Below are 72,089 nucleotides of genomic sequence, written 5' to 3'. Positions count from 1 at the left end.
TTCTCTTATTTCAGCATTTGGATCAATTATTCATTTTATTTTCTTTTTATTATTTATTTATTATTTAAAAAAATAATAAATTTATTTATTTATTTAAACACTCGAACGACCTTTAATGTGCTTACAACGAATCACTTTACAAAACGCACGAACACTTTCTAAAACATAACTTTGGACACAGTACACAATAACAGTATCAAAAACCATGGCTGCATGGTCTGATCCTCTAAAATGGACTTTAGGAATCTCTGAGCAATTTACTAGGATTCTAAATGTTCATCCAATGAGCCTAGCTACGTTTCTACAGATTTGAATGTTGCACTGAGAACAGCTGCTCAAAGATGAGTTCCCTCTGTCAATCTCCACAGTTTTTCAAGGTCAAGTTACCTGTGAGCCCATTTGCATCCTCACTCCTTAAAAGTGTGCTATGAAGTAAACCAGCAGGATGTATTGGGCGGAAACTGATTCCCAGGACATGTATGGATAAGCAAGTCAAACATTAAACATTCTATTTGAAAGAGAAAAAAAGCAAAGAAAGATGTTCCAGTACACATCGTTCAAGGAATAGGAGTTTCTACTAAAATACAAAAGTTGCGCAGCAGCAGTTACAACTTTTAATGGTATTTTGTTACATGGGAAGACATATCCTGCCAGATATCTTGCAGGGAAAACTTTCAAGAGAGGTTACGCCTAATCTATCCCATATACTTAAAAATGGCCAAATCTGAAACTCACCAAGTCCTTTTAGGGAAGAGGAAATAGGGCCACAGAAGTTAGGTGCCATCGTTTATGGCCGTCAGGAGCCAGCATTTTATTCACTAAGCCCCTGGCTGAAGCACTCTATCCTTTACTGCAGGACTTCTTGCTAAAAACCCACGCCATCAAATGTCCCCCTGTCCTAACCACAAAGTGGTCTGCCAAGTTAGCCACCTACTCCTTTGTTTTCCTTGAGGCCAGATGATCACCGGCCAGGACTTCTGTATAAGGACCTTCCCCACACTTGAAGTGGTGTATTAGTCAGCCGCAGGCCACGTTCTTTAACGTTTTCTCTGTTGGGATTACTTCTCTGCCCTGGACCAGCACCTGCTCTGCAGCTCTCTGGCTGGCCAGCCCTGGATGTTCTAACTGTCCTAACAGAGGGGCGCCCACAGGGTAACCTGAGCCAACGCTGACTGTGAAGGTGATGTTGACATCAGAAAGGTTTGAAAAGCAGTGTAGGATCTGCAAACCTGTGTGAATGGTTCAGGTTAAAATATTCGCATTCAGAGTCGTATCAGCAGATAAGAGAGGAAGAGAGTGTGTGTAATGGTCTAATTCACCCGCGTGAGTCAATCACACTTAGTAAGGAGGTGGGGCTAGAAGTGAAGAACGGAGAGGAACATTGAGGTGAGAGAGACAGCAATGGAAAAGCAATGGTCAACTCCAAGTCCAGAGGAACGGAAGTGCCTCAATTTGTGCGCCTGCAAAATATACACAGTGATCTGCCAACTGTCTTGTTAATATGCCATGTTGCCTCTGGGATCCTTAGGAGGAAGTAGTGAAGGGCCCAACATTTCAGTATTTTTCAGTGATAATTTCAAGCTCTGTAGCTCCAGCTCTTAGACAGTAGCGCTCTGATTCTATTATGTCTTGTCCTTCTTTTGAACTTTTTCCACTTTTCCCTGCTTGTGGTGATTCTTTCTCCGTCTTGTTTTTATTCGGCTTGGCTGGTGCGGACCACCGCCGCCGCTCCAGCCGCCTGCCCCGCTCAGCAGCAGCTCCCCCGCCCCGGCGGCCGCCGCCGCCGCCGCCCGGGGACTGAGTCGTTCGCTCACTCACGGTTCCCCTTTCCCAGGCTCCCAGAGGTGGCGGGCGGCGGCCTTATTTATTTATTTTGGCTGCGCTGGGTCTTCGTTGCTGCGCGGGCTTTCTCTAGTAGCAGTGAGCGGGAGCTACTCTTCGTTGCGGTGCACGGGCTTCTCATTGTGGTGGCTTCTCTTGTTGCAGAATATGGGCTTTAGGCACATGGGCTTCAGTAACTGGCACGTGGGCTCAGAAGTTGTGACACACTGGCTTAGTTGCTCCACGGCATGTGGGATCCTCCCGGACTAGGGCTTGAACCCGTGTTCCCTGCATTGGCAGGCGGATTCTTAGCCACTTTGCCCCCAGGGAAGCCCTCCTCTGTCTTTTCCTGTGGCCACACCTGAGTGACCATCTCATAAATCGTACAAAACTCTTTTCATAGAAATTCCCTTTATTAAATGTCTGGTGGTTTGTACCATCCAGAAAATATCGTCTTTTATCAATTCTCCACGGAAAATTCGCCTGTTCATTTTTTATTTATTTTAATTTTGAATTTTTAAAAAATAATATTATACTAGTTTCAGGTGTACAGCATAGTGATTCAGTATTTTTACAGATTATACTCCATTAAAAGCTATTACACAGGGCCTCCCTGGTGGCGCAGTGGTTGAGAGTCCGCCTGCCGATGCAGGGGATGCGGGTTCGTGCCCCGGTCTGGGAGGATCCCATGTGCCGCGGAGCGGCTGGGCCCGTGAGCCATGGCTGCTGAGCCTGCGCGTCCGGAGCCTGTGCTCCGCAACGGGAGAGGCCGCAACAGTGAGAGGCCCGCGTACCACAAAAAAAAAAAAAAAGCTATTACACAATAGTGGCTAAAATTTCTTGTCCTATACAATATAACCCTGTTGCTTATCTATTTTATACATAGTAGTTTGTATCTCTTAATCCCATATGCCTAATTTGCCCCACCACCCTTCCCTCTCTACTTTGGTAACCACTGGTTTGTTTTCTATATCTGTGAGTTTGTTTCTATTTTGTGTCATACATTTGTATTGTTTTTAAATTGCACATAAATGATATCATACAGTATTTGTCTTTCTCTGTCTGACTTATTTCACCAGGCACAGTATTCTCTAGTTCTATCCAAAGTGCTGCAAATGGCAAAATTTCATTCTTTTTATGGCTGAATAATATTCCATTTTACACACACACACACACCACATCTTCTTTATCCATTCATCTGTTGATGGGCATTTGGGTTGCTTCCATATCATGGCTATTGTAAATAGTGCTCTGGTGAACTTAGGGGTGCATGTATGTTTTCAGATTAGTGTTTTCATATTTTCTCGGAGATATATGTAGGAGTGGAATTGCTTCATCATATGGTAGTGCTATAGTTTTCTGAGAAACGTCCAAATCGTTTAACACTGGCTACACCAATTTACATTTCCACCAACAGTGTAGGAGGGTCCCCTATTTTTCCACATCCTCTCCAACATATTTTTAGACTCTTTGCTAACAGGCATTCTGACAGGTTTGAGGTGATATATCATAGTTGTTTTGATTGCATTTCTCTAATAATTAGCAATGTTGAACATCTTTTCATTTGCCTGTTAGCCATCTGTATGTCTTCTTTGGGATAGTGTCTACTCAGGTCTTCTGCACATTTTTGATGAGATTATTTGTTTTTTGATATTGAGTAGCATGAGCTGTTTATATATTTTAGGTATTAACACCTTGTTGGTCATCATTTGCAAATATTTAATCCCATTCCATAGATTGTCTGTTTGGTTTGTCAATGGTTCCCTTTGCTGTGGGGAAGCTTTTAAATTTAATTAGGTCCCAGTTGTTTATTTTTGCTTTTATTGATTGATTGATTGATTGGCCACACCGTGTGGCTTGTGGGATTGTAGTTCCCGGACCAGGAATTGAACCCGGGCCCTCATCAGTGAGAGCGTGGAACCCTAACCACTGGACCACCAGGGAATTCCCTGCTTTTATTTCCTTTGCTTTAGGAGACAGATCTAAAAATATATTTCTCTGAGTTATGTCACAGAGTGCTCCATGGAGCATTTGCTTGGCTTCGGCACCCCTGGGCCGGGGCACATGGTGAGGCAGTCACAGTCAGACCTCTCCCTGCCCTGCCTTGGGGACAGGACCCTTGGTGTCTCACAGCTGATCAGTATGTCCTCTCTCTAGCACTCCTGCTCTGTTTTGGCATTGCTCCGCAGGGAGAAGGCAGGGCCTGTGCGGTTCCTCTACATGTATGGTGGGTAGGTGATCTGTGGCCAAGCAGCTAGCCTCAGAAATCTGGGCTGCTTCTGATGTCCCGGTGAAGTAAGTGCCAGCAATGGTGGACGCAGCCCCACCCGGGCTCTGCCGTGGGATCCAAGGGCCTCTGCATCTCAAGGTCTTTTCTCTAGTCTTGGCTGCCCTAAACCTGGTGCAATGCTCTGACATGGAGGTGGCAGGCCCAGACATTATCAGGTAGGTAAATGGATCCTTCACAGGAAAGCCATCAGTGTTGTTTCCCAGTAGAAGGATAGTCCTGGCCATTGAGCATGGCGTGCAATGTGTGAGCAGGAGGGGGGACAGAGGGTGAACTAGGTGTTCTTTGAGTCCCCAAGCTGGACTGGGAGGGAAAAAGGATTACAGTGACCAGACTCCCTTTGTCCTGAAACAGGCAACCTGACACTGAATCCCAAATACCTGTCCATCGCTGGGAGATCACAATGAGAAGACACACCCTCTCTGTGCCTCAGATTCCTCCCTCAAAATGGCCCATTTGCTGCTCGGTGACTACACGTGCATCTTCCCACCTGTTACCACCCCAAACTCCTCCAACCCCAGTGCCATCCTCATTCGCTGCATTCATAAAGTCTTTCTCCACTGTGAACTCTCTGATGTTGAACCAAGTGGCACCTTTGGATAAAAGATTTATCACATTCCTTGCACTCATAAGGCTTTTCTCCAGTGTGGATTTTCCTATGGGTATTGAGGTTTTGTCCTATGCTAAAAGATTTCCCACATTCACTGCACTCATAAGGCCTTCCTCCAGTGTGAATTCTTCAATGTATAAGGAAAGTGGCTTTATGAGTAAAAAATTTTCCACATTGGCTGCATTCGTAAGCTTTTCTCCAGTGTGGATTTTCCTATGGACAGTGAGGTACTGGCTTTGGCTAAAGGATTTCCCCACATTCACTGCATTCACAAAGCCCTTCACTAGTGAGGACTCTCTCATCCTGAACAACTATTTCTGTGTGGCTGGAGGCTTTCTCCCCAGCTGTGATGACCTGTGATATCAACATGAGATGTAAACTTAAGGTCTTCTCAATCTTCAATAGATAGACTTAAATAGACTCCAGAGTTCCAAGAGTTAACATTAGTTAGATTCTGTAAGTACAGGTATTGTTTAGGTGAAGAGATGGAATCTGTCTGTTGTACATCCTTCCCTCTGCCTCCATTGGAGCTTCTTTTTGTAGTATTTAAATATTGTCCCTTTTTGTGTGCTGAGTTCCTCTGGGCCGGTGTTGGCCACTCACATGTCCTACTGTTCTGTTAGGACTTGTATCATTTGCCTCCCATGTAGTTGTTGAACTGGGGGTGGAGAGTCCTTGGTGCTTCACGGGATGGACATGACTCTGGTCTCAGCAAAAAGAGATCACAGGTAGCATGGCCAAGATGAATGGCAGCTGGAAGAGCTTCATATCAGGTCTGTGTTCAAGTCATTCCAGAAACTATCCTGGTTGAGTGTCATTGCCAGTGGCCACAAATCATTTCTCTTGTCCCTTCTCCATTCTTTTTTTATTTTAAAATTTATTTATTTTTGGCTGTGTTGGGTTTTCGTTGCTGCGCACATGCTTTTCTCTAGTGGCGAGCGGGGGCTACTCTTCCATGTGGTGCACAGTCTTCTCATTGCGGTAGCTTCTCTTCTTGCAGAGCATGGGCTCTAGGTGTGTGGGCTTCAGTAGCTGTGCCATGCGGACTCAGTAGTTGTGGCTTGTGGGCTCTAGAGCTCAGGTTCAGTAGTTGTGGCACACGGGCTTAGTTGCTTTGTGCCATGTGGGATCTTCCTGGACCAGGGATCAAATCCATGTCCCCTGCATTGACAGGCGTATTCTTAACCACTGCACCACCGGGGATGTCCCGCCTTCTCCATTCTTGATATTCTGCCAACTTGTCATTTCTACTACTTCAATTTTTATTCTGATACCAGCTTGGAATTAATTCCCTATCACCTCTCTAAGCCACTTATCTCATGTGGTCCTCTCACTGTTTTCCCCATAGTACCTACTGACATTGTTTATGTCCTGAAACACATAGGTATCCTGTAATATTCCTTGAACATCAGATACCTGTTGCAGTCAGATTTTCTGGGGCCTGGACATACACTTGTGCACAGAATCACAGGTCAGCAGTAGACTTGTTCCTGGTAGAAGCTATTGAGAGGAGTAAATTGTAGAACATGCCTTTCACCCTCGGGCCACATCCAGTCCTTGTTTCCTGTGCTTGGTGAGGCCTCCTCGATTCTGTGACCTTAAGGCCCAATTTGGTAGAACAGTTGCTTCCTCAATTTGACCCCAACTCCATTTCCTGAACACAATCCCATGGACTCGTTCTTTCATGTATCAGATGTACAATTGTGATGGTGTCAGTCCCCCGTAACAAACTCAATGTGGACTTCACAGTTGTTTTCAGGTTCTTGGCATGGAGTCGAGGATGAAGAGACACCACCTGAACAGACTGTATCTGGAGAAGGAGTGTCACAGATTAGGACCCCCAGCACAGGTTTGTCTCCTGAGAAGCCCCAGCCCTGTAAGATGTGTGTCCCAGTCTTCAGAGATATTTTGCACTTGCCTGAACACCAAGGAATAAATAGGGGGCAGAAAGCATACACGTGTGGGGAATGTGGGAAACAGTTCTATTTTACTGCAAACCTTCAACAGCACCAGAGGCAGCACGTTAGAGAGAAACCCTTCTGATGTGATGTGGGGAGACCCTCGTTTTTGAAGAGCTGCACAGTCTACGCATCAGGGAATCTCTCTATGTACAGTGAGACTGGGAAGGAATTAGTGGCCAAAATTGGACTTCAGAAACAGGTCACTAATACCAGGAAGAAACTGAACAACAGTAAAGAGTGTGAAGCTGTTTTTCACAGTGGAAAAGGTCATCACAGCTGGGGAGAAGGTGAGAAAACCTCCAGCCACACAGAAATACTTGTTCAGGGTGAGAGAGTCCTCACTAGTTAAGGGTTTTGTGGGTTCAGAGAATGTGGGAAAGCCTGAACTCGAACTAACCTTATTCACCACCAGAAAGTTCACATGCAGAAAGGCCCTTATGAATGCAGCCAATGTGGAAAAGTTTTTACCCACAAGTCCAGATTCTTTGCACATCAGAGAGTTAACTGTGGAGAAAGGCTTTATGAGTACAGCCAGTGTGGGAGATCTTTTAGCCAAATGAAGTACCTCTGCCCACTGGAAAATTCACACCAGAGAAAAGCCTTATGAATGCAAGGAATGTGATAAATCTTTCATCCAAAAGTGGAACTTAATTGAACATCAGAGAGTTCACAGTGGAGAAAGCCCTTATTAGTGCAGCGAATGTGGGAAATCCTTTGGCTAAGGACAGCTTCTGCGTATCTATAGGGAAATCCACACTGGATAAGAGCCATATGAGTGCAAGGAATGTGATAAATCTTTCACCCAAAGGTACCACTTGATTCAACATCAGAGAGTTCACAGTGCAGAAAAGGCCTTATGAATGCAGCGAATATGGATGGCACTGATGTTGGAGGAATTGAGGTGGTAACAGGATGGGAAGAAACTGTGCAGTTATTATGTAGCAAATAGACCCTTTCTAGGGAGGAAACTGAGGCACAGAGAGAATGTATCATCTGTTTGTGATCTCCCAGCAATGGACACGGATCTGGGATTCAATGCCAGGTTGCCTGGTTCAGGATATTGGGGGGGGGTCTGGTCACTTCACTTCTCCACCCCCCACACCAGTTTTGGGGACTGAAGGAACACCTTCTCTATCCTGACACTTCTGCCCCCCGCAATAACCACCCCTCCCCCACCCTATTGAGTCCTACTCATACCCCAGCCCCATGCTGATGGACAGGAGTATCTTGTCTCTGGGAACCAACATTGACTTTTCTGTAAGTGACCCCATTTATCTACCTATCCTAACCAGTGCTCAGATTCCATTATTATGATTCTCATTTGTGAAAGAAGGTGTGTGCAGCCCAGAGAGGTTGAGGGACTTCCACAGGGGCTCACTACTGCGAAGACTTTGATGAGAGTGGTTCCTTTACACACTGCACCCATCCACTGGCTTCTCTCCTGTCCCTCCGAGCAGGGCCTCCATTTTCTGTGCTCTGACCATGAACCACCCACACCTGGCGTCTGCATCTCAACTAGGGTCTCCAGCTTCATTTCCACCAGTGCATATCTGCCGGAAACACCCTCCCACTTGGGAAGTTCTTCACAGGGACAGCAGCACTAAGCCAGGCACTCTAGACTGGGTCATTGGTGTTACCCCAGATTTGACATGGGCTCCACCGCCATATGCAGTAATTCGTTTCCAAGGTCCTGTCCATCTTCTTCATAAACCCACATCAGGATGTCCCTGTTGCCCCATTATGCAGTTGACCCACTCATGTTCTGGGAAGTGTGAGGGACACTGAGAACTAAGAATGTCCACTGTGGCCCTCATGTGGCCTGGTCCCCAAGGCTCTTCCTCCTAACCCCTCTACCCATCATCTCAGTGATCCTCCCCCACCATCACCGAAAAATATAAGTCACCAAACAATGATTGTTAATCAGCAAGAACTTGCCCACCCTTCTTTGGGACCCACACATGACCAACCTAACTTAAAAGCTAAGTCTTAATGCAGGCAGACATCTCCAATGAAGACTGTAAAATGGCACTATGAAATCATTATGATTTTAATTGTATTTCTCTCAGGATTCTCGTTCTTTTAAAATTAATTAATTAATTTTTTGGCTGCGTTGGGTCTTCCGTTGCTGTGCCTGGGCTTTCTCTAGTTGCAGCGAGCAGGGGCTACTCTTCGTTGTGGTGTGCAGGCTTCTTATTGTGGTGGCTTCTCTTGTTGCGGAGCGCGGACTCTAGGCATGCAGGCTTCAGTAGTTGTGGCACGCAGGCTGTAGAGTGCAGGCTCAGTAGTTGTGATGCACAGCCTTAGTTGCTCTGCTGCATGTGGGATCTTCCCAGACCAGGGCTCGAACCCATGTCTCCTGCATTGGCAGGTGAATTCTTAACCACTGCACCACTGGGGAAGCCCCATCTCTCAGGATTCTTGATGTTGAGGGTTTTTTTCCTCAAAAAATGCTCTTTATTCATTCACATATATTATTGCATTTAATGCTCACTTCATACCCATGAACCGAGGAAGCAGAAAGATAATTCCTTCACAGATGAAGAGTTTGAGATCCATAATAAAGTCCTTCTTCCCAATTAGCAGCGAGTGAACAGAAGATCAAAAACTACCTCTCCTTTCAGCTCTCCAACTTCACCCTTCTTTCTTGAAGACAATGGAGTGTTCAACCCTCATTTTCACATATGTTTATTGTTATTAAAAATTTCTTTAGCAACAAACTTGAAGTATAACCAAAAATCCATACTTCAAAATGTATAGAAATTATATTTACATATAATTTTTCACATTAACTCATTCAAAGTGTAACTCTATTATATTACAGGTGTTGGTTGAAACATCTAGGCATCTTAGCATTTTGTCTTCATATCATGCAAACTAAGTCCTAACCAGGACTTAGTGTGTGTCCTGTCTGGTTAAATTTCTATTCCTATCTTTTGCCTACTTTTATTTTGTGAGATTCGCCTATTTTCTCTTTTTTTTTGACAAATAGGAGAGCAGGGAAACAACAAAGACATCTGTGAGATTTCACTCATTCACCAATAATGTGAGTGACTTTTTTTCTGAATGTAATTGTAATTTGGAATAGTGAAAGCATAGATTCTCATGTTTTCCTCAATTTTTTTTACTATGCATGACATAATGACCACATACATTATACATGTTTAAGATAAATCTGCATTATTAACATATGCTACCTCAGTCCTAAGTCCAAACATTCAATTACACAGTAAATTAAGCCCTGTTTTGTAGTGTTTGCCAATTTCCCACCATAGCCAATGTCAAATTGCCAATAATGTCACCGAACACAGAGTTGGGAAGCATTGCCAGTAGGCCACCATTGTATACTTTTTCCACCTTACAGGTTCAGCAGCAGCAAATAATTTTAGGAATGTAGTTACCATAGTAGAATGATTATAAAGTGACAGGTTTTGCATATTTGTTTTAAGAATCGTTTCATGGATGTGTAGTTGACTTAGAATAAATTGCAAGTATTTGAAATGTACATTTTGGCATTCTGATACTTGTGCACAACCCTGAAACCAGTTTCCTCCTGCCGTTTTAAATTCATCCTCAACATTAAAATTGCTGTTGCAAGGGACTTCCCTAGTGGTCCAATGTTTAAAAATCCGCCTTCCAATGCAGGGGACCCGGGTTGGATCACTGGTCAGGGAACAAAGACCCCATATGCCGTGGGGGCAACTAAGCCTGCGTGCCACAACTAGAGCGGAGCCCGGGCGCAGAAACAAAAAATCCTACGTGCCACAACTAACACCCTATGCAGCCAAATAAATAAATAATTTTTAAAAATTACTGATGCAAGAACATATTCTACTTTTGTGATGATTATTTTCAAATGTTTATATAAACGGAATGACTGTTGGATCCTACCGCTATGTTAGATCATTTATCATATCATGCACATTTTTGTACTTGTGTAACATCATGTACGTAGTGGTTTTTAAATGTATAATTCCAGGTATCATGTCATTGAATACATAATTTCTTAGCATGTATTTCTAAAATAAAAGAGCCCTCACATAACTCTGGTAACTTTATTGCCATGAAAGTATTCTAAATATTATTGCATATCAGCACAACTGGGGACACAGTGTGTTAGATTTTGAATGCTAACACCCTTCAATGCAGCCTGGACGTACAAGCTCATGTACCACAGCACAAAAGATGTGTGACAGAAATGAAACCTTCTTGGGAAAATAAAATGGGAGGTGCTGACCCAGCATGGCAGGTGTGACCACACAAACACTCCAGGTAGATTGTGGGACAGGCGTGTGATAGGGATGCTCAACATTCTGGCGTGTGGGCCACACACAATCACACAGTTCTCGTGGATCCATGTGATGAGGTGGGTGCAGACTGGCTTAGAAAGAATAGCCTCTCCCACATCACTGCAAGTTTGATGATGCACTGATGGTGTTCAGTCCAGGGACTGGGTCACCACCTTGTTACAAGCTGGAGATTCACACCTGTGAGCAGCTTTATCAAGCAAAGGACTTGGGGAGGGGTTTTACAGGGTTTATGTGAGGTGTCAGCCTGCATTCAGCCCTTAGCATTTGGACGAAGGTTTGTCAAGGGTGAGTCCTGAGGAGTTGTGGGCACGTTCTTGCTGATTAGCAATCATTCGGTGATTTATGTTTTTCTGGTGGGTGGGAGGAGCTGTAAGGAGATGGGTGGGGGGTTAGGAGGAAGAGCCTTGGTTACAGGGAGAGTGCTGCAGGGGACGTTCCTCGTCCGTCAGGGACCCTCACAGGGTTCGAAATACTTACCAGGACAATGTGTACCCAGGCACATTCTGAAGTGGGTTCATGAAGAACATGGACACGACTTTGGGAACAAATCACTGCATATGGCATATGGTGGAGGTACGTGTCATATTTGGGGCGATGCTGAAGACCCTGTGTGGTTTGTTGGGTTCGTGCTGCTGTCCCTGTGAACAACTTCACAAAAGGAAAGGTGTTTGCAGGTAGATGTACACTGGGGGAGGTGGAGCTGGAGACCATGGTGTGGATGCAGATGTGAGGTGTGGGTAGTTCATGGTCGGGACACAGCTGATGGATTCTGTGCAGGGAGGTGCACAAGAGAAGCCAGTGCACCTGTGCAGTGTAGAGGATGCACTCTCATCAAAGGCATGGCAGCTGAATGCCATTCTGGAAGTCCCTCAAACTTTCTGAACTGCAGACCCCTCCTTTCACAAATGGGAAAAATAATAATAGATTCTGAGCACTGGGCAGGTTGGGTAGATAAGTGGGGTCATTCACAGGAAAGCCATCAATGTTTGTTCCCAGTGAAAAGATAGTCCTGTCCATCTGCATGGGCTTCAGGGAATGAGCGGGGCTCTTGGGGAGCAGGGGACAGAGGGTGTCAGGATGGACAAGGTGTTCTTTGAGTCCCCAAACCTGCTTGGGGAGCGAAAGAGGACTACAGTGACCAGACTGCTTGTGACCTGAACCAGGTGACCTAACATTGAATCCCAATTCCTAGTCCATTGCTGGGGGTTCACAAGCAGAGCAGAAGATACCCTGTATGTGGGCCACAGTTTCCTCTCAAGAAATGGTCCATTTGCTGCAGGATAAATGCCCCTACATCCTCCCACCCTGTTACCACCTAAACTACAACCCCAGTGCCCTCCGTGACCTTTCTGATTCCTGCTCCATCTGAACACCCTGGGTCCCCTCCCACAGTTCCTTGGGTAGGAAATGGGACTTTTCAAATCCCCTTCACAGCATTTGTTCCCTTTGAGCAGCCACAGCAAGAAGCAGAGGCTGCAGAGTCTAGAGACCTCACTGTGGATTCTGCTGAGTCCCCTTTGGGGTTGTGACCTTGAGGAAGTCCCCTCTCTGCCCTTCCATTTCTTCAGGTCTGAAATGGGGATATTATCAATACCTCCTATGGATTTAGAGGACTGTGGAGGGTACATGTGTGATCCAAGTCCCTCAGTGCCCAGGTGGCTCCCTAGGTGCCATTTTGGGTGGTGCGTAAAGATCCCCCCAGTACTCTGTCCTTGTCTACAGAAAGTAGATTTATGTTTGACTGAAATGGATTTAACAGTGTTAAGGGAAAAATTTATTCTGACACGTTAAAATGGTAAGGAATTCTTTATTCAGAACCATCAATATTTTGGATAGGTGTCAAGCTTCTGACAATATAGGTGAAATATTGAGTTCAACTTTAAGACAGCTGAGGATTTAGAGCCAAGTAGTAGAGTGAACGGGTCAGTGGATGGAAAATTACCAACAGAAAACAGGGTAAGGGGTGTTCTTGGTAAACCAACTTAACAATCTTGCCGTAGAGGTCAGATATTGAGGATAGGAAATGGGTGTTTGATCAGATATCACTGAGGGAGTTATTCTTACTAAGCGGGCTTTGCAGATTTCTTGATAAAACTTGGCTAAGCAGGCCCTGCAAGGATGGGTCAAAGACCAAGATCTGTGGGAAAGAACGCTCAGAGGAGTCTGACTAAAGATTAGGCAAAGAGAGAGTCTTTTTCAGTCTCTGGTGTTGAAGGAAGTGACCTTTTCTCTTCCAAACAATATAGGTTCATTTCTCATTTGGTTGTTTTTGTTCATTATGGACCAGCTGAGAGGAAATCAAGGTGGCAGTGTAAGAGGACATGAGCTCACTTCTCCACATGAACACATCAAAAATACATCTACGGTGGAACAATCTTCACTGAAAACTAACTGGAAACTGGCAGAAGGACTTCTGTACAACCAAGGCTCTAATCATCATACACACGTAATCCGGCAGGAAGGGAAGAAAAGCACTGGGGTCTAGAGATGTGGGACTCAGAGGAGAAGGGAGATCACACGGGCAGAACCCTGGGCAGTGAGCTGATTGAGCCACAGACTGGGTGACCCAGTCCTAGGTTCTTTGTGGTAGAGGCAAGCCTCCTTACTGGTTGGAGGAACAGTGGGGCAGAGAGAAAAGTTGGAGGAGCCTGGACTCTGTATGGAAGGAGTGTGCATGCTCCCACCTGGCCCTGGGGCCGGGCAGAGAGAGGTCCGCTTCAGCAGCTGCCGGTTTCCAGTGAGCAGGTTCACCACACACCCCGTCCAGAGCAGAAGAAATGCTCTGGCTCCACTAACTCCATGCCCCAACATGTCGCTGGATCTGGGGCAGTCAAGACCAGGGAAAGACTCCATTTATGGATGAAGAGGCAACCCAGTCCCAGGGCAGAGCCCAGGTGGGGCTGCAGTGGCCATTGTGGGAACTTGCTCCACCGGTACATGAGAAGCAGCCCACATCTCTGATGGTAGCTGTTTGGCCACAACTCACTCACTCCACCATACATGCAGAGAAACCACACTGGCCCTGCCTTCTGCCTGTGGAGAGTTGCCACAGCAGGGCGGGAGTGGCGGAGGCTGAAGACACTGGTCAGCTGGGAGAGAGTAAGGGGTCTTGTCCCAGAGGCAGGATAATATATGAATAATGGCCCAGCCTGAAGACCAAAGAAAGAGCCCAGAGACAAGGACAGAGACATCAATGGTTTAATGGATGTGGATCTTACTTATCCAGAGCAAGGTCCTGGAGACACACTCCCACCATGGTCTGCAGACAGGAGCCAGAATGTGACTGCAGTTCTCTTTTACTGGGGGGGTGGTGGTGGTGGTGGCAGAAGGAGGTTACCTGATGTAGAGGGAATTGACGTGAGGTTGGCTCATCAGTTCTCAGGGAAACCATCACAGGAGAACAGCACTCACAGCACCTTTGATAAACTATCAATGTGAAGAAGTTATGATCTAAAGATGAGAACAATCACTACCTATGGCTAGGGCAAGAAGGTAGGCATTCACTGATTAAGCCTTATGATTAACAGGGAAGGTCAGCCATGTGAGTAGGGTGCAGGTGAATCAGACTGGTGGACCAGGGGATGTACATAGAGCAAGAATACAGCCATTTTGGTTGGCCTGATCATCCGTCAGTGTTTCTCACTGACTTGGGCACAATCACTGACTATACAGCCAGGAGAGCCTTTGCTGGGGGGACCAAAAGCAGTGCTTTCCCTCTTGTTTAGCTGCATCAGGCCTGCCCGATATCTCCTTTCCAGATTCCCAGTCAGGGTCCTGTCTTTTTTCTTCTCCCGGACCATAGCTTACAAAATGACTCTAGCACTTCAGGGTGCACGCATTTCAAGAGCAATAGGATGTTTATTTACGTTTAGTGACCACTGGATGTCGACGTGGTTTGGCTTCAAGGAGTCTGAGATTAAATAAACACTCTGAACTATCCCCCCTTTCCCTCATGTATCCCCACCCAGACCTTAAGAGGGATGGAGCCGCTTCCTCGCCCCCCCACCCGAGCTGATTTCCCAGCGCTCCTCTCGGAGCTGTTTGGCTATTTTCCTGGTGCTTCCAGTGTGGGGCGCCACTGCTTCAGGCCATGGAACTACATTACCCAGAAAAACTTGCGCTAAGGGACCGTTCATCCAATAAAAATCTAGAAAAGAGGCATTTCCGGGAGGGGAACATCACGGAGGGGACTTCCGGTGTCTTCGTGGCGGACATTTTGATTGTTGATGAGACTGTAGACCTGGTCATTAGCTCCGCTGTGCGGTGTTGGGAACGAGGTGAGGGGCCAAGGAGGCGGAAGTGGAGGGTTTATGCGCACCACACAGGGGCGGGTCTTAGGGACGGGGACCACGCCGCCGCTTGTGGGGAGTAACCGTGCCGACTCCGACCCGGTCGCTGGACTGTGGCCGCTCCGTTCCGCGCAAAGGCTCCGATGGCGGCGCCTGCGCTGACGGACCCACCTCAGGTAAACGCTGCGGTCTCCGGGTTCTCGCCTGCCCGTTTTCCCACCGAAATACGAACGCCCCGAGTAAGCGGCGCCTGGTCACGTCTGGTCCAGGACAGTGAGGGCTTCAGGGGTGGTTTATCTATTTCTGACCACCAGTGTATGCAGTGTGAGTGAGGCTTGGAGATGCAACTGAAGCAGGAACATTCCGGGGACGTGTACTCCGTCTTGTTTCTGCGAGGAACCAAGTTTGAGGCCAGGCTGCATCTGGAGTGGTAGCTGAGAGGTTGTACCTTCCTTCTTAGGGCCCTCGGAGCGGTGGAGAGTTTTGAGCAAAGGAAGGACACGATCTGAGTTAGGCTTTTAAAAATTCTCCAAAGCCTGTTCAGTGGAAGAAAAGACTGTAGGTGGGTGATGAGGACTTTGAGGCAGAGGGAAGTTGTGGCTTTTCCAAGGTCACAACTGATAAACGGTAGCACTGGGGACGGAGGCAGGGAGGGGAGATTAGCCAGTGAGCCCGAGGTTACCTGGCTCTGGTACCGCCATGGGGCCAGGGAAGGCCTGAGCCCCTGGAGTACCACCATGGTCACTCTCTTCTATGGCCTGCTTGTTCTCACAGATTCCCGGGGCTGCCGAAGCACTTTTGGTAAATGGAGGTTGTCCCAATCCCTCACTTGTTTTGACCCCCACGCACACATTCTCTGTATTTGAGGTGTCTTAGGGCTCTTCACCTGCCATTCTACTAGCTTTTTGGTTTGGGGACCTTGGAGAACCTCATGCTCTGGGTACTGAGTGCAGGCCCAGAGGTTCTATGGAGGGAGTATGGAAGGTTACTCCAGAACCCACACCAGTATGTGGAAGTACTTTGAGGTAAGGTTGAGTTGGTTTAGGTAAATGCAGGTCTCCTTTATTTTCTGGTGAGAATAAACAGCACAGAAGAGCAGGATTTCGGCTTCAAATGACTGCCTGTGTGTTCTGGAGGCAGTGCGAGGTTCAGATCAGAGGAGGGAGGTTTTCTCCCCCAGGTCTCAAGTGGCTCCATCTCATTGGGCAGTAGGGGAAATGTGTGGGAAGTTGGATTGTGGGTTTTCAGGAGTGAGACCGTTCATGGTTTCATTTGTCCCTGTTATACCAGGGCAGTGTGACCTTTGAGGATGTGGCCGTGTACTTCTCCCGGGAGGAGTGGCGTCTTCTCGATGAGGTTCAGATACACCTGTACCTTGATGTCATGCTGGAGAACTTTGCCCTTGTCTGCATGCTGGGTAAGGCCCTCACACCCACCCCCATCCTCTGAGCTAGGCTCTGCCTTTCTTCTCTTCCCCAAGGGCAGCTCTGTCCTCTCATCTGGAACATGGGCACTGCTTTCTTCTTCAATTGCTTGGTTCTGTGCTGTGGTTACTATGGCTAGACAGAGTGCGTCCCTAATCCTTACTGCCCGAACAGCAGTAGCCCCAACGTTGCAGCTAAGGATTCAGGGTCAGTAGTCTTTTTTTGATGATTGTTTTTAATTTTATTGAAGTATTGTTGATTTACAATTTTGTTTTAATTTCTGCTGTACAGTAGGTCCCTGGTTATCCATTTATAATACAGCAGTGTGTACATGTCAGTTCCAAACTCCCTAACTATCCATCCCCTTCACCCTTCCCCCCGGCAACCACAAGTTCATTCTCTAAGTCTGTGAGTCTGTTTCTGTTTTCTAAATAAGTTTATATGTATCAACTTTTTTTTTAGATTCTGCATATCTTTCTCTTTGTGACTTAACGTCACTCAGTATGACAATCTGTAGGTCCATCCATGTTTCTGTGAATGGCATTATTTCATTCGTTTTAATGGCTGAGTAATATTCCATGGTATATAAGCACCACATCTTCTTTATCCATTCGACTGTCGATGAACATTTAGTTTGCTTCCATGTCTTGGCTATTGTAAACAGTGCTGCATTGACCATTGGGGTGCATGTATGCTTTCAAACCATGTTTTTCTCTGGATATACAGTGAGGAATGGGATTGCTGGAATATATGTTAACTCTATTTTTCGTTTTCTGAGGAACCTCCACACTATTCTCCATAGTGGCTGTACCAGTTTACAGTCCTAGCAGCAGTGTTAAGAGGTTTCCTTTTTCTCCATACCCTCTCCTACACTTGTTATTTGTAGGCTTTTTAATGATGGCCATTCTGAGTGGTGTGAGACTGTACCTCATTGTATTGGAGTTGTTTTTTTTTTTTTTTTGCGGTACGCGGGCCTCTCACTGTTGTGGCCTCTCCCGTTGCGGAGCACAGGCTCCTGACGCGCAGGCCCAGCAGCCGTGGCTCACGGGCCCAGCCGCTCCGCGGTATGTGGGATTCTCCCGGACCGGGGCACGAACCCGTGTCCCCTGCATCGGCAGGCGGACTCTGAACCACTGTGCCACCAGGGAAGCCCTACCTCATTGTATTGAATAGTTTTGATTTGTATTTTTCTGATAATTAGCGATGATGAGCATCTTTTCATGTGCCTATTGCCCATTTGTGTTTTTGCTTTAGAGAGATGTTTATTTAGGTCTTCTAGGTTGTTTGTTTTTTTGTTATTGAGTTGTATAGCTGTTTATATATTTTGGAAATTAAGCCTTTGTCAGTAACATTATTTGGAAATAGGATATCTTTTTGTTTTCTTTATGGTTTCCTTTGCTCTGCCAAAGCTTATAAGTTCGATTAGGTCCCATTTGTTTATTTTTGCTTTTATTTCTGTTGCCTTGGGAGACTATCATGGTCAGTAGTCTTGCCATCCGCCTGATCGATCCCTCCTTGTTTGCCCTCTCTTTGGCCAGGTGACTGTCCAAATGAATGGTACCCAAGTTTTGCTCCATTCTTGTACCTGACATATTTTTGTGCCTGACTGTGTGACAGTGTTGTCACTGACATGGTTACTACTAAAACAGACCATAAGATGTTTTTGCAAGACCTTTTTTCAAGATTCCAATTTCTCTATATCCACGCCAGCATCCGGGTTTTTGTTTCTTTTTATTTTTTTAACATTTATTTATTTCAGTTTTGCCAAGTCTTAGTTGTGGCAGGCGGGTTCCTTAGTTCCGGCTCACTTGTTCCTTAGATGCGGCTTGCAGACTCCTTAGTTGTGGCATGTGAACTGTTAGTTGTGGCATGCATGTGGGATATAGTTCCCTGGCCAGGAATCGAACCCCGACCCCCTGCATTAGAGCGCAGAGTCTTTACCACTGCTCCACCCAGGATGTTCCAGCATCTGTTATTTTCTGTTCTCTTGTTTTGTTTTGTTTCGGCCTTGCCGGGGGGCATGCAGGATCTTAGTTCCCCAAGAAGTGATGACCAGGGATTGAACCTTCGCCCCGTTCAGTGACAGCGTGCAGTCTTAACCACTGGACAGCCAGGGAGGTCCTTGTTATTTTCTGTTCTTTTTATCATAGCCATCCTAATGGGGGTGAAATGGTATATTTTTCTCATTTCAATTACATCCCTTTCGGTGCGCTTATTGGCCATTTGTACAGCTTTAGAAAAATATATGTTCAACTCCTTTTTTATTTATTAATCAAGTTGGTTTTTTGGTTGTTGTTGAATTACAGATTTATCCATGGATTCTGGATATTAATCCCTTTTTATATATGTGTTTTGGAAATGTTTTCTCCCAATCTGTGGTTTCTTTCTTACTGTGTTTATAGTGTCCTTTGATGTTAAAATGTTTTTCTTTTTTTTCCTTTCTTCCCTCAGCTTTCTTGGGCTATAATGACACATAAATTTGTGTAAATTAAAGGTATGCGACCAAAATTGTTCATTTTTATTAGGTCCAGTTTCTTTATTTTTTGTTTTGTTGCTTTTGCCTTTGTTGTCAAAGGCAAGAAATCATGGCTGAATCCAACGTTTTGAAGCTTGTTTGTTTTTTCTAAGAACTTTTTAGTGTTAGCTCTTACGTTTAGGCCTTTGATAATATTTTGAGTGAATTTTTGTGTATGGTGTTAGGTAAGGTTCTAATTTCATTGTTGTGCATGTGGGTATCCGGTTTTCCCAGCGCCATTTGTTGAAAAGGCTGTCCTTATTCAATGGAAATCATCCTCTTGTTAGTAATTATTGCATCATATATTTGAGGGCTGATTTTTAGACACTCTAGTCTCTGTTCTATTCCACTGGAGTATATATATGTCTTTATGCCAGTAGCACTTTATGCTGTTTTGCTTACTGTAGCTGTGCAAGAAAGTTTGAATTCATGAGTTGTAAATCCTTCAACTTTGTTGTTTTTCATGATTACTTTGGCTGTATCGAATCCCTTGAGAGTCTATGTGAATTTGAGTCTGAATTTTTCTATTTCTTGAAGGCGTCATTGTTTTTGATAGGGATTGCATTGAATCAAAAATTCCCCATCTGAGTGTTAAAATTGATGAACTTACACGAACACATCATTATCACTCAAAATCTATAGTTTGCGATAGGGTTCACTCGTGGTGTTGTACATTCTTTGGGCTTTGATAAATGTATAATGACATGTATTCACTGTTATAGTATCATACAGAATGTGTTCAATTTTCAACTAAAAATTCTCCGTGCCCCACCTGTTCATCCCTTTTTCCCCCGTACTCCTTGGTATCCCCTGATTACTTTTTTAGTGTCTCATTAGTTTCTCCTTTTTGAGAATGTCATATCCTTGGACTCATACAGTATGTAGCCTTTTCATCTTGGCTTCTTTCACATAGTAACATGCATTTTAAGTTTTCTGCATGTCTTTTCATGACTTGATATCTTGTTGCAGTTTAGTTGTAAATAATGTTGCTGATCTCTGGATGTATCATGTTTATCCATTCATCTACTGAAGGACTTCTTGATTACTTCCAAGTTTTGAAATATGAATAAAGCTACTGTAAATATCTGTTTGAAGGTTTTTGTGTGTATGTCCATTTTCAACTCCTTTGTATAAATACCACAGGGTACAATTGCTGGAGGCTATAAGATTATGTTCAGTTTAGTAAGAAACTACCAAACTGCCTTTCAAAGTGGACTCTACCAATAAGCATTCCAATCGGCAATGAATGAAATTCCTGTTGCTCCACACCCTTACCAGCATTTGGTGTTCTCAGTGTTGGGATTTTGGCCATTTTTATAGGTATGTATTGGTATCTGCTTTTGAGTTTAATTTGCATTTCCGTGCATCTTTGTATATGCCAAATTGTTATGTGTATATCTTCTTTTAATAAAGTGTCTGTTAAGGTGTTTTGCTCATGTTGTATTTGGGTTGTTGTTTTCTTACTGAATTTTAAGGATTATTTGTACTTAACTTTTAGGCCTATGATCCATTTTGAGTTAATTTTTTGCGAAGGGTGTAAGGTCTGTGTCTAGAATTCATGTCTTGGCATGTGATGTTCGGTTGTTCCAGTACTATTTATTCAAAAAACTTCATTTTTCTCCATTGTATTGCACTTGTCATCTGTCAAAAGTCAGATGAGTGTATTTCTGTGGATCTGTTTTTGCGCTCTCAATACTGTTCATTGATAGTTTCTCTGTCCTTTCAACAATACTTCACTGGCTGGATTACATTTTGTTTTGGGTTTTTTTTTTTTTGCCATGCCACGCATCTTGTAAGTTCTTAGTTCCCCAGCCAGGGATTGAACCCTGGGCCCTCAGCAGTGAATGTGCGGAGTCCTAACCAAGTAGTGCCAGGGAATTCCCAGGCTTGATTACCTTAGATACTAAATCTTGTTTTTCTTTTCCTTTTTCTTTTTTTTTTCCTTTTTCTTTTTAAGATACTAAGTCTTGAAGTTGAGTAGTGTCAGTCTGCGACCTTTGTTCTTCAGTATGGTGTTGGCTATTCTGGGACTTTTGCCTCTCTGTATAAACTTTAGGATCAATTTACTTATGTCCACAAAATAATTTGCTGGGATTTTGATTTGGATTGCATTGAATCTAGGTGCAGTCTAGGTGAAATTGGGAAGAACTGACTTCTTCCCAGTAGTGGGTCTTAATATTTATGAACGTGAAATATCTTTCCATTTATTTAGTTCTGTTTATTTAGTTCCTTGATTTCTTCATCAGAGTTTTAGAGTTTCCCTTATGTAGATTTTTTTTCTTTTTATATTTATTTATTTTTGGCTGCGTTGGGTCTTTCTTGCTGTGTGCGGGCTTTCTCTAGTTGCAGCAAGAAGGGGCTTCTCTTCATTGCGTTGCGCAGGCTTCTCATTGTGGTGGCTTCTCTTTTTGCAGAGCATGGGCTCTAGGCACATGGGCTTCAGTAGTTGTGGCACGTGGGCTCAGTAGTTGTGGCTCACGGGCTTAGTTGCTCCACAGCATGTGGGATCTTAACGGACCAGCGATCAAACCCACTTCCCCTGCATTGGCAGACAGATTCTTAACCACTGCGCCACCAGGGAAGTCCCCTCTCATGTAAATCTTGTATATGTCTTGGTAGATTTATAATTAAGTGTTTCTTCCTTTCTGTCTCCACTTGTTTAGGGGGGTGTTAATGTACATGGTCTTGTGTTTTTTTGTTTTTTTGTTTGCGGTACGTGGGCCCCTCACTGTCGCGGCCCCTCCCGTTGCGGAGCACAGGCTCCGGACGCACAGGCCCAGCAGCCATGGCTCACGGACCCAGCCGCTCCACGGCATGTGGGATCTTCCCAGACCGGTGCGTGAACCCACGTCCCCTGCACCGGCAGGCGGACTCCCAAACACTGTGCCACCAGAGAAGCCCTGGTCTTGTGTTTTAATTTCAAATTTCACTTGTTTATTCTTGATGTATTGGAAAGTGATTGACTTTTGTATAGTATCCTTGTATCCTGAAACTTGGCTATAATTGCTTCCAAGTTCCATGATTTGTTTTGGGTTTTTTTTTGGTCTATATTTTGGTTTTTACATAGCTGGTTATATCATCTGAGAATGAAGGCAGTTTGATTCCTTCCTTCCCAATCAGTATAACTTTTATGTAACTTTCTCTTATCAGTCCATTAATTATGACTTATACTATAAAGTTGAAAGGGAGTTGCCAGAGGGAACCGCCTTGCCTTCTTCATCTTATTGGGAAAGTTTCTAGTTTTTCTCTAGTTTTTCATCTGGTAAAGATGATAGTTATAGGGTTTATTTAGATTTTCAAGTTGAAGTTTTTTTTCTCTTTTTAGTTTACTAGGAGATGGAGATTTTGATCATTAATATTAGTTGGATTTTGCCAGATCTGGTTTTCCGAATCTGTCGATGAGATCATGTATTGGTTGATTTTTTTTTTCTTTTTTTTTTTTGGCTGTGCCACAGCTTGCAGTGTCTTAGTTCCCTGGCCAGGGATTGAACCTGGACTAAAGCAGTGAAAGCGCCAAGTCCTAACCACAGGACTTCCAGGGAATTCTCACATATTTGTATTTAAAGTGGGTTTCTGGACTTCACTCATGGCACATTGGTTAAGAATCCACCTACCAATGCAGGGGACATGGGTTCGATCCCTGGTCCAGGAAGATCCCACGTGCCACAGAGCAGTTAAGCCTGTGAGCCACAACTACTGAGCCTGTGTGCTGCTACTATGGAAGTCCGTGTGCCCAGATCCCATATTCTACAAGAGAAGCCACCACAATAAGAAGCCTGCGCACGGCAATGAAGAGTAGGCCCTGTTCACTGGAACTAGAGAAAGCGCGCACACAGTAAGTTGATACAGCCGCTACGGAGAACAGTATGGAGGTTCCTTGAAAAACTAAAAATATAACTACCATATGACCCAGCAATCCCACTACTGGGCATATACCCTGAGAAAACCAGAATTCAAAAAACTACATGTACCACAGTGTTCATTGCAGCTCTATTTACAATAGCTAGGACATGGAAGCAACCTAAATGCCCATCGACAGTTGAATGGATAAAGAAGATGTGGTACATATATACAATGGAATATTACTCAGCCATAAAAAAGAACAAAATTGAGTTATTTGTAATGAGGCAGATGGACCTTGAGTCTGTTATACAGAGTGAAGTAAGTTAGAAAGCAAAAAACAAATACCATATGCTAATGCATATACATGGAATCTTAAAAAAATGGTACTCATGAACCTAGGGGCATGACAGGAATAAAGACACAGATGTAGAGAATGGACTTGAGGACACAGGAAGGGGGAAGGGTAAGCTGGGATGAAGTGAGAGAGTAGTATTGACATATATACACTACCAAATGTAAAATAAATAGCTAGTTGGAAGCAGCTGCATAGCACAGGGAAATCAGCTTGATGCTTTGTGATGATCTGGAGGGATGGGATAGGTAGGGTGGGAGGGAAGCTCAAGAGGGAGGGAATATGGGGATATACATATACAGATAGCTGATTCACTTTGTTATACAGCAGAAACTAACACAACATTGTAAAGCAGTTATACTCCAATAAAGATGTAAAATAAATAAATAAAGTGGGTTATTTTGAGAGAACATATAGCTGACTCCTGCTTATGGATTCACTCTGAGAATCTCTCTTTTCATTGGTGCATTGAGACTATCAGTGTTTAATATATTGATATAGGTGGATAAATATTTAATGTATTTGTTACCATTTTCTACCATTGCCCATATTCTTTGTTCCTATGTTACGCTTCCACTCTTGTTTTTATTGTTTATATCGACCATCTTGTATGATTGCATTTTCTCTCCTTGTTAGCATATCAGATATACTCGTTTCTTTTCATTTTTTTAATGTAGTTTTGCTAGAGTTTGCACTCTGTATTTACATCTGATTGAAGTCCACTTTCATATAACACTGTATGGCTGCCTTGGTAGTTTGAATACCTTATAATTTAAAAAAATCCTAATTGCTTTCCTGCATTATATTATTGTTCTCATTTGTTTTAATTTTACATAAGCATACATAAGTGGGTGTGTTTAAAAATGCATAATGGAGCTTCCCTGGTTGTGCACTGGTTGCGAGTCTGCCTGCCAATGCAGGGGACACAGGTTCAAGCCCTGGTCTGGGAGGTTCCCACATGCTGTGGTGCAGCTAGCCCATTTGCTACAGCTGCTGGGCCTGTGCTCTGGAGCCCGTGAGCCACAACTACTGAGCCTGCATGCCACAACTACTGAAGCCTGTGCACCTAGAGCCTGTGCTCCGCAACAGGAGAGGCCACTGCGATGAGAAGCCTGTACACCGCAACAAAGAGTAGCTCCTGCTCACCACAACTGGAGAAAGCCCACATGCAGCAATGAAGACACAGTGCAGCCAAAAATAAATAAATTCATTAATTAAAAAATGCACAATGGAGTATACAGTTACTGTTGTTCCTTAGAAGACATGCATATGGGCAACAGCTACATGAAAAGATGCTCAGTATCACTAATGGTCGGGAAATGCAAATCAAAACCACAATGAGGATTTCCCTGCTGGCGCAGTGGTTGAGAATCCACCTGCCAATGCAGGGACACGGTTTTGAGCCCTGGTCTGGGAAGATCCCACATGCCATGGAGCAACTAAGCCTGTGAGCTACAACTACTGTGCCTGCACCCTAGAGCCCGTGAGGCACAACTACTGTGCCTGTGTGCCACAACTTCTGAAGCCCACGCGTGTAGAGCCCGTGCTCCGCAACAAGAGAAGCCACCGCGATGAGAAGCCTGTGCACCACAGCGAAGAGAGTCCTTGCTTGCGGCAACTAGAGAAAGCCCGCATGCAGCAACGAACACCCAACGCAGCCAAAAATAAATAAATAAAAGAAAGAAATTTATTTTTAAAAAAATCCACGACGCAGGTTAGATCCCTGATCCAGGAAGGTCCCACGTGCTGCAGAGCAGCTGAGGCCCTGTGCCACACTACTGAGCCTGCGCTCTAGAGCCTATAAGCCGCACCTTCTGAGTCCGAGTGCCACAACTACTGAAGCCTGTGCACCCTAGATCCTGTGCTGCAACTACTGAGCCCATGTGACAGAACTGCTGAGGCCTATGCACTCTAGGGCCTGTGTGCCGCAATTATCGAGCCTGCATGCTTCAACTACCGAAGTCTGTGCGCATAGACCCCGTGTTCCACCACAAGAGAATCCACCACAATGAGAAGCCTGCGCACCACAACAAAAGACTAGCCCCCGCTCACCGCAATTAGAGAAAGCCCACATGCAGCAACGAAGACACAATGCAGCCAAAAATAAACAAAAAGTAAGGGGAAAAAAAACCACTGTGAGATACCACCTCACACATGTTACAATGTCTGTTGTGAAAAAGCCAAGAAATAAGTGTTGGTGAAGTTGTGGAGAAAAGGGACCCCTTGTGCACTGTTGGTGGGAGTGTACATTGTTACAACTACTATGGAAAACTATGGAGAATCCTTACAAAATTCAAAAAGGAACTTCCATATGGTCCAGCAATTCCACCTTTGTGTATTTATCCACAGAGAGTGAAATCATCATCTCAAAAAGATATCTGTACCTCAGATTTATTGCAGCATTACTTACAATATTCAAGAGATGGAAACAACCTAAGAGTCCATTGATATGGATGAGTGGATCTAACAAACATGTGGTATATGTGGCGTATTATTCAATATTATACAACCATAAAGAAAGATGGAAATCTTGCCACTTGCCTCAACATGGATAGACCTTGAGGACATTATGCTAAGTGAAATAAGTCAGAGAGAGAAAAACAAATCCACTTGTCCCACTGTTTCCACAGAGGATTGGTTCCAGGAGCCCCTGCATATACTGAAATCTGTGGATGCTGAAGTCCCATAGTCAGCGCTCTGATTCTGAAGTTTTCCCATTTGTGGATTCATCCAACTACAGATCATGTGATCCTGTGTATATTTGTTGAAAAATATCCGTGTACAAGTGGACCCAAGCAGTTCTAACCCATGTTGTTCCAGGTTTAACTGTACAACATGAGTATACTTACATGTTGAATCTTTAAAACAAGAACAACACCAAACTCAGATACAAAGGATTAGTGATTGCCAGAGTGGGGCAAGGTGGTTAGATGAAGTGAGTGAAGGGTGTCAGAAGTTACAGACTTCTAGTTATAAGATGAGTAAGTCCTGGGGATGTAGTGCACAGCATAGTGGCTCTAGTTAACAAAACTGTATTGTACATTTAGAAGTTTCCAAAGGGTAGATCTTAGAAGTTCTCATCAGAAGAAAACAAAATGTAATTATGTATGTTAACTAAACTTATTGTGGTACTCATAGCAGTGTATACATAAATCATGTTGTACAACTTAAAGAAATACAATGTCCCATGTCAGTTTTATGTCAATGAAAGTTTTTTATTCTCTTAGGGTCTTCCTTTCTCTATGAAACCCAAATTTGTGATCTATGTCATTTTTTCTCTCTGAAGAACTCCTTTTAATATAGTCCCACAACTTTTCTGTGTCTAAGAACGTGTTTATTTCATCATCAGTGTTGAAGATTTATGTTGCTGGTTACCAAATTCTAGGTTGGTGATGTCCCCTCATCAAAAGTAAAACTATTTTACTCCATTCAGTTCTTATTTCCCTGAGTTCTGAGGAGAATTCAAATGTAATTGTTTTTGTTTTGGCTTCTCTTGAGAAAGGTGTTGATTCCTTTAGCCTCTTTTAGTATTTTTTTTTTTTTGCACTTGAATGTGATAAGCCTAAGATGTAGTCTTTTTGGCATTAAACCTGCCTCATGTTCACTGAGCTTTCTGGATCTGTTGGTTGGTGTCTGACATCATTTTGTTAGAAATTCTCCATCATTATTGCTTCAAGTATTTATTCCGTTTCTTTTTTTCTTTCTGTTTGAGATGTTTCCATGTGTGTATGTTAAACCTTTTGTGGTTGTCCCACGGATGTTGTATATTCGGGTGTTTTTTATTTTTATTTTTGTATTTTTTCAGTTCATTTTTCAGTTTCAGAAGTTTCTCCTAACAGAAAAAGAAGCTCAAAGATTCTCTCCTCAGCTGTGTCCAGGGTACGAATAAGCCTATCACAGTCATTGTTCATTTCTGTTACGGTGTACTTGATCTTTAGCATTTCTTTTTGGTCCTTTGTTAAAATTTTCATCTCTAGCTTACCTTTCCCTTCTGGCATTGTATGCTGGCTGCTTTATCCATTAGTAGACATTAATTAGCATATTAGTCATAATTATTTTATATTCCCAATGTGATTGTTCAGACATTCCTGTGATATCTGATTTTGATTCTGAAGCTTTGTCTTTTCAAACTGTTTTGTGGGACACTGCAGATCTTCAGAAGATGTCATGATTGCAAAAGAGTTAGATCAATTAGATTCTGCCAGTACAATAGTTGTTTAGGTGGGGAGATACATTCCTAACATTTTATACTCCATCCATTGTACCTCCTTTCCTCTGGCTCCACCGGATGTTCTTTTTTTTGGCCCCACTGCGTGGCATGCCCGACCAAGAATTAAACCTGTGCCCCTTGCATTAGAAACAAAGAGTCTTAACCACTGGACCACCAGGAAAGTCCCTGCACCAGACATAAAATGTAATATTTATATATTGTGTATTGTGTACTGAGTTCCTCTGGACCAGTGTTGGCTATTCAGCCATCCTGACTATGTTAGGACTTGTATCATTTGTGTCCCGTGTAGTTGGTCAAATCGGGATGGAGAGTCCTTTGGGTTTCATGGGATGGACGTGACTCTGGTCTCAGCAAAAAGCCTCAGAAGTAGCCTGATTAAGGTGAATGACAGGGCTTCCCTGGTGGCGCAGTGGTTGAGAGTCCACCTGCCGATGCAGGGGACACAGGTTCGTGCCCCGGTCCAGGAAGATCCCACATGCCGCGGAATTGCTGGGCCCATGAGCCAGGGCTGCTGAGCCTGCGCGTCCGGTGCCTGTGCTCCGCAACAGGAGAGGCCACAACAGTGAGAGGCCCACGTACTGCAAAAAAAAAAAAAAAAAAAAGATGAATGACAACTGGGAAAGGCCTTGGTATTAAGTCTGTGTTTGAATGACAACTAGGAGAGGCCTTGATATTAGGTCTGTGTTTAAGTCATATCAGGAAGTATGACTTCCTTTTGACTAGTGCCATTGTCAGTGGCTACAAATCACTTCTCTCATCTTTCTCCATTCGTGACATTCTGCCAACTTGTTATTTCTACTACTTCCCATTTTTATTCTGATTGCACCCTTGGATTCATTCCCTACCACCTCTAAACCACTTATCTTATGTGATCTTCACACTGTTTTTCCCGTAGTACCTACTGACACTATTTGTGTCCCCAACGTAAGGGATCCTTTAATATTTCTGGAATGCCAGCCACCTGTTGCAGTCAGATTTTCTGAGAGCTGGACATACACTTCTTTTTTTTTTTAACATCTTTATTGGAGTATAATTCCTTTACATTGTTGTGTTAGTTGCTGCTGTATAACAACGTGAATCAGCTATTCGTATACATATATCCCCATATCCCCTCCCTCTTGCATCTCCCTCCCACCTTCCCTATCCCACTCCTCTAGGTGGTCACAAAGCACCGAGCTGATCTCCCTGTGCTATGCAGCTGCTTCTCACTAGATATCTGTTTTATATTTCGTAGTGTATATATGGACATACACTTCTGTACAGTATCATAGGTCACCAGGAGATGCGGTCCTGGTAAAGGCCATTGACAAAAGAGTGAATTGTACAAGATGCGTTTCGCTTTGGGCCCCATCCAGTCCTTGTGTCCTGTACTTGGTGAGAACAGCTCCTTCTCAATTTGACCCCAAATTCATTTCCTGAACACAGTCCTGTGGACTGGTTCTTTCACTTGTCAAATGTAGACTTGTGATGGCCTCACTCCCCCCAATAAACTCAACATGAACTTCATCATCGCTTCTTTGTTTTCAGGTTCTTTTCCTGCAGTTGAGGATGAAGAGACGTCTTCTGAACATAGTGTATCTGCAGAAGGAGTGTCACAGATGAGGACCCTCAGGGCACGTTCATCTCCTGAGAGGGCCCAGCCATGTAAGATGTGCATTCCAGTTTTGAGAGACATTCTGCACTTGGCTGAAGAGCAAGGAACAAATAGGGAGCAGAAAGCATACATATGTGGGGCATGTGGGAAACAGTTCTATTTCACTGCAGACCTTCAACAGCACCAGAGGCAGCACATTAGAGAGAAACCCTTCAGCTGTGATATGGGGAGACCCGCATTTTTCAAAAGCTGCACAATCCATGTAACAGAGAATCTCTCTACCTACGTGGAGATTCGGAACAACTACATGGCCAACATGGAACTTCAGCCACAGGCCACTAATACCAGGAAGAACCTGGACAACAGTAAGGAGTGTGAAGCTGTTTTTCACAATGGAAAAGGTCATCACAGCTGGGGAGAAGGCAAGAAAGCCTCCAGCTACACAGAAATACTTATTCAGGATGAGAGAGTCCTCACTACTGAAGGGTTTTGTGAGTTCAGAGAATGTAGGAAAGCCTTCACCCAAAGAACTAACCGTATTCAGCATGAGCAAGTTCACACTGGAGAAAGGCCTTACGAATGCAGCCATTGTGGAAAATTTTTTAGCCACAAATCCCATTTCCTTACACATCAGAGAGTTAACTGTGGAGGAACGCTCTATGACTGCAGTGAATGTGGGAAATCCTTTAGCCTAAGGAAGTACCTCAGAGCACATAGGAAAATCCACAGTGGAGAAAAGCCTTATGAATGCAAGGAATGTGCTAAATCTTTCATCCAAAAGTGGAACTTAATTGAACATCAGAGAGTTCACACTGGAGAAAAACCTTATCAATGCACCCAATGTGGAAAATTTTTTGCCCGCAAATCCAATTTCCTTGCACATCAGAGAGTTCACACTGGAGAAAAGCCTTACGAGTGCAATGAATGTGGGAAATCTCTTACTACTAGCTCTGGCCTCTATTATCATCTGAGAGTTCACACTGGAGAAAGGCCTTATGAGTGCAGTGAATGTGGGAAATCTTTCACTACTTGGTCGATACTTTGTAATCATCAGAGAATTCACAGTGGAGAAAGACCTTTTGAGTGCAATGAATGTGGGAAATTCTTTAGCCGAAATGAACAACTCAGTGCCCATATGAATGTTCACACTGGAGAAAAGCCTTATGAGTGCAATAAATGTGGGAAATCGTTTACGAGTAGGTCGAACCTTTGTAATCATTGGAGAGTTCACAGTGGAGTGAGGCCTTTCGAGTGCAATGAATGTGGGAAATTCTTTAGCCAAAAGGCACACCTCAGTGCCCATAAGGAATTTCACACTGGAGAACAGGTTTATGAGTGCAATAAATGTGAGAAATCTTTAACTCCTAGGCTGAACCTCAAGTGTCATCAGAGAGTTCATACTAGAGAAAGGCCTTATGAGTGCAGTGAATGTGGGAAATCTTTTGTTGCTAGGAGTGGCCTCCGGTATCATCAGAGAGTTCACAATGGAGAAAGGCCTTATGAGTGCAGTGATTGTGGGAAATCTTTTACTGCTAGGTCGAGCCTTTGTGATCATCAGAGAATTCACACTGGAGAAAGGCCTTATAAGTGCAGTGAATGTGGGAAATGTTTTATTGGTAGGTCTAGCCTTCTTCGTCATCAGAGAGTTCACAGTGGAGAAAGGCCTTATGAGTGCAGTGAATGTGGGCAGTCTTTTACTAGTCGATCCTCTCTCTATGATCATCACAGAGTTCACACTGGAGAAAGGCCTTATGGGTGCACTGAATGTGGTAAAGCCTTTAAGCAAAGACAGCTCCTCCGCATCCATAGGAAAATCCACACTGGAGAAAAGCCTTTTGAGTGCAAGGAATGTGGTAAATCTTTCACCCAAAGGTGCCACTTGATTAAACATCAGAGAGTTCACACTGAAGAAAGGGACTTATGAATATTGCGAACGTGGCCGGCAGTGACATGGAAGGAGTTCCGGGTGGTAAGAGGGTGAGAAGAACCCATGCAGCTAATGAACCCTTTCTAGAGAGGAAACTGAGACACAGAGATGATGTGTCATCTGTTTGTGATCTCCCAGAAATGGACAGGGATCTGGGCTTCAATGCCAGGTTGCCTGATTCAGGAGATCGGGAGCCTGGTCACTTCTCCCCTGCCCCCCACCCCCAGGTTTGGGGACTGAAAGAACACCTTGTCCATCATGACATTTCTGTGCCCTGACCCCCATACCAGGAGCCCTGCTCATACCCCAGCCCCATGCTGATGGACAGGATTATCTTTTCTCTGGGAACCAATATTGATGACTTTCCTGTGACTGACTCCATTTATCTACCCAACCAATCCAATGCTGTGATTCAGTTATTATTATTGGCATTTGTGAAAGAAGGGGTGTCCAGCTCAGAGATGTTGAAGGACTTCCACAAGGGCTCACGAATGCCAGGCCTTTGATGAGAGTGGTTCCTCTACACACTGCACCCGCCCACTGTCTTCTCTCCTGCCCCTCCGAGTGGGGCCTCCACTTGCTGTGTCCTGACCATGAACTACCCACATCTGACATCTGCATCACTACCAGGGTCTCCAGCTTCATTTTCACCAGTGTACATCTCCCAGAAACACCCTCCTGCTTGGGAAGTTCTCCACAGGGACAGCAGCACTAAGCCAGGGACCCCAGACTTGGTCACTGGTGTCACCCCAGTGACACGGGCTCTATCGCCATATGCAGTGATTCGTTTCCAAGGTCCTGTCCATCTTTACATACCCACCTCAGGATGTCCCTGTCGCCCTGTTATGTGGTTGACCTGCTCACTGTTCTGGGCAGTGTGAGGGACATGGAAGGACTAAGAATGTCCAGCGTGGCCCTACGTGGCCTGGTCTCCAAGCATCCTCTTCCTACGCCCTTGATCCATTGCCTCACTGTTCCTCCCATCCCTCCATAAAAAGTGTTAACTCACCAAAATGATGATTGTTAATTAGCAATAACTTGCCCTCCCACCCCTTGGGACCCACACTTGATCAACCTACCTTAAAAGCTAAGATTGAATGTAGGCTGACCCCTCCCATGAAGAGTTTAAAATTCATCTATAAAAAATTATGATTTTAATTGCATTTCTTCAGGATTTTATTTTTTGACCGTGTCACACAGCATGCGTGATCTTAGTTCTTCTGATCAGGAATGTAACCCATGCCCCCTGCTGTGGGAGCCTGGAGTCCTCACCACTGGACCACCATTCCCTTTCTTAGGATTGTTGATGTTGAATTTTTGTTTTTCATGTGTCTGTTTTTTACCTGCGTGTCCTGTCTGGTTAAATTCCTATTTCTATCTTTTGCCTACTTTTATTTTCTGAGATGTGGCTATTTTCTCTTTTTTTGACAAAAAAGAGCTGGTGAACAACAAAGACATCTGTTAGATTTCATTCATTCACCAATAATGTGAGTGATTTCTTTTCTGAATGTAATTGTAATTTGGAATAGTGAAAGAATATGTTCTCAACTTTTTCTGTATTTTATACTATGCATAATGTAATGGCCACATATATTATACAAGTTTAGGAATAATCGGCATTATTAATATATGCTACCTTAGTGTTAAGCCCAGACATTCAATTACACAATAAATTAATCTCTGGTTTGTAGTGTTTGCCGGTTTCCGTGCTGGAAATATTCCAACCATAGTCAAGGTCAAATTGCCAACATAATTTCACTGAACATTCATTTGGGAAGCATTGCCAGTAGCCCACTATTGTATTCTTTTTCCACCATTACAGGTACAGTAGCCACAATTTTAAGAATGTAGCTAATAAACCATAGTAGAATTATAATAAAGTGATAGGTTTTGCATCTTTCTTTTGAAAATCATTTACTGGATGAATAGTTGACTTAAGTTTTACCTAGTTAAAATGTACATTTTGACATACTTGTGTATAGCCCTCCAACCAGTTTCCTCCTGCCATTGTTAATTCATCCTCAACATTTAAATGACTGATGCAAGAGCATATTCTACTTTTGTAATAGCTATTTTCAAATGTATATATAAATGGAATGACTGTGTTGGCCCCTTCCTGTATCTTACATCATTTATCGTGTTTATGCACATTTTTTTGTGTTTGTGTATCGAGACTTACTTAGTAGCTTTTAAAATTTATAATCCTAGGTATCATGTCTTTGAATACATAATTTCTTAGAATGCATTTCTAAAATAAGAGAGCCCTGGGACTACCCTCGTGGCACAGTGGTTAACAATCCGCCTGCCAGGGACTTCCCTGGTGGCGCAGTGGTTAAGAGTTCACCTGCCAATGCAGGGGACATGGGTTTGATCCCTGGTCCGGGAAGATCCCACAAGCCACTGAGCAAGTGAGCCTGTGCACCCCAACTACTGAAACCCGCGCACCTTAGGGCACACGTGTGGCAACTACTGAAGCCCGTGCTCTGCAACAAGAGAAGCCACTGCAATGACAGTCCATGCACCGCTTCAAAGAGTAGCCCCTGCTCATTGCAACTAGAGAAAGCCCACGTGCAGCAATTAAGACCCAACACAGCCAAATATATATATATATATATATATATATATATATATATATATATATATATATATATATATATATATATATATATAAAATAGCCCTTCATAACTCCAGCAACTTTATTACACACGGAAGTACTCTAAATGTCCGTCCATATCAGCACAACCGGGGACACTGTGTGACAGATTTTGAATGCTAACACCCGTTGATTCAGCCTGGACTTACAAAACCATGTACCATTGCACAAAGGATGTATGACAGAAGTGAGACCCTGTTGGAGAAATAAAATGGGAGGTGCTGACTCAGCACAGCAGGTGTGGCCACACAAACACTCCAGGGAGATTGTGGCACAGGTACGTGATAGGGATGCTCAAAATTCTCATGTGTGAGCCACACACAGTCACACAGTTCTCGTGGATCCGTGTGGTGAGTGTGGACTGGCTTGGAAAAAAAACCTCTCCCACATCACCACAAGTTTGATGATGCACTGATGGTGTTCAGTTCAGGGACTGGGTCAAAGCTTGTTAGAAGCTGGAGATTCACACCTGTGAGCAGCTTTGTCAAGCGAAGGACTTAGGGTGGGGTTTTACAGCCTTTATGGGAGGTGTCAGCCTGCACTGAGCCTTTAGCATTTGGACTAAAGTTTGTCAATGGTGAGTCCCGAGGAGATGTGGGCACCTTCTTGCTTATTAGCAATCATTTGGTGATTAATATTTTTCTGTTGGGGTAGGAGGGACAGTGGGGCAATGGGTAAGGGGGTTAGGAGGAAGAGCCTTGGGGACAGGGAGAGTGCCACAGTGGACATTCTTAGTCATTTTGGGTCCCTCACAGTGCTCGGAATAGTGACCAGGAGAATTTGGACACAGGCACATCCTGAAGCGAGTTTGTGCAGAAGATGGACAGACCCTTGGAAACAAATCACTGCATATGGCATATGGTGGAGGCCAGTATCACATCTGGGGTGACACTGAAGACCCTGTGTGGTTTCCTGGGTTGGTGCTGCTGTCCCTGTGAACAACTTCATAAAAGGGAAGGTGTTTGCAGGGAGATGTACACTGGGGGAGGTGGAGCTGGAGGCCCTGGTGGAGATGCAGACATCAGGTGTAGGTAGTTCATGGTTGTGAGACAGCAGATGGAGTCCATTCATGGAGGTGTAGAAGAGAAGCCAATGCACCTGTACAGTGTAGAGGACGCATTGTCATCAGAGGCCTGGCAGCTGTGTGCCTTTGTGGACGCTCCTCAACCTCTGAGGTGCATACCCCTCCTTTCACAAATTGGAAAACTAATAATAGACTGATCACTGGGCAGTTTGGGTAGATAAATGGGGTCATTCATAGGAAAGCCATTGATGTGGGTTCCCAATCAAAAGACAGTTGTGTTCATCAGCATGGGGCTTGGGTATGAGCAGGGCTCTTGGGGGGAGGGAGACAGAGGGTGTCAGGATGGACAAGGTGTTCTTTTGAGTCCTCAAAGCTGGATAGGGAGGGAAACAGAGTGCAGTGACCAGACTCCCCATGCCCTGAACCAGGCAACCTGGCATTGAATTCCAGATCCCTGTCCCTTGCTGGGAGATCACGAGTAGAGGACAGCCACCCTCTGCCTGTTTCCTCCCTAGACATGGTCCATTTGCTGCCAGATTAACGCACCTGCATCCTCCTACCCTCTTATCACCTCACACTCCTCCACCCCCAGTGCCCTCCATGACCTTTCTGTTTCCTACATCTAAACACCCTCAGGGACTTCCGGTTGTCCAGTGGTTAAGACTCCGGGCTTCCACTACAGGAGGCACAGGTTTGATCCGTGGTTGGGAAACTATGGGCCCACATGCCACGTGGCATGGCCAACACACCCCCAAAACAAAAAACACACCCTCAGTCCCCTCCATTTCCAAGCTAAGGGAATGGGACTCCTCAGAACCACCTGACACCATCTGTTGTCCTTGGACCAAGCCATAAGAAGGACCGGGGGCTGCAGAGTCCAGAGACTTCTGCGTGGATTCTCTCTGACCCCCTCTGGGGTTGTGACGTTGAGGTAGTTCCCTGTCAGCCCTTGTTCTCCATTTCCTTAGTCCTGGAATGGCAGTATTAGCAATTCCTTCCATTGATTTAGAGGACGGGGGAGGGTACATGTGTCATGCAAGGCCCTGAGTGCCTCTTTTGGGAGGTGGGTAAGGATCCTTCCATCCTCTGTCTGTGTCTATAGAAGTAGGTTCAGGTTTAATTGAAATGAACTTAACAGTGGTAAGGAAAAAATTATTCTGATATTTATTAAAATGGTAAGACATTCTTTATTCAGTACCACTGGGATAGGTGTCAAGATTATTACAATATGGGAGAAAATTTTAGTTCAACTTTAGATATAGTAAAGACAACTGAGGATTTATAGACAAGGAGCAGATTGAAGGGTTCAGTGGATGGAAAATTACTAATGGGAAACATCAAGCTTGAGGGGGGTTCTTGCTACATTGACTTAATAAGAATCTTGCTGAAGAAAGACCAGAGACATCAGATATCAAAGGTAGGAATTGAGGATTTGACCAGAGGAGCAGGTATCAATGGTTGGATTATTCTTACCTAACTACCTTTGCAGTTTTCTTTCTGAAACTGAGCTAAGCCATCCTTGCAAGGATGTGGGAAAGGCCAAGGACCAGTGGGGAAGAGAGCTCAAAGGAATCTGACTAAATCTTAGGCAAAGAGACAGGGGTCCCAGGTTCAATCCCTTGTCGGGGAATTAGATCCCCCATGCATGCCGCAACTAAGCGTTCACATTCCACAACTGAGAAGTCCGCATGCTGCAACTAAAGATAGTGCATATCACAGTGAGGGTCTGGCACAGCCTAAATAAATAAATAAATATTTAAAAATAAAATATAGGTTAGACAGAGTCTGTCAGTTCCTGTTTTTCAAAGAAGGAAGAGACCTTTTTCCCTCTGAACACAGGTTTTTTTTCTCATTTGTTTGCTTTTGTTCCTTAAGGAATAGCTGAGAGGAAATCAAGATGTACCTGGAAACTGGCAGAAGGACTCCTGTACAAGGAAGGCTGTAAGAAATATACACATTTAATTGGACAGGAAGGAAGAAAAGTACTGGGGTCAAAAGATGTGTGACTCGGAGAAGGGAGATCACATGGGCAGACACCCACCCAGGACAGTGACCTGATCGAGCCACAGACTGGGTGACCCAGTCCTAGGTTCTACGTGGTAGAGGCAAGCCTCCTTACTTGTTGGAGGGCCAGTGGGACAGAGAGAAAGGTTGGAGGAGCCTGGACTCTGTTTGCAAGGAGTGTGCATGCTCCCACCTGGCCCTGGGGCCGAGCAGAGAGAGGTCCGCTTCAGCAGCTGCCGGTTTCCAGTGAGCAGGTTCACCACACACCCCGGCCAGAGCAGAAGAAATGCTCTGGCTCCACTAACTCCATGCCCCAACATGTCGCTGGATCTGGGGCAGTCAAGACCAGGGAAAGACTCCATTTATGGATGAAGAGGCAACCCAGTCCCAGGGCAGAGCCCAGGTGGGGCTGTGGTGACCATTGTGGGAACTTGCTCCACCGGTACATGAGAAGCAGCCCACATCTCTGACGGTAGCTGTTTGGCCGCAACTCACCCGCTCCACCATACATGCAGAGAAACCACACTGGCCCTGCCTTCTCCCTGTGGAGCGGTGCCACAGCAGGGCGGGAGTGGCGGAGGCTGAAGACACTGGTCAGCTGGGAGAGAGTAAGGGGTCTTGTCCCAGAGGCAGGATAATATATGAATAATGGCCCAGCCTGAAGACCAAAGAAAGAGCACAGAGACAAGGACAGAGACATCAATGGTTTAATGGATGTGGATCTTACTTATCCAGAGCAAGGTCCATGATAGACACTCCACCATGGTCCAGACACATTAGGTAGGAAGTGGCAGCAGTCTTTTTTACTGTGGAGCAGAGGGAGTTTACCTGATTTAAAGGGAATTGATGTGAGGTTGGCTCATCAATTCTTAGGGAAAGCCGCAGAGGAGTATGCCACACACAGTCCCTTTGATAAACTATCAATGTGAAGAAGTTATGATCTAAAGATTAGAACAATCACTAGGACTTCCTTGGTGGCGCAGTGGTTAATCCGTTTGCCAATGCAGGGGATGTGGGTTCGATCCCTGGTCCGGGAAGATCCCACATGCTGTGCAGCAACTAAGCCCGTGTGCCACAACTACTGAGCCTGCGCTCTGTGACCTGCATCCTTCAACTACTGAAGCCCGCGCCTAGAGCCCATACGCCCCAACAAGAGAAGACATCAGAATGAGAAGCCCTGAGCAGCACAACGAAGAGTAGCCCCCTGCTTGCCGCAATTAGATAAAAGCTCGTGGGCAGCAATGAACACCCAACACAGCCAAGAGAGAGAGAATGAAAGAAAGAAAGAAAAAGAAAAAAGAAAAAGAAAGACACACGATCACTAGCTGTGGCTAGAGAAAGAAGGTAGGCATTGACTGATTAGGTCTTATGATTAAGAGAGAAGTTCAGCCATGTGAGTAGGGTGCCGGTGAGTCAGACTTGGTGGAGCGGGGGTGTAAACAGAACAACAGTACTGACATTTTTGGTGCCTGATTATACCTCAGCGTTTCTCAGTTGGGCACAATCACTGACGATGCAGACAGGAGAGCCTTTTCTGGGGGACCAAAAGTAGTGCTTTCCCTCTTGTTTAGCTGCCTCAGGCCTGCTGAATATCTCGTCTCCATATTCCCAGTTACGGTCCTGTAGCTTTTTTTTTTTTTTCCTCTGACCATAGCTTACAAAATTACTTTTATCACTTCAGGCTGCATGCATTTCAAGAGCAATAGAATAATGTTTACTTGCTTCTAATTACCAGTGAATGTAAACTTGGGTTGGCTCCAAGGAGTCTGAGATTATGTCCAAACACTTCAGTAATCAGTAGCATTAAAGACTCTTAAATGCTCTGAAGAATCTCGCCAATTCCCTCATGGATCCCCCGCACCTTAAGAAGGATGGAACCTCTTCCCCGCCTGCTCCCCCGTTGATTTCCCAGCCCTCCGCGCCATTCTACTCGGCTTTTTTCCTGGTGCTTCTAATGGGGAGCGCCGCTCCTTGAGCCTTTACCCTTACATTACCCAGAAGAACTGGCGCTAAGGCGAAGTTCATCCAATGAAATTGTAGAAAATGGACATTTCCGGGAGGGGGAACATCACGGAGGGGACTTCCGGTGTCTTCGTGGCGGACGTTTTGATTGTTGATGAGACTGTGGACCTGGTCAATAGCTCAGCTGTGCGGAGTTGAGAAAGAGGTGAGGGGTCTAGGAGGCGGAAGTGGAGGGTTTGTGCGGGCGGGTCTTAGGGTCGGGGACGCCGCCGCCGCTTGCGGGGAGTAACCGTGCCGACTCCGACCCGGTCGCTGGACTGTGGCCGCTCCGCTCCGCGCAAAGGCTCCGATGGCGGCGCCTGCGCTGACGGACCCACCTCAGGTAAACGCTGCGGTCTCCGGGTTCTCGCCTGCCCGTTTTCCCACCGAAATACGAACGCCCCGAGTAAGCGGCGCCTGGTCACGTCTGGTCCAGGACAGTGAGGGCTTCAGGGGTGGTTTATCTATTTCTGACCACCAGTGTATGCAGTGTGAGTGAGGCTTGGAGATGCAACTGAAGCAGGAACATTCCGGGGACGTGTACTCCGTCTTGTTTCTGCGAGGAACCAAGTTTGAGGCCAGGCTGCATCTGGAGTGGTAGCTGAGAGGTTGTACCTTCCTTCTTAGGGCCCTCGGAGCGGTGGAGAGTTTTGAGCAAAGGAAGGACACGATCTGAGTTAGGCTTTTAAAAATTCTCCAAAGCCTGTTCAGTGGAAGAAAAGACTGTAGGTGGGTGATGAGGACTTTGAGGCAGAGGGAAGTTGTGGCTTTTCCAAGGTCGCAACTGATAAACGGTAGCACTGGGGACGGAGGCAGGGAGGGGAGATTAGCCAGTGAGCCCGAGGTTACCTGGCTCTGGTACCGCCATGGGGCCAGGGAAGGCCTGAGCCCCTGGAGTACCACCATGGTCACTCTCTTCTATGGCCTGCTTGTTCTCACAGATTCCCGGGGCTGCCGAAGCACTTTTGGTAAATGGAGGTTGTCCCAATCCCTCACTTGTTTTGACCCCCACGCACACATTCTCTGTATTTGAGGTGTCTTAGGGCTCTTCACCTGCCATTCTACTAGCTTTTTGGTTTGGGGACCTTGGAGAACCTCATGCTCTGGGTACTGAGTGCAGGCCCAGAGGTTCTATGGAGGGAGTATGGAAGGTTACTCCAGAACCCACACCAGTATGTGGAAGTACTTTGAGGTAAGGTTGAGCTGGTTTAGGTAAATGCAGGTCTCCTTTATTTTCTGGTGAGAATAAACAGCACAGAAGAGCAGGATTTCGGCTTCAAATGACTGCCTGTGTGTTCTGGAGGCAGTGCGAGGTTCAGATCAGAGGAGGGAGGTTTTCTCCCCCAGGTCTCAAGTGGCTCCATCTCATTGGGCAGTAGGGGAAATGTGTGGGAAGTTGGATTGTGGGTTTTCAGGAGTGAGACCGTTCATGGTTTCATTTGTCCCTGTTATACCAGGGCAGTGTGACCTTTGAGGATGTGGCCGTGTACTTCTCCCGGGAGGAGTGGCGTCTTCTCGATGAGGTTCAGATACACCTGTACCTTGATGTCATGCTGGAGAACTTTGCCCTTGTCTGCATGCTGGGTAAGGCCCTCACACCCACCCCCATCCTCTGAGCTAGGCTCTGCCTTTCTTCTCTTCCCCAAGGGCAGCTCTGTCCTCTCATCTGGAACATGGGCACTGCTTTCTTCTTCAATTGCTTGGTTCTGTGCTGTGGTTACTATGGCTAGGCAGGGTGCGTCCCTAATCCTTACTGCCCGAACAGCAGTAGCCCCAACGTTGCAGCTAAGGATTCAGGGTCAGTAGTCTTTTTTTGATGATTGTTTTTAATTTTATTGAAGTATTGTTGATTTACAATTTTGTTTTAATTTCTGCTGTACAGTAGGTCCCTGGTTATCCATTTATAATACAGCAGTGTGTACATGTCAGTTCCAAACTCCCTAACTATCCATCCCCTTCACCCTTCCCCCCGGCAACCACAAGTTCATTCTCTAAGTCCGTGAGTCTGTTTCTGTTGTCTAAATAAGTTTATCAGTTTTTTTTAGATTCTGCATATAATCGATAACATACGTTATTTGTCTTTGTCTTTGTGACTTACTTCACTCAGTATGACAATCTGTAGGTCCATCCATGTTTCTGTGAATGGCATTATTTCATTCGTTTCAATGGCTGAGTAATTTTCCGTGGTATATAAACACCACATTTTCTTTATCCATTCAACTGTCTATGGACATTAGGTTGCTTCCGTGTCTTGGCTATTGTAAACAGTGCTGCATTGACCAGTGGGGTGCATGTATCCTTTCAAACCATGTTTTTCTCTGGATATATGGCGAGGAATGGGATTGCTTGGATATACGGTAACTCTGTTTTTTGGTTTTTGAGGAACCTCCATACTGTTCTCCATAGTGGCTGTACCAATTTACAGTCCCAGCAGCAGTGTAAGAGGTTTCCTTTTTCTCCACACCCTCTCCAACACTTGTTATTTGTAGATTTTTAAATGATGGCCATTCTGACTGGTGTGGGGTGGTACCTCATTGTAGTGAATAGTTTTGATTTGCATTTCTCTGATAATTAGCAATGATGAGCATCTTTTCATGTGCCTATTGCCCATCTGCGTTTTTGCTTTGGAGAAATGTCTATTTAGGTCTTTTGGGTTGTTTGTTTTTTGTTATTGAGTTGTATAGCTGTTTAGATATTCTGGAAAATTAAGCCCTTTTCAGTTACATTATTTGGCAATAGGTTATCTTTTTGTTTGGCTTATGATTTCCTTTGCTCTGCCAGAGCTTATAAGTTTGATGAGGTCTCATTTGTTTATTTTTGCTATTATTTCTGTTGCCTTGTTAGGGTCAGTAGTCTTCCCCTCCGCCTGATGGTAGATCCCTCCTTCTTTGCTCCTTCTATGGCCAAGTGACTGTCCAAATTAATGGTACCCAGGTGTTGCTGCATTTTGGTACCTGACATTTTTTTGTGTGACTGTGTGACAGTATTGTCACTGATGTGGTCACTACTACAACAGACCATGAAGTGTGGCTGCAAGACACTTTTTCAAGGTTCCAGTTTCTCTGTATCCACGCCAGCATCTGTTATTTTTTCTTTCTTTCTTTCTTTCTTTTTAATTAATTAATTAATTTATTTTGGTTGTGCCGGGTCTTAGTTGTCACAGGCGGGCTCCCTAGTTGTGGCTTGCAGGCTCCTTAGTTGCTTCTTGCAGGCTCCTTAGTTGCACCACACAGGCTACTTAGTTGTGGCATGCAAACTCTTAGTTGCGGCATGCATGTGGGATCTAGTTCCCTAACCAGGGATCGAACCCCGGCCCCGTGCATTGGGAGCACGCAGTCTTAACCACTGCACCACCCAGGAAGTCCCAGAATCTGTTATTTTCTGTTTTTTGTTTTGTTTTGTTTTGTTTTGCCCTCACTGAGGGGCATGCAGAATCTTGCTTCCCCAAGAAGTGATGATCAGGGATCGAACCTGCACCCCCTGCAGTGACAGCGTGCAGTCTTAACCACTGGACCGCCAGGGAAGTCCCTGTTATTTTCTGTTCTTTTGATCATAGCCATCCTAATGGGTGTGAAATGGTATATCTTTCCCATTTCAATTACATCCCTTCTGGTGTGCTTATTGGCCATTTGTATATCTTTAGAAAAATATCTGTTCAAGTCCTTTTTATTAATTAATCAGGTTGGTTTTTTGGTTGTTGTTGAATTACAAATTTATCCATAGATTCTGGATATTAATCCCTTTTTTTTGGTTTTGTTTTAGGGGTTGAGCTATTTTTTATTTTATTGATTGATTGATTGATTGGCTGCATTGGGTCTTCTGTTGCTGCGCACAGGCTTTCTCTAGTTGCAGTGAGCGGGGGCTCCTGTTCGTTGCGTTGCATGGGCTTCTCATTGCAGTGGCTTCTCTTGTTGCAGAGCACAGGCTCTAGGCACGCAGTCTTCAGTAGTTGTGGCACATGGGCTTCAGTAGTTGTGGCTCACGGGCTCAAGAGCGCAGGCTCAGTAGTTGTGGCATGCGGGTTTAGCTGCTCCGCGTTATGTGGGATATTCCTGGACCAGGGCTCGAACCCATGTCCCCTGCATTGGCAGGCGGATTCTTAACCACTGTGCCACCAGGGAAGCAATTAATCCCTTTTTGTATACGTGTTTTGGAAATGTTTTCTCCCAATCTGTGGTTTATTTCTTACTGTGTTTATAGTGTCCTTTGATGTTAAAATGTTTTTCTTTTTTTTCCGTTTTCCCCCGCAGCTTTCTTGAGTTATAATCGACACATAAGATTGTGTAAATTAAGGTATGAGACCAAAATTCATTTTTATGAGGTCCGGTTTGTGTATTTTTCATTTTGTTGCTTTTGCCTTTGTTGTCAAAGGCAAGAAATCATGGCTGAATCCAACATTTTGAAGCTTTTCTTGTTTATTTTTTCTTAGAATTTTTTAGTGTTAGCTCTTACGTTTAGGCCTTTAATATATTTTGAGGCCTTTGTTTAGTCCTATAGTTTAGGCCTTTGAGATATATATTACGTTTAGGCCTTTGAATTTTTGTGTATAGTGTTAGGTAAGGTTCTAATTTTATTTTGCATGTGGGTATCTGGTTTTCCCAGCACCATTTGTTGAAAAGGCTGTCCTTATTCAGTGGAAACCATCCTCTTGTTAGTAATTATTGCATCATATATTTGAGGGCTGATTTTTAGACACTCTAGTCTCTGTTCTATTCCACTGGAGTATATATGTGTCTTTATGCCAGTAGCACTTTATGCTGTTTTGCTTACTGTAGCTGTGTAAGAAAGTTTGAATTCATGAGTTGTGAATCCTTCAACTTTGTTGTTTTTCACAATTGCTTTGGCTGTATCGAATCCCTTGAGAATCTATGTGATTTTTGAGTCTGAGTTCTTCTGTTTCTTGAAGGCGTCATTGTTTTTGATAGGGATTGCATTGAATCAAAAATCCCCCATCTGAGTGTTAAAATTGATGAACCTTCACGAACACATCATTATCACTCAAAATCTAAAGTTTGCGATAGGGTTCACTCGTGGTGTTGTACGTTCTTTGGGCTTTGATAAATGTATAATGACATGTATTCACCATTATAGTATCATACAGAATGTGTTCAATTTTCAAATAAAAATTCTCCGTGCCCCACCTGTTCATCCCTTTTCCCCCCGTACTCCTTGGTATCCCCTGATTATTTCTTTTACTCTGTCATTAGTTTCTCCTTTTTGAGAATGTCATATCCTTGGACTCATAAAGTATGTAGCCTTTCCATCTTCGCTTCTTTCACACAGTAATACGCATTTAAGTTTTCTGCATGTTTTTTCATGACTTGATAGCTCATTGCAGTTTAGCTGTAAATAATGTTGCTGTTCTCTGGATGTATCATGTTTATCCATTCATCTGCTGAAGGACTTCTTGATTACTTTCAAGTTTTGAAAGTTGTGAATAAAGCTACTGTAATTATCTGTTTGAAGGTTTTTGTGTGGATGTCCGTTTTCAACTCCTTTGTCTAAATACCACGGAGTACAATTGCTGGAGGATGTAAGATTATGTTCAGTTTAGTAAGAAACTACCAAACTGCCTTTCAAAGTGGACTGTACCATTAAGCATTCCAGTCGGCAATGAATGAAATTCCTGTTGCTTCACACCCTTGCCAGGATTTGGTGTTGTCAGTGTTTGGATTTTGTCCATTTTTTGGGGTATGTATTGGTATCTGCACTTTTTAAATAATTCATTTATTTTATTTTTATTTATTTTTGGCTTCATTGGATCTTTGTTGCTGCGCATGGGCTTCCTCTAGTTGTGGCAAGCTGGAGCTACCCTTTGTTATGGTGCGCAGGCTTCTCATTACGGTGGCTTCTCTTGTTGCGGAACACGGGCTCTAGGTTCACAGGCTTCAGTAGTTGCAGCATGCAAGCTCAGTAGTTGTGGCTCGCACCTCTAGAGTGCAGGCTCAGTAGTTGTGGCACATGGGCTTAGTTGCTCCGCGGTATGTGAGACTTTCCCGTACTAGGGGTCGAACCCGTGTCCCCTGTGTTGGCAGGCGGATTCTTTTTTTTTTTTTTTTTTTTGCGTTACGCGGGCCTCTCACTGTTGTGGCCTCTCCCCTTGCGGAGCACAGGCTCCGGACGCGCAGGCCCAGCGGCCATGGCTCACGGGCCCAGCCGCTCCGCGGCATGTGGGATCTTCCCGGACCGGGGCACGAACCCGTGTCCCCTGCATCGGCAGGCGGACTCTCAACCACTGCGCCACCAGGGAAGCCCTGGTATCTGCTTTTGAGTTTAATTTGTATTTCCTTGCATCATTGTATACGCTAAGTTTTCATGTGGATGTCTTCTTTTAATGAGGTGTCTGTTAAGGTGTTTTGCTCATTTTGTATTTGGGTTGTTGTTTTCATAGTGAATTTTAAGTGTTCTTTGTACTTAACTTTTAGGCCCATGATCCATTTTGAGTTAATTTTTTGTGAAGGGTGTAAGGTCTGTGTCTAGAATTCATTTCTTGGCATGTGATGTTTGGTTGTTCCAGTACTATTTATTCAAAAGACTTCATTTTTCTCCTTTGTATTGCACTTGCTCACATGTCAGCAGTCTGATGAGTGTATTTCTGTGGCTCTGTTTCTGCGCTCGCAATACTGTTCATTGATCAGTTTCTCTATCCTTTCAACAGTACCACACTGGTTTGATTACTTCTTTTTTTTTTTTTGCCTGCTAGGCCTCTTGTAGGATCTTATTTCCCCAACTGGGGATTGAACCCCTGGCCCTCAGTAGTGAAAGTGCAGAGTCCTAACCAAGGGACCACCAAGGAATTCCCAGGCTTGATTACTTTAGATACTAAGTCTTATTTTACTTTTTCTTTCTTTGTTTTTTTTTTAAGATACTAAGTCTTGAAGTTGAGTAGTGTCAGTCTGCAACCTTTGTTCTTCAGTATGGTGTTGGCTATTCTAGTACTTTTGCCTCTGTGTATAAACTTTAGGATCAGTTTATTTATATCCACAAAATTGCTTGCTGGGATTATGATTTGGATTGCATTCAAACTATAGGTGAAGTTGGGAAGAACTGACATCTTGACTGTAGTGGGGCTTCCTATTTATGAACGTGAAATATCTTTCCATTTATTTAGTTCTTTGATTTCTTCATCACAGTTTTATAGTTTCCCTCATGTAGATCTTGTACATGTCTTGGTAGATTTATAACTAAGTATTTCTTCCTTTCTCTCCATTTGTTCGGGGGTGGGGGTATTAATGTACATGGTCTTGTGTTTTTAATTTCACATTTCACTTGTTTATTCCTGATGTATAGGAAAATGATTGACTTTTGTATCTTATCCTGTATGCTTAAACTTTGCTATAATTGCTTCCTAGTTTCAGGATTTTTTTTTTTTTGTTGTTGTTCTGTATTTTGGTTTTTACATAGCTGGTTATATCATCTGTAAATGAAGGCAGTTTGATTCCTTCCTTCCTGATCAGTATAACTTTAATACAACTTTCTCTTCTCATTGCATTAGTTATGACTTATAGTGTGAAGTCGAAAGTGAGTTGTAAGAGGGAACATCCTTGCTTTCTTCATCTTGCTGGGAATGTTTCTAGTTTTTCTCTAGTAAATATGATGATAGCTGTAGAGTTTTATTTAGATTATCAAGTTGAAGTTTTTTTCTATTTTTAGATTACTAGGAAATGGAGATTTTGATCATGAATGGGTGTTGGATTTTCTCAAATCCCCCTCCCACCCCACATCTGTTGATGAGATCATGATTGGTGGATTTTTTTTTTTTTTTTTTGGCTGCACCACAGCTTGCAGTGTCCTAGTTCCCTGATCAGGGATTGAACCCAGGCTAAAGGAGTGAAAGTACCGAGTCCTCACCACTGGACTGCCAGGGAATTCCAGCAGGTTTGTATTTCAAGTGGGTTTCTGGACTTCCCTGGATTGCATAGGGGTTAAGAATCCACCTGCCAATGCAGGAGATTTGGGTTTGAACTCTGGTCTGGGAAGATCCCACATGCTGTGGAGCAATTAAGCCCATGCGCCACAACTACTGAAGCTGGCATGCATAGAGGCCGTGCTACACCACAAGAGAAGCCACCGCAATGAGAAGCACATGTACCACAACAATAGAGTAGCCCCCTCTCGCTGTAACTAGAGAAAGCCCACACGCAGCAACAAATACCCAATGCAGCCAAAAATAAATTAAAAATTAGGGCTTCCCTGGTGGCTCAGTGGTTAAGAATCCACGTGCCAATGCAGGGGACATGGATTCGAGCCCTGTTCCAGGAAGATCCCACATGCTGCGGAGCAACTAAGCCCGTGCACCACAACTGCTGAATCTGCACTCTAGAGCCCGAGAACCACAACTCCTGAGCCTGTGTGCCACAACTACTGAAGCCCGTGCACCTAGAGTCCGAGCTCTGCAAGGAGAGAAGTCAGTGCAGTGAGAAGCCCACACACCACTACAAAGATTAGCCCCTGCTCGCCGCAACTAGAGAAAGCTGCGCACAGCAACAAAGACCCAATGCAGCCAAAAATAAATAATAAGTAAATTAAAATTTTTTTCTTAAATTAAAAAAAAATCCACAAGGAGATACCACCTAACACATGTTATAATGTCTGTTATGATAAAGACAAGAAATAAGTGTTGGTGAAGTTGTGGAGAAAAGGGACCCCTTGTGCACTGTTGGTGGGAATGTACATTGTTGCAACTACTATGGAAAACAGTATGGAGAATCCTTACAAAATTAAAAAGGAAACTTCCATATGGTCCAGCAATTCCACCTCTGTGTATTTATCCACAGGGAGTGAAATTGTCACGTCAGAAAGGTATCTGTACCTCATGTTTATTGCAGCATTATTTACCATATTCAAGAGATGGAAACAACCTAAGTGTCTACTGATGGATGAGTGGATCTAACAAACATGTGGTATATGTGGCATATTATTCAATATTATACAACCATAAAGAAAGATGGAAATCTTGCCATTTGCCTCAACATGGATAGACCTTGAGGACATTATGCTAAGTGAAATAAGTCAGAGAGAGAAAGACAAATCCACTTGTCCCACTGTTTCCACAGAGGACTGGTTCCAGGAGCCCCTGCATATACTGAAATCTGTGGATGCTGAAGTCCCATAGTCAGCGCTCTGATTCTGAAGTTTTCCCATTTGTGGATTCATCCAACTACAGATCATGTGATCCTGTGTATATTTGTTGAAAAATATCCATGTACAAGTGGACCCAAGCAGTTCTAACCCATGTTGTTCCAGGTTTAACTGTACAACATGAGTATACTTACATGTTGAATCTTTAAAACAAGAACAACACCAAACTCAGATACAGACAAAGGATTAGTGATTGCCAGAGTGGGGCAAGGTGGTTAGATGAAGTGAGTGAAGGGTGTCAGAAGTTAGAGACTTCTAGTTATAAGATGAGTAAGTCCTGGGGATGTAGTGCACAGCATAGTGACTCTAGTTAACAAAACCGTATTGTACATTTAGAAGTTTCCAAAGGGTAGATCTTAGAAGTTCTCATCAGAAGAAAACAAAATGTAATTATGTATGTTAACTAAACTTATTGTGGTACTCATAGTAGTGTATACATAAATCATGTTGTACAACTTAAAGAAATACAATGTCCCATGTCAGTTTTATGTCAATGAAAGTTTTTTATTCTCTTAGGGTCTTCCTTTCTCTATGAAACCGAAATTTGTGATCTATGTCATTTTTTCTCTCTGAAGAACTCCTTTTAATATAGTCCCACAACTTTTCTGTGTCTAAGAACGTGTTTATTTCATCATCAGTGTTGAAGATTTATGTTGCTGGTTACCAAATTCTAGGTTGGTGATGTCCCCTCATCAAAAGTAAAACTATTTTACTCCATTCAGTTCTTATTTCCCTGAGTTCTGAGGAGAATTCAAATGTAATTGGTTTTTTTTGGCTCCTCTTGGGAAAGGTGTTGATTCCTTTAGCCTCTTTTAGGTTGTTTTTTTCCCTACATTTGAATGTTGTAAGCCTAAAGATGTAGTGTTTTTGGCATTAAACCTGCCTCATGTTCCCTGAGCTTTCTGGATCTGTTGGTTGGTGTCTGACATCATTTTGTTAGAAATTCTCCATCATTATTGCCTCAGTTATTTCTTCCGTTTCTTTTTTTCATTCTGTTTGAGATGTTTCCATACGTGTGTGTTAAATTTTTTGTAGCTCTCCCACGCGTGTTGTATATTCCGGTATTTTTTTTATTATTATTTTTTCTCATTTTTCAGTTCACTTTTCAGTTTTGGAAGTTTCTCCTAAGAGAACATGAAGCTTAAAGATTCTTTCCTTAGCTGTATGCAGGGTATGAATAAGCCCATCACATCATTCTTAATTTCTGTTATAGTGTACTTGATCTTTAGCATTTCTTTTTGGTCCATTGTTAGAATTTTCATCTCTCAGCTTACATGTCCTGTCTGGCATTGTATGCTGGCTGCTTTATCCATTAGTAGACATTAATTAGCATATTAGTCATAATTATTTTATATTCCCAGTGTGATCGTTCACACATCCCTGTGATATCTGATTTTGATTCTGAAGCTTTGTCTTTTCAAACTGTTTTGTGGGACACTGCAGATCTTCAGAAGACGCCATGGTTGCAAAGAGTTAGATCAATTAGATTCTGCCAGTACAATATTTGTTTAGGTGGGGAGATACATTCCTAACATTTTGTAGTCCATCCACTGTATATCCTTTCCTCTGGCTCCACCGGATGTTCTTTTTTTTTTCGGCCACGCTGCATGGTATGCCCAAACAAGAATTAAAGCTGTGCCTCCTGCATTAGAAACAAAGAGTTTTAACCACTGTACCATCAAGAAAGTCCTTCCACCAGACATTCTTTATATAATATTTAAATATTGTGTATTGTGTACTGAGTTCCTCTGGGCCAGTGTTGGCTATTCAGCCATCCTGACTATGTTAGGACTTGTATCATTTGTTTCCCGTGTAGTTGGTCAGATCAGGATGGAGAGTCCTTAGGGCTTTACAGGATGGACATGACTCTGGTTTCAGCAAAAAGCCTCAGAGGTAGCCTCATTACGATGAATGGCAGCTGAGATAGGCCATGATATCAGGGCTGTGTTCAAGTCATATCAGGAAGTATGAATTCCTTTTGACTAGTGTTTTAGTGCCACTGTTGGTGGCTGCAAAGCACTTCTCTTGACTTTCTCCATTTGTGACATTCTGCCAACTTGCCATTTCTACTACTTCCCATTTTTAGTATGACTGCGGCCTCAGATTCATTCTCTAACACCTCTCTAAACCACTTACCTCATGTGGTCTTTACACTGCTTTTCCCATAGTACCTACTGACACTGCTTGTGTTCTCAACATAAGGAATCCTTTAATATTTCTTGAATGCCAGCGACCTGTTTGCAGTCAGATTTTTGGAGGTCTGGACATACACTTCTGTACACTACCACAGGTCACCAGGAGATGGGGTCCTGTTAAAAGCCACTGACAGAGGAGTGAATTATAGAAGACGCCTATCGCCTTGGGCCACATCCATTCCTTGTGTCCTGTACTTGGTGAGAGCAGCTGCTTCTCATTTTGACCCCAAATTCATTTCCTGAGTACGATCCTGTGGACTGGTTCTTTCACTTGTCCAATGTAGAATTGTGATGGCCTTACTCCCCCCAATAAAGTCAACATGAACTTCACCATCACTTCTTTGTTTTCAGGTTCTTTTCCTGGAGTTGAGGATGAAGAGATGCCTTCTGAACAGAGTGTATCTTAAGAAGGAGTGTCACAGATGAGGACCCCCAGGGCAGGTTTGTCTCCTGAGAAGACACAGCCCTGTAAGATGTGCATAGCAGTCTTGAGAGACATTTTGCACTTGGCTGAAGGGCAGGGAACAAATACAGAGCAGAAAGCACACACATGTGTGGCATGTGGGAAACAGTTCTATTTCACTGCAAACCTTCAAGAGCACCAGAAGCAGCACATTAGAGAGAATCCCGTACGATATGGTATGCAGAGACCCTCATTTTGGAAAAGCTGCCCAATCCACACAGTAGGGAATCTGCTTACCTACATGGAGATTGGGAATGACTTCGTGGCCAAAATGGGAGTTCAGCCACAGGCCACTAATATCAGGAAGAAACGAAACAACAGTAAGGAGTGTGAAGCTGTTTTTCACAGTGGAAAAGGTCATCACAGCTGGGGAGAAGGCACGAAAGCCTCCAGCCACACAGAAATACTTGTTCAGGATGAGAGAGTCCTTACTAGTGTAGGGTTTTGTGAGTGCAGCAAATGTGGGAAAGCCTGCACCCAAACATGTAACCTTATTCAGCATGAGCAAGTTCACACTGGAGAAAGGCCTTACGAATGCAGCCATTGTAGAAATTATTTTAGCCACAAATCTGGTCCCCTTGGACATCAGAGAGTTAACTGTGGAGGAACATTCTGCGACTGCAGTGAATGTGGGAGATCCTTTAGCCTAAGGAAGTACCTCAGAGCACCTAGGAAATTCCACAGTGGAGAAAAGGCTTATGAATGCAAGGAATATGCTAAACCTTTCATCCAAAAATGCATGTTAATTGAGCATCAGAGAGTTCACACTGGAGAAAAACCTTATCAATGCACCCAGTGTGGAAAATCTTTTGCCCGCAAATCCAATTTCCTTGCACATCAGAGAGTTCACACTGGAGAAAAGCCTTACGAGTGCAGTGAATGTGGGAAATCTTTTGTTGCTAGGAGTAGCCCCTGGTATCATCAGAGAGTTCACAGTGGACAAAGGCCTTATGAGTGCAGTGAATGTGGGAAATCTTTTACTGCTAGGTCGATCTTTCATGATCATCAAAGAGTTCACAGTGGAGAGAGACCATATAAATGTAGTGAATGTGGGAAATCTTTTTCTGCTAAGACTAACCTGTATCATCATCAGAGAGTTCATACTGGAGAAAGGCCTTATGAGTGCAGTGATTGTGGGAAATCAGTTGTTGCTAAGAGTGGCCTCCAATATCATCAGAGAGTTCACAATGGAGAAAGGCCTTATGAATGCAGGGAATGTGGGAAATCTTTTACTGCTAGGTCAGGCCTTCATGATCATCAGAAAGTTCACAGTGGAGAAAAGCTTTATAAATGCAGGGAATGTGGGAAATGTTTTACTGGTAACTCTAGCCTTCTTCGTCATCAGAGAATTCACACTGGAGAAAGGCCTTATAAGTGCAGTGAATGTGGGAAATGTTTTACTGGTAGGTCTAGCCTTCTTCGTCATCAGAGAGTTCACGGTGGAGAAAGGCCTTATGAATGCAGTGAATGTGGGTAGTCTTTTACTAGTTGATCCTCTCTCTATGATCATCACAGAGTTCACACTGGAGAAAGGCCTTATGGGTGCACTGAATGTGGTAAAGCCTTTAAGCAAAGACAGCTCCTCTGTATCCATAGGAAAACCCACATTGGAGAAAAGACTTTTGAGTGCAAGGAATGTGGTAAATCTTTCACCCAAAGGTGCCACTTGATTAAACATCAGAGAGTTCACACTGAAGAAAGGGACTTATGAATATTGCGAACGTGGCCCGCAGTGACATTGAAGGAGTCTGGGTGGTAAGAGAGTGAGAAGAACCCGTGCAGCTAATGGACCCTTTCTAGAGAGGAAACTGAGACACAGAGATGATGTGTCATCTGTTTGTGATCTCCCAGAAATGGACAGGGATCTGGGCTTCAATGCCAGGTTGCCTGATACAGGAGATCGGGAGTCTGGTCACTTCACTTCTCCCCTGCCCCCCACCCCCAGGTTTGGGGACTGAAAGAACACCTTGTCCATCATGACATTTCTGTGCCCTGACCCCCACACCAGGAGCCCTGCTCATACCCCAGCCCCATGCTGATGGACAGGATTATCTTTTCTCTGGGAACCAATATTGATGACTTTCCTGTGACTGACTGCATTTATCTACTCAACCAATCCAATGCTGTGATTCAGTTATTATTGGCATTTGTGAAAGGAGGGGTGTCCAGCTCAGAGATGTTGAAGGACTTCCACAAGAGCTCACTAATGCCAGGCCTTTGATGAGAGTGGTTCCTCTACACACTGCACCCGCCCACTGTCTTCTCTCCTGCCCCTCCGAGCGGGGCCTCCACTTGCTGTGTCCTGACCATGAACTACCCACATCTGACATCTGCATCACTACCAGGGTCTCCAGCTTCATTTTCACCAGTGTACATCTCCCAGAAACACCCTCCTGCTTGGGAAGTTCTCCACAGGGACAGCAGCACTAAGCCAGGCACTCTGGCCTGGGTCATTGATGTCACCCCGGGTTTGACACGGGCTCTACCACCATATGCAGTGATTCGTTTCCAAGGTCCTGTCCATCTTTACATACCCACCTCAGGATGTCCCTGTCGCCCTGTTATATGGTTGACCTGCTCACTGTTCTGGGCAGTGTGAGGGGCACGGAAGGACTAAGAATGTCCAGCGTGGCCCTACGTGACCTGGTCTCCAAGCATCCTCTTTCTAAGCCTCTGATCCATTGCCTCACTGCTCCTCCCCCTGCTCCAGAAAAATGTTAACTCACCAAAATGATGATTGTTAATTAGCAAGAACTTGCCCTTCCCCCTTTGGGACCCACACTTGATAAACCTACCTTAAAAGCTAAGAGTGAATGCAGGCTGACCTCTCCCATGAAGACTTAAAAACCCATGTATAGGGCTTCCCTGGTGACGCAGTGGTTGAGAGTCTGCCTGCCGATGCAGGGGACACGGGTTTGTGCCCCGGTCCGGGAGGATCCCACATGCCGTGGAGCGGCTGGGCCCGTGAGCCATGGCTGCCGAGCCTGTGCGTCTGGAGCCTGTGCTCCACAACGGGAGAGGCCACAACAGTGAGAGGCCCGCGTACTGCAGAACAAACAAAGAAACAAAAAAAAAAATGTATAAAAAAATTATGATTTTAGGGGCTTCCCTGGTGGTGCATTGGTTAAGAATCTGCCTGTCAATGCAAGGGACACGGGTTAGAGCCCTGGGACGGGAATTTCCTACATGCCACAGAGCAACTAAGCCTGCGTGCCACAACTACTGAAGCCTGCGTGCCTAGAACCCATGCTCCGCAGCAAATAGAAGCCACTGAAATGAGAATCCCATGCACTACAACGAAGAGTAGCCCCCACTCACTGCAACTAGAGAAAGCCCACGCGCAGTAACGAAGACCCAATGTAGCTATAATCAAACAAACATAAATAAATAAATGTATTTTTTTAATTGTGATTTTAATTGCATTTATTTCAGGATTTTTTTTTTTTTGACCGTATCACACACCATGCATGATCTTAGTTCTGACCAGGAAATTAACCCATGTGCCCTGCTGTGGAAGCCTGGAGTCCTCACCACTGGACTGCCAGGGAATTCCTTTTCTTAGTATTGTTGATGTTGAATTTTGTTTTTCATGTGTCTATTTTTTACCTGTGTGTCCTGTCTGGTTAAATTTCTGTTCCTATTTTTGCCTACTTTTATTTTGTGAGATATGGCTATTTTCTCTTTTTTTGACAAAAGAGAGCAGGTAAACAACAAAGACATCTGTTAGATTTCACTCATTCACCAGTAATGTGAGTGATTTCTTTTCTGAATTTAATTGTAGTTTGGAATAATGAAAGAATATGTTCTCAACTTTTTCTCAGTTTTATACTATGCATAATGTAATGGCCACATATATTATACAGGTTTAGGAATAATCGGCATTATTAATATATGCTACCTTAGTGTTAAGTACAGACATTCAATTACACAGTAAATTTATCTCTGGTTTGTAGTGTTTACCAGTTTCTGTGCTGTAAATATTCCAACCGTAGCCAAGGTCAAATTTCCAACATAATTTCACTGAACATTCATTTGGGAAGCATTGCCAGTAGCCCACTATTGTATTCTTTTTCCGCCATTACAGGTACAGTAGCCGCAATTTTAAGAATGTAGCTAATAAACCATAGTAGAATGATTATAAAGTGATAAGTTTTGCATCTTTGTTTTAAAAATCATTTACTGGATGAATAGTTGACTTAAATTTTGCCTATTTAAAATGTAAATTTTGACATACTTGTGTACAGCCCACCAACCAGTTTCCTCCTGCCATTGTTAATTCATCCTCAACATTTAAATGACTGATGCAAGAGCATATTCTACTTTTGTAATAGCTATTTTCAAATGTATATATAAATGGAATGACTGTGTTGGCCCCTTCCTGTATCTTACATCATTTATTGTGTTTATGCGCATTTTTTTGTGTTTGTGTATCATGATTTACTTGGTAGTTTTTAACATTTATAATCCTAAGTATCAAGTCTTTGAATACATAATTTCTTAGAATGCATTTCTAAAATAAGAGAGCCCTGGGACTACCCTCGTGGCACAGTGGTTAAGAATCCGCCTGCCAGGGACTTCCCTGGTGGCACAGTGGTTAAGAGTCCACCTGCCAATGCAGGGGACATGGGTTTGATCCCTGGTCCGGGAAGATCCCACATGCCACTGAGCAAGTGAGCCTGTGTGCCACAACTACTGAGCCTGTGCTCTAGAGCCCACGAGCCACAGCTATTGGAGCCTCTGCCCCTAGAGCCCGTGCTCTGCAACAAATGAAGCTACCGCAGTGAGAAGCCTGCACACCTCAATGAAGAGAAACCACCGCAATGAGAAGCCTGCACACCTCAATGAAGAGTTGCCCCCACTTGCTGCAACTAGAGAAAGCCCGTGCACAGTAACGAAGACCCAGCACAGCCAAAAATAAATAAATAAAATAAATAAATTAAATAACAAACAAACTGAGAGTGGGACTTCCCTGATGGTCCAGTGGTTAAGACTCCAATGCAGGGTGCACTGGTTCGATCTCTGGTCAGGGGACTAAGCTCCTACAGGCTGTGTGACAAGGCCAAAAAGAAAAGAAAAGAAAAGCAAACTGAGACCATGAGACCACCTCACACTCATTAGGATGGCTAATATGTGATATATATATTTGTTGTGAAAAATGTAAGTTTTTAATATAATGTGTGTTTTTTTTTTTTAGCTGTACGCAGGCCTCTCACTGTTGTGGCCTCTCCCGTTGCAGAGCACAGGCTCTGGACGTGCAGGCTCAGCGGCCATGGCTCACAGGCCTAGCCACTCCGTGGCGTGTGGGATCTTCCCAGACCAGAGCACGAACCCGTGTCCCCTGCATCAGCAGGCAGACTTTCAACTACTGCACCACCAGGGAAGCCCTCTAATGTGTTTTTTAATTGAGCATTTATTTTTTAAAAGAACTGTAGAATTGCTGATGTTGCACATCTGGTTAGACCTTATAATGGCCTTGTCAGTATTCTTTGGACAAAATTAGAATTTTGGACTGGATTTATAATATATGTCAGTACCAAACATTACATATATTTATTGTTTCTCCTCCCAGCATATGCCTCCTCTATTTCTGCATTCCAAACATGGTGGATATCTTCAGCTCTCTGATAACTCTGTGAAGTTATGTGTAAGGCTCTAGAGGTGCTTTTTCATCTACCTGGAACTCCTGAATCTGAATATGCTTTAAAAATTTGTTTTTAAAGTAACCATATAAGATACAAGTACATAAAGACACAAACTTTTACATCTAAATTTCCTGTTTCTTTCCATAGTACTTAATTACTTAATGAAAACTTTCCCAAGAGTTGCTACTAGGTAGTAAAGTATAAGTAGATTAAGTAAATTCTGTATAACTAGATAAAATTTTCATTTTCTGCATATTAGCTCTAGAAATGCAAGAATTTATCTGTTCTCATTCACCAATATAACCCAATTTATGAATGAAAATTGAAAGCCCCTTAGCCAATCACCTTTTCATTGTATAATTATTTGTACCTGACCATCACCTAAGTTAAAAAAGAAAATTAGGGACTTCCTTGGTGGTGCAGTGATTAAGAATCTGCTTGCCAATGCAGGGGACATGGGTTCCAGCTCTGGTCCAGGAAGATCCCACATGCTGCGGAGCAACTAAGCCCATGCGCCACAACTACTGATCCTGTGCTCTAGAACCCACGAGCCACAAGTACTGAGCCCGTGTACCACAACTACTGAGTCCCACGCATCTAGAGCCTGTTCTCCGCAACAAGAGAAACCACCGCAATGAGAAGCCCGAGCACCTCAATGATGAGTAGCTGCCACTCGCCACAACTAGAGAAAGCCTGTGCGCAGCAACAAAGACCCAATGCAGAGAAAAATGAAAAATAAATAAAAAATAAATAAATTAAAAACAAATTGAGGTCCAGGACTCTCAAGTGGCTGAACTAGGGAGGAGTCGATCTGAAAATTTCCCTTAAAAAATTAATTGATTCACTGCAGAAATAAGACAAATGTTTAACAATATTAGGAAGATAACTTTTTTGGAGCAGAAATCATAGAAGAACCTAGAGACACCGGTGTCACTGCTGATGAGCACAAAGGGGCTGAAAGTTGGGAAATCCGGAGCTAGTAGCACAGATGTTTCCATCAGCCACTGGCCTGGATTTACAATTACAGTAACACAAAGACTCAAAATGGAAGAGAGACAGTAAAAAGAGATGAAGAAAGTCGCCAGTATAAGGATGGTGCATGTGGCTCTGGCCACGTGGGGAGGTCTGGGGTAAAGTCTGTTGCTGTGGATGTGTTGGGCTTGCTGCTTGTATCTATGCAGGACAAATATCATGCACCCACTAGTCCAGATCTTGAAGCCCAAATAACATCCAGGGGATAAAATATGAATGCATGTAATAAGCCGAGATTTCTGTGTGACGTGGCTGAGAAACAGTATGTAAACATTTTTTTTCACACATTTGTGCTGTTTCCAGGACCAATCACATTCATAGGAATATAGACATTTACCAACAGCTGAAGGAACCAGAAAAGGAAAGTAAAGAAGCCAATGCGTTTGGGGAGATTGAATTCTGAAGTCTATCCACCAAGAGGTTCTGGGGCAAAACTTAATGGCCAGGAAGCCACTCAGAAGGCAGGTAGTGCCGAGAGAAACCCCTGTGGCCACTCTGTAAATACAAGACAAATGTACACCCAAGATCATAGAGGAAATGTTTCAGTGCAAAAGCTGTCATTGTCTGTGGGATCCCTCTGCAGCAAAGAGCCAAGTTGTTGTTGGGGAGGCTAATAAAATAGTCTTGTTCAAGCTTCAGAGACAACAATAGGCTTTTGACTAAAGAAAGACTCTGAAAGAGCTACACATCAAGCTGCTAGACTACATGCAGGTCAGCAGAAACGGTGCTAGTCAGTCTTAGGATCCAACAGATAAAGAAGGGAGTAAGTCACAAAGCTTTCTGGGACTTGAGAATCTGGCCAGTTCCCGGAATTCAGCGAACATTCTGAGACTTACAACTAAAGTATCAGAACATTTGCAATAATAGAGCTGCGTACTTGCACGCAAGCTGATGACTATCAGCTTGCGGCTTGGCGTTAAAAGCAGGTCTCCTTTGGGCAGCACTCTGAAGTCCCACCCGTGGGGTGGACTCACCGCCCGGGACCTTCCCAACTGGGACTCCAGATTGCTGTTCAAGGGAATTCCTAGCTGCCACTTGGATCTGGAAGTAGGTGTCGGCCCAGTTCGGTGATGTATGCTCTGTTATATACTCTGTTAATATTATTCCTCTCCCTCTAATGATTTGTATATTGAAATTTATATACTCTGTTAATATTCTTATTCCTTTCCCTCAAATGATTGTATATTGAAGTTAAGTTAAATCACTTTCTATTAAAGATTTGATTGAAGCTGTTTATTCATGTGAGACGAGTGGTTATTTTGCCAGAGAATCCAACAAACCTTAAAACTGAAAGCAGGCTTTTGGTAAAACAGTTGTTGGCCAAGATCAGTTGGTTGACAGTCTGATCAGTGGGTCTCAACTTGTAACTGGTGAGCAAGGTGGAGTTATGAAGACAAAGGCAGGAGGAGTTTTCTAGGACCCCAGCTCCAGTGTGAGTGAGGAACATAATCCCTATTTCCAAGTTGGCATGCCCATCACTTTCATATCTAGGAGATATTGATTTTAATTTGAGACAAAGAAATGGTAGAAAGATAAACAAATGTATTACCTACTTCTGCTCAGCTGTATCAGATAAATGGGCACTGAGTAATCTGGAGAAAGTAAATCTTGCCTAATATACAGGTTCTTCTAAGCTCAGCCAGTTATTCAATTGTTTTTGATAGTTATATTTTTTCCAAAAAACAGAAAAATCTGTCGGGTTAGGAATCCACCAATATTGATAATTTTGTAAAGTCTATATTAAGAAAATTGTGCATTGCACACGAAACTGCTCTGTTTTCAGTGAAACCTCTGGGTAGCCTCTGTACATCAGATCAAAACATTTTCAGTAATAGATAAAAATGTGGAAATACAAAGTGAAATATGATCTAAAGATTAGCACACTCACTAGCTGGGGCCAGGATAAGTAGGTACGCATTGACTGATTAGGCCTTATGATTAAGAGGGAAGGTCAGGGAATTCCCTGGCTGTCCAGCGGTTAGGACTCCACCCTTTCCCTGGGTTTGATCCCTAGTTGGGGAACTAAGATCCCAAAAGCCACACAGTGCGGGCCAAAATAAATAAAATAACAATAGTAAGGGAAGTTCATTCACGTGACTAGGGTGTAGGTGAATCAGACTGGTGGAGCAAGGAATGTACAAAGAGCAAGAGAACAGCTATCGTCGGTGGCTTGGTCATCAGTTTTTGTCACTGAATTGGGCACAATCACTGACTATGCAGTCAGAAGAGCCTTTTCTAGGGAGATGAGAAGCAGTGCCCTTCCCTCTTGCCGAGCAGGCCTGTCCAAAATCTCTCCATATTCCCAGTCAGCGTTCTGTCTGACTTTTTTCTGGTCCCTGAACAAAGCCCACAAAATCACTTTAGCTCTTCAGGCTGCATGCATATAGGATAATGTTTAGTTTTTGTTCCTGTTACCAGTGGGTTTAAACGTGGGATGGTTTAAAGGATTCTGAGATAATGTCCAAACACTTCATTGATAAGTAGCATTAAGGACTCTTAAATGCTCTTAACACTCCCCGCCCCCATGGGTCCCCCGCCCCATTAATAAGGCTGGAGCCCCTGCCCAGCCCTAGAGGTCATTTCCCAGTGCTCCTCCGGGTGCTTCTTGGCTTTTTCCCAGGTGCTTCACGGTGTGGGGCTTCCTTCCTTGAGACTTTTGCACTACATTACCCAGAAGAATGTGTGCTAAGGGGCAGCGACTTTCATCCAATGACAATCGAGCAAGGGGGCATTTCCAGGAGGGCGAACCTCCTGGAGAGGGACTTCCGGCTTCTTCGTGGCTGCCATTTTAATTACGGTGGAGTCTCTGTAGATGGTCAGGGGCTTCTGTGTGCGGTGTTGGGAGCGAGGTGACAGGCTAAGAGGCGCAAGAGGAGGCTCTGTGCGCACTGAACCGCGGCGGTTTTGAGGGTCGGGGACAGACCCGTGCGGTGTCCGTGCAGAGTGGGACCCGGTCGGTCGACTGTCGCTACTCCTTTCCGTCCAGAAGTTCCGATGGCGGCGCCTGCGCTGAGGGACCCGGCTCAGGTAAACGCTGCGTGTTCCGGGTTCTCCCCGGCCTGTTTCCCCACCCAGATACGAACGGCCCGCGTGAGAGGCGGCTGTTCACGTCGCTTTATCCCAGGCGCCGGGTCTAGGACTGGGAGGCCTCCAGGGGTCTTTTCCCTTTTTCTGTCTGCGTGAGAATTGGAGATGCAAATGAAGCAGGAACATTCCGGGAACCTGGAGTCCATCTTGTTTCTTCAAGGGAGAAAGTTTGAGGCCAGGCTGCATCTGGAGTGGTAGATGAGAGGTTGTACCTTTCTTCTCCGAGAGGAAAGCCCTTCGAGAAGGGCTCCGAGAGCCCTCGGAGCGGTGGAGAGTTCTGAGCACAGGAAGGACACCATCTGAATTAGGCCTTTAAAAATACTCCAGAGCCTGTTCAGTGGAAGCACAGACCGTAGGGGGTGATGAGATCATTGAGGCACAGGGAAGTTGTGACTTTTCCAAGGTCACAGCTGGTAAGAGGTAGCACCGGGGACCGAGGCACGGAGGAGAGGTTTGCCAGTCAGCCCGAGGTTTGCTGGCTCTGGTACCCGACAGAGGTCCAGTTTTGAGGACAGAGATGCCCTTGGGGAAAAGAGAAAGGCAGAGCCTAGCTCAGAGCATAGGGGTGGGTGTGAGGGCCTTACCCAGCATGCAGACAAGTGCATGAGCCTCTGGAACACCGCCATGGTCTCTTTCCTCCATAGTTTGCCTTTTCTTACATGTTCCCAGGCTGCAGAAGCACTTGGAGCAAGTGGAGGTTGTCCCAGTCCCTCGCTTGTTGTCACCCCCCACGCACACATGCTCTGTATTTGAGGTGTATTGGGGCTCTTCACCTGCCATTCTCCCAGCTCTTTGGTTTGGGGACCCTGGAGAACCCCATGCTCAGGTTCCTGAGTGCAGGCCGGGTCCTATGGAGGGGGTTCCCATTTCCCAACACCAGTGGAAGGAGGCGTGGAAGGTTACTCATGAATCCAATACCAGTATGTGGAAGTGCTGTGCGGTGACGCTGAGCTGGTGTAGGTAAGTGCAGGTCTCCTGTTTTCTGGTGGGAATAAACAGGGAAGGGCAAGAGTTAGACCTGAAATGACTGCCTGTGTGTTCTGGAGGCAATGCGAGGTTCAGATCAGAGGAGGGAGGTTTTCTCCCCCAGGTCTCAAGTGGCTCCATCTCATTGGGCAGTAGGGGAAATGTGTGGGAATGTGGATTGTGGGTTTTCAGGAGTGAGACCGTTCATGGTTTTATTTGTCCCTGTTATACCAGGGCAGTGTGACCTTTGAGGATGTGGCCGTGTACTTCTCCCGGGAGGAATGGCGTCTTCTCGATGAGGTTCAGATACACCTGTACCTTGATGTCATGCTGGAGAACTTTGCCCTTGTCTGCATGCTGGGTAAGGCCCTCACACCCACCCCTGTCCTCTGAGCTAGGTTCTGCCTTTCTTCTCTTCCTCAAGGGCAGCTCTGTCCTCTCATCTGGAACATGGGCACTGCTTTCTTCTTCAATTGCTTGGTTCTGTGCTTTGGTTACTATGGCTAGGCAGGGTGCATCCCTATTCCTTAGTGCCGGGACACCTGTAGCTCCAGAGTTTGGCAGGTGAGGATTGAGGCTCAGCCGTCTTGCACTCAGTCTGATAGATCCCTCCTCACTCGCCCTTTTTGCCCAAGAGATTGTCAATCCATGGTACCCAAGTTTTGCTCCATTCCTGTTCATGACATGTTTTTGTGCCTGACTTCGCAACAGACTGTTGTCACTGACACGGTCGTTACTAAAACAGACCATGAGCTGTTTCTGTAAGACCTTTTCCCAAGGTTCCAATTTCTGTTTATCAACACTGGCATCTGTTAAGCATTCCGGTCAGCAATGAATGAAATTCCTGTTGCTCCACACCCTTACCAGCATTTGGTGTTGTGAATGTTTGGATTTTGGCCCTTCTTACAGGTATGTAATAGTGTGTACTTTTCAGTTTAATTTGCATTTCCTCGCATCTTTGTATATGCTAAATTGTCATCTGTATCTCTCTTTTTTTTTTTTTTTGGCTACGTTGGGTCGTCGTTGCTGCACGTGGGCTTTTTCTAGTTGCGGCGAACGGGGTCTACTCTTCATTGTGGTACGCGGGCTTCTCATTGCAGTGGCTTCTCTTGTTGCAGAGCATGGACTCTAGGCACGCGGGCTTCAGTAGTTGTGGCACGTGGGCTTCAGTAGTTGTGGCTTGCAGGCTCTAGAGTGCAGGCTCAGTCATTGTGGCACACGGGCTTAGTTGCTCCGTGGCATGTGGGATTTTCACCGACCAGGGCTCGAACCTGTGTCCCTGCATTGACAGGCAGATTCTTAACCACTGTGCCACCAGGGAAGTCCTGTATATCTTCTTTTAATGAGGTGTTTGTTAAGGTGTTTTGTTCGTTTGGTATTTGGGTTTTTGTTTTCTTACTAAGTTTTAAGAGTTTTTTGTATTTAGCATTTAGGTCTGTGATCCATCTTGAGTTAATTTTTTGTGAAGGTTTGTGTCTAGAATTCATTTCTTGGCATGTGATGTTCGGTTGTTCTAGTACTATTTATTCAAAAGACTTAACTTTTCTCCATTGGATTGTGCTTGCTCATCTGTCAAAGGTCAGTTGAGTGTATTTCTATGGGTCTATTTCTGGGTTTTCAGTACTGTTCATTGAACAGTTTCTGTGTCTTTTCAACAATATCACACTGGCTTGATTACTTTGGATACTAAGTCTTAAAGTTGAGTAGTGTCAGTCTGCCAGCTTTGTTCTTCTTAAGTTTTGTGTTGGCTATTCTGGGACTTTTGCCTTTTTGTATAAATTTTAGGATCAGAGTATTTATGTCCACAAAATAACTTGCTGGTATTTTGATTTGGGTTGCATTGAATCTATAGATGAAGTTGGGAAGAACGGACATCTTGACGATACTGGGTTTTCCTGTTTATGAACGTGAAATAGCTTTCCATTTATTTAGTTCTTTGATTTCTTTATTAGAGTGTTTGATTGTTTGTTTGTTTTTTGGCTGCACTGCGAGGCCTGAGGGATTTTAGTTCCCCTACTAGGGATCGAACTCGGGACCATGGAAGTGAAAGCATGGAGTCCTAACCAGTGGACCGCCGTGGAATTCATGATTTCTCTATCTAAGTTTTATAGTTTCTCTCATGTATATCTTGTACCTGTTTTGGTAGATCTGTAACTCAATAACTCAATATTTCTTTCTCTTGCTCTCTTTTTTTTTTTTTTTTGAGCGGGTGCTAATTTACATGGTATTGTGTTTTAAATTTCAAATTTACTTGTTCATTGATGGTGTATAGGATGTAACTGACTTTTGTATATTAAGCTTATGTCCTGAAAGCTTGCTATAATTGCTTCTTAGTTCCAGGAATTTTTTTTCCTCTATTTTTTGGGTGTTTTACATAGCTGGTCATGTCATATGAGAATGAAGACAGTTTTATTCCTTCCTTCCTGATCAGTATGCCATTTATATAACCTCATCTCATTGCCTTTGTTTTGACTTCCACTATAAAGTTGAAAGGGAGTTGTAAAAGCGAACATCCTTGCCTTCTTGATCTTAGTGGGAGAGTTCTAGTTTTTCTCTAGTAAGTATGATAGTAGCTATAGGGTTTTATTTAGTATATCAAGTTGAAGGGTTTTTTTCAATTTTTAGGTTATATCATATGGAGATATTTTTTTTTCTTTTTTTGCGGTTCGCGGGCCTCTCACTGCTGTGGCCTCTCCCGTTGCGGAGCACAGGCTCTGGACACGCAGGCTCAGCGGCCATGGCTCACGGGCCCAGCCGCTCTGCGGCATGTGGGATCCTCCCGGACCGGGGCATGAACCCGTGTCCCCCGCATCGGCAGGCGGACTCTCAACCACTGTGCCACCAGGGAAGCCCCATATGGAGATTTTTAGCATGAGTGGCTGTTGGATTTTTTGTCAGATCCTTTTACTGCATCTATTGAGGAGATCATGAGTTGGTTTTTAACCTGTTGATGACATGAATTATATTAATTGATTTTTTAATGTTAAGTCAGCATCGTATAACGTGGATCATTCTCAGTTGGTCATGGTGTATAATTCTTCCTTCCTCCCTCCCTCCCTCCCTCCCTCCCTCCCTCCTTTCCTGCATTGGATCTTCGTTGCTGCGCACAGGCTTTCTCTAGTTGCGGCGAGCGCAGAGCTACCCTTCGTTGTGGTGTGCGGGCTTCTCATTGCAATGGCTTCTCTTATTGTGGAGCACGGGCTCTAGGCACGTGGGCTCAGTAGTTGTGGCTTTCAGGCTCAGTCATTGTGGCTCACGGGCTTAGTTGCTCTGCGGCATGTGGGATGTTCCCAGACCAGGGCTTGAACCCGTGTCCCCTGCATTGGCAGGCAGATTCTTTTTTTTTTTTTTTAAACATTCAGCTTATTTATTTATTTATTTAGATGTTGGGGTAGGAGTTTATTAATTAATTTATTTATTTTTGCTGTGTTGGGTCTTCGTTTCTGTGCGAGGGCTTTCTCTAGTTGTGGCAAGCGGGGGCCACTCTTCATCGCGGTGCGTGGGCCTCTCACTATCGCGGTTTCTCTTGTTGCAGAGCACAGGCTCCAGACGCGCAGCCTCAGTAGTTGTGGCTCACGGTCCTAGTTGCTCCGCGGCATGTGGGATCCTCCCAGACCAGGGCTCGATCCCGTGTTCCCTGCATTAGCAGGCAGATTCTCAACCACTGCGCCACCAGGGAAGCCCGGCAGGCAGATTCTTAACTGCGCCACCAGGGAAGTCCCCATCTGCATGTTTTGACAAGTGCTGTGTTTGTTTCTTTCAAAATACTTAAAAATTTATCTTAATATTTCTTCTTTGACCCATGTTTTATTTGGAAGTGTATTGTTTAATTTATCAGTGTTGTGCAATTTTACAGCTATCCTTTTGTTACTGGTTGCTGGTGTAATTCCACTTTGTTCTGAGAACTGACCTTGTATGTTTTCTATTCTTTTAAATTTGTTAAGGTGTGTTTTCTGGCCCAAGATGTAGTCCATCTTGTGAATGTTCTATGTCAGTTTGAGAAGAATATTCTGCTGTTTTTGAATGGAGTAGCCTAGTAATCTGTAGGTGACTGTTACATCCAGTTGACTGAGGATGGTGATCCTCAGTTTACCAGCATCCTTACGGATTTTTTCTTTTCTGGATCTGTTCATTTCTTATAGAGGTGTGTGGAATGAAGTCTCCAAGTGTTACAGCAGATTCATCTATTTTTTACTTGTAGGTCTGTTTTGCCTCATATTTTGACATTGTGTTGTTAGACGCAGACATGTTAAGGATTGTTGTGTATTCTGGAGTATTGACCCCTTTACCATTGTGTCATTCTCATTATCCCTGATTATTTTGCTTATGTGAAATCTGCTGTGATATCAGTATAGTTACTACCACTTTTCTTTTTTTCTTTTGATTTTGTGTTGACCTCTTTTTCTGTATTGACATACTTTTAATTTATATGCATCTTTTTTTTTAAGCATCTTTTTTTTTTTTTTTTTTGCGGTATGTGGGCCTCTGACTGCCATGGCCTCTCCTGCTGTGGAGCACAGGCTCCGGATGTGCAGGCTCAGCGGTCACGGCCCACGGGCCCAGCCGCTCCGCGGCATGTGGGATCCTCCCGGACCTGGGCATGAACCCGCGTCCCCTGCATCTGCAGGCAGACTCTCAACAACTGCGCCACCAGGGAAGCCCTTTAAGCATCTTTTTAAAAATTTTTTAAATTTTTTGTTGTGCTGGGTCTTAGTCGAGGCTTGCGGGCTCCTTAGTGGTGGCTCACTTGCTCCTTTAGTTGTGGCACATATGCTCCTTAGTTGTGGCACGTGTACTCCTTAATTGTGACTGGTGGGGTCCTTAGTTGTGGCCGATGGACTCCTTAGTTGCAGCTCGCAGGCTCCTTAGTTGTGGTGTGTGAACTCTTAGTTGCGGCATACATGTAGGATCTAGTTCCCAGACCAGGGATCAAACCCGTGTCCCCTGCATTAGAAGGTGGATTCTTTTTTTTTTTTTTTTTTTTTTTTTTGCAGTACGCGGGCCTCTCACTGTTGTGGCCTCTCCAGTTGCGGAGCACAGGCTCCAGACGCGCAGGCTCAGTGGCCATGGCTCACGGGCCCAGCCGCTCCACGGCATGTGGGATCTTCCCAGACCGGGGCATGGACCCGCGTCCCCTGCATCGGCAGGTGGACTCTCAACCACTGCACCACCAGGGAAGTCCAGAAAGTGGATTCTTAACCACTGCACCACCAGGGAGCTTCCTCTATGTGCATCTTTGTGTTTAAAGTGGGTTTCTCAGAGGCAACATATAATTCAGTCTTGTTTTTTGATCCACTCTGATAATCTCTCTTTTAACTGGTGCATTAAGACTATCGATATTTAATATATTGATACAGTCGGATAGACGTCTAACATATTTGTTACCGTTTTCTTTCCATTGACCTTGCTCTTTGTTCCTCGTTTAGTCTTCCACCTTCTTTGTGTGGTTTTAATGAAGCATTTTGAATGACCCTTTTTCTCTCCTTTGTTAGCGTATCATCTATACTTGTTCCTTTTCATTTTTTATGTAGTCACGATAGAGTTTCCAATATGTATTTACAACTAATTCAAGCCCATGTTCAAATGACACTATGTGGTTTCGTGGGTAGTTTAAAAAGCTCATAATTTTAAAAAATCCTCATTTTCCATCTTCTCCATTGTATTATTGTTGTCTTTTGTTTTAATTTTAAATAAACATACATATATGGGTATGTTTAAAAATATGTGATGGAGTACACTGTTGCTATTGTTGTTTTGTACAAACTGTTAGATCTAAATAGACAGTTTTCAGAAGAAGATGTAAATGGTGACCTTCTACATGAAAAGGTGCTCAGTATCACTAATGGTTGGGGAAATGCAAATTAATACCACAATGAGATACCACCTCACACCTGTTATAATGTCTGTTATGAAAAAGACAATAAATAAGTATAGGAGAAGATGTGAAGCAAAGGGACCCCGTGTGCACTGTTGGTGGGAATGTACATTATTTCTACCACATGGAAAAGAGTAGAGAATCCTTACAGAATTAAGAAAGGAACTACCATATGGTCCAGCAGTTCCATCTCTGTTTATTTATCTAGGGGAGTGAAATCATCATCTCAAAAAGATATGTGTACTCCATGTTTATTGCTGCCTTATTTACAATATCCAAGACATGGAAACAACCCAAGTGTCTGTTGATGGATGAGTGGATAACAAACACGTCTTATATATGGAATACTATTCAGTTTTATTCAACCATTAAAAAAAGAAGGAAGTTTTGCATTTACAGCAACACGATTGGATTTTACGGGCATTATGCTAAGTGAAATAAGTCAGAGAGAGAAATCCTGTTGTCCCTATGTTTCCACAGAGGATTGGTGCCAGGATCCCCTGTATATACTGAAATCTGGGGATGTTTTAAGTCCCATAGCTCTGTGATTCTGAAGTTTCCCATTGTTTTAAAAATATTAATTAACTAATTATATTTATTTTGATTGTGTTGGGTCTTCGCTGCTGCACGCAGGCTTTCTCTAGTTGCAACGAGCAGGAGCTACTCTTCGTTGTGGTGCGCAGGTTTCTCATTGCAGTGGCTTCTCTTGTTGCGGAGCACAGGCTCTAGGCGTGCGGGCTTCAGTAGTTGTGGCACGCAGGCTTCAGCATTTGTGGCTCGTGGGCTGTAGAGCGCTGGCTCAGTAGTTGTGGCACACGGGCTTAGTTGCTCCGCGGCATGTGGGATCTTCCCAGCCCAGGGCTCGAACACATGTTCCCTGCATTGGCAGGTGGATTCTTAACCACTACACCACCAGGGAAGCCCAAGTTTCCCATTTTTGGATTCATCCAACTAAAGATCATGTAGTGCTGTGTATTTACTGGAAAATATTCCTGTGTAAATGGACCCAAGCAATTCTAACCCATGTTATTCAAGGTTTAACTGTACTACATGATTATACTTACATGGGAAATCTTTGAAAAAACAGCAAAAACAACACCACCAAACTCAGATGCAGACAACAGATTAGTGGTTGCCAGAACGCGGGAAGGTGGGTAGATGACATGGGTGAAGGGTTTCAGAAGTTACAGACTTCTAGTTATGATTAAGTCCTGGGGATGTAATTCACAGCATAGTGACTTTAGTTCACAAAACTGCATTGTATATTTAGAAGTTTTTAAGAAAGTAGATCTTAAAAGTTCTCGCCAGAAGAAAGAAAATTGTAAGACATAATTCAACTGAACTTATGTGGTAGTCATTTCAGTGTGTACATATATGGAATCATGTTTTACAGCTTAAGGATATATGATGTTCCCTAACAATTATGTGTCAGTAAAATATTTTTTATTCTGATGCTCTTCCTTGCTCTATGAAACCCAAATTTCTGATCTATATCATTTACCATCTCTTTTTTTTTTTTTTTGGCCATGCTGTGCCACATGTGGCATCTTAGTTCCTCCACCAGGGATCAGACGCACGCCCCCTGCAGTGGAAGCATGCATGGTAACGACTGGACTGCCAGGGAAGTCCCTTCATCTCTCTGAAAAACTTCTTTTAATATATTCCCACAGTTTTTCTGTATGTAAGAAAGTGTTTATTTCACCATCACTGTTGAAGGGTAATTTTTGCTGGATACCAAATTCTGGGTTGCTGAAGGTCACTTCCCACACCCACCCCAAGTGCTTAAATGTTTCACTTCATTCTCTTCTTGTCTGCATGAGTTCTGAGGAGAATTCAACTGTAATTGTTTTTGTTGCTTCTCTGTGGGTAAGGTGTTTATTGCTATGGCTTCTTTCAGGACTTTTTTGGTGCATTTGAATGTGATATTCCTAGGTGTAGCTTTTTCGCATTAAACCTACTTGATGTTCTCTGAGCTTCCTGGATCTGTGCTTTGGTGTCTCATAGTAATTTGGTGGAAATTCTCCATCATTATTGCCTCAAATATTTTTTCTGTTCCTTTGTCTCTTTCTCCTTTTGATGTTTCCATATGTGTATGTTAAACCTTTTGTAGTTGTCCCACCAGTATTGGATTTTTTTTTTTTTTTTGGTCTTGTCCCTTTTTCTTTTCAGTTTTGGAAGTTTTTCCTAAGAGAACATCAAGCTCAGATTCTTTCCTCACCTATCTCCAGCTTATAAATAAGCCTATCACAGTCATTTTTCATTTCTGTTATGGTGTTCTCGATCTCTAGCATTTCTTGATTCTTTGTTAGATTTCCCATCTCTTTGCTTACATTGCCTTTCTGCTCTTGTATGCTGTCTGCTTTATCCATTTGCAGACATTAATTAGCATATTAATCATAATTGTTTTATATTCCCAGCATAATCATCCCAACATGCCTGTGATATCTGATTCTGGTTTTGAAGTTCCGTCTGTTCAAACTTCCTTTTGTGGGACACTGCAAATCTTCAGCAGACTCCATAGTTGCAAAAGAGTTACATCAGTTAGATTATTCCCGTTTAGGTGAGGAGATGGATTCTTAACAGTCTGTACTGTATCCACCGTGCATCCTTCCCCACTCTGGCTCCACTGGACGTTCTTTTTGTGGTATTTAAATATCGTTCCGGGCTTCCCTGGTGGCACAGTGGTTGAGAGTCCGCCTGCTGATGCAGGGGACACAGGTTCGTGCCCTGGTCCGGGAAGATCCCACATGCCGCGGAGCGGCTGGGCCCGTGAGCCATGGCCGCTGAGCCTGCGTGTCTGGAGCCTGTGCTCCGCAACGGGAGAGGCCACAATGGTGAGAGGCCCACGTACCGCAAAAAAAAAAAAAAAAAATATCGTTCCTTGGTCTATTGTATACTGAGTTCCTCTGGGCTCATGTTGGCCACTTACCTGTCCTGACTCTGTTAGGGCTTGTATCATTTCTGTCCCATGTAATTTTTCAGCTGGGGATGGAGAGTCCTTGGTGGTTTCATGGGATGGATATGACTCTAGTTTCAGTATAAAGAGCTTACAGATAGCCTGGTAAGATGAATGGCCGCTGGGAGAGTGCTTGTTATAAGGTCTGTGTTGAGAAGTAATACCTGGAACGTACCTTATTTGACTAGTGTTTTAGGGCCATTGCCAGTGGCCCCCAATAACTTCTCTTGTCCTTTCTCCTTTTTTTTTTTTTTTTTTTTTGCTGTACGTGGGCCTCTCACTGTTGTGGCCTCTCCCGTTGTGGAGCACAGGCTCCGGACACGCAGGCTCAGCGGCCATGGCTCACGGGCCCAGCCGCTCCGCGGCATGTGGGATCTTCCTGGACCAGGGAGTGAACCCATGTCCCCTGCATCGGCAGGCGGACTCTCTACCACTGTGCCACCAGGGAAGCCCCCTTTCTCCATTCTTGACATTCTGCTAACTTGTGCTTTTTACTACTTCCCTTTTTTTTTTTTTTTTTTTTTTGACCATGGCTCACAGCCTGTGGGATCCTAGTTTCCCAACCAGGGGTTGAACCCACACTCCCTGCATTGGAAGCATTGAGTCTTAACCACTGGACCACCAGGGAATTCCCTACTTCCCATTTTTATTCTGACTCCAGCCTGGGATAATTTCCCTACCACCTCTCTAACCCATTTATCTCATGTGGTCTTCACATTGTTTTCCCCTTAGTACTTACTGGTATTGTTTATGTCCTCAACCATGTATATATCCTTTAATATTCCTTGAACACCAGCTACCAGTTGCAGTCAGATTTTCTGGGGCCTGGAAATACACTTCTGCATAGTATGATAGGTCACCAGTAGATGTGGTCCTAGTGAAAGTCATTGACAGAGAAGTGAATTGTCGAACTTGCCTTTTGCCTTGGGCCACATCCAGTCCCTGTGTCCTGTACTTGGTGAGAGCACCTTCTTTCCCAATTTGACCCCAACTCCACTTCCTGAACACAATCCTGTGGACTGCTTCCTTCATGTGTCAGATATACAGTTCTGATGGTGTCACTCACACCCAATAACGTGAACAAGAACTTCACCAACACTTCTTTGTTTTCAGGTTCTTGGCACCGGGTCGAGGATGAAGAGACACCTTCTGAACAGAACGTATCTGCAGGAGTGTCACAGATCAGGACTCCCAGCGCAGGTTCATCTCCTGAGAAGGCCCAGCCTTGTAAGATGTGCGTCCCAGTCTTGAGAGACATTTTGCACTTGGCCGAAGAGCAAGGAACAAATAGGGGCCAGAAAGCATACACATGTGGGGCTTGTGGGAAACAGTTCTATTTCACTGCAGACCTTCAACAGCACCGGAAGCAGCGCATTAGAGAGAAACCCTTCAGCTGTGATATGGGGAGACCCGCATTTTTCAAAAGCCGCACAATCCATGCAACAGGGAATCTCTCTACCTACATGGAGATTGGGAACAACTACGTGGCCAAAACTGGACTTCAGAAACAGGTCACTAACACCAGGAAGAAACTGGACAACAGTAAGGAGTGTGAAGCTGTTTTTGACAGTGGAAAAGGTCATCACAGCTGGGGAGAAGGTGAGAAAGTCTCCAGCCACACAGAAATACTTGTTCAGTCTGAGAGAGTCCTCACTTGTGAAAGGTTTTCTGAATGCAGCAACTGTGGGAAAGCCTGCACCCAAAGAAGTAACCATAGTCAGCACCAGAAAGTTCACACTGGAGAAAGGCCTTATGAGTGCAGCCAATGTGGAAAATTTTTTACCCACAAATCTAGTTTCCTTACACATCAGAGAGTTCACAGTGGGGAAAGGCCTTATGAGTGCAGTGAATGTGGAAAATCTTTTACTACTAGGTCTGGCCTCTATTA

The sequence above is a fragment of the Hyperoodon ampullatus genome (genome assembly GCF_949752795.1).
Source record: "Hyperoodon ampullatus genome assembly, chromosome: 18".
Taxonomy (NCBI): Eukaryota; Metazoa; Chordata; class Mammalia; order Artiodactyla; family Ziphiidae; genus Hyperoodon; species Hyperoodon ampullatus.
Note: the sequence above shows the minus strand (reverse complement) of the source record.